We start from the raw sequence: 72,089 nt of genomic DNA, 5'->3' as shown, positions 1-72,089 counted from the left end.
CCTGAAGAGTCATTACCAGTGGAAGAGGCCTGATGTTGTGTGGCAGAAGCGTTTGGACCCCAGGGAAACCATACAGCTATTAAAATAATATTAATATATATATATATATATATATATATATATATATATATATATATAGAGAGAGAGAGAGAGAAAAATAAATAAAAATAAATCCCTTTTGTCAATGCAATGTGGTTTCCTGGGGGCTGCGACCCACATATAAAACTGATCTCTTTACACACACATATATATGTGTGTGTGTATATATATGTATATATATATATATATATTCGCCACCAGTTCTCTTAAAGTTGCAGCTTGCGTCTTCAAAGCAATGCACATACTTCAACTGTAGCTTTTAGACAGCAATAAAAAAGTCAAGTAACTTGTGATTATGTTTCTGCTACAAAGGATGAAGGGCACTTTTGCTGGGTGATAGTGAGGGAATCCAAGGAGGAGGTCAAGAGAGTGAGAGCACCAATAATGATTGTTGGTCTCGGCGCCAGGGGCTAATGACTGTGCCGATTAGTATGTAACGAGGTGAATTAATAGTGTCTTTTTTGTTTTTTTGAGTGTCTTGAGAGAACATGCTGATTGAGGGAAGACGCAAAGTTAAGGTGACTGACCTTTACTATTGCAGGCATCACACACACACACCCACCAGCAATTTTGTGACTGTCTATGTATGCTAATGTTTTAGAGCGAGAGTTTAACCAGTAACAGAGATCGTGTCTCCGTTGGATGACTGCTGCTCAAGCCCTAACTCGGGTTGTAGAGAGCAGATCTGATGTAGGATCAGAGAATGAGACAGCGTATACTGAGACAGAATCTGAGGGATAGGATAATGGCGCAGACTCTGGGAGTGATTTTTCTGACAACTCTTCAAGGGATTCTGAGGTAGGTGATGAGGACAGTCCTGCTGTCCGTTTGCAAGCAGTCTGTGCAGCGGACAGTAGCGGGTTAGCCCAACCCAGAGAGCAAGAGCATGTGGTGGCAAGTACAGAGAGAGTGCTCTCTTGGGAGCTCCCTAATTTAGTTCAGCCCCAAATTCCACCGCCCATATCGTATTGTAGAGACATCAAAATTATATATCACAAAACAATGTGGTTTTGTAAGGCAGGCACCTGCGTTTTTGGTCCCGGGCTCGACTGCCATATAGGGAAACCTACCAAACCCAGACATTTCTGGAAACTAGACACCCGGGGGGTTCACTGAAGTGTGACTTGTGTGGACTTGTGTTTTCTTACCCAGAATACCTTACAAAGGTGAAATGTTGAATAAAAACTCTATTGCTTCTTGCATTTCTATCACACAAAGTAAAGGAATAGGCTGGGAGCCACAAGATTCCTACCACCCAGTGTTTCCCTACCTATCCTGATAAAAACGCTATCCAACTTGAGTGGCTGTACTTAGTGCCGGAATCGTATTGTGGAGACATCAAAATTATCTATCACAAAACAACGTGGTTTTGTAAGGCAGACACCTGTATTATTGGTCCCGGGCTCAACTGCCATATAGGGAAACCTACCAAACCCAGACATTTCTGGAAACTAGACACACGGGGGGTTCACTGAAGTGTGACTTGTGTTTTCTTACCCAGAATACCCTACAAAGGTGAAATGTTGAATAAAAACGTTATTGTATCTTGCATTTCTGTCACACAAAGTACAAGAATATGCTGGGAGCCACAAAAGTCCTAACACCCAGTGTTTCCCTACCTATCCTGATAAAAATGCTATCCAACTTGAGTGCCTGTACTTAGTGCCTGAACCAGGATATAGATAGATAGATAGATAGATAGATAGATAGATAGATAGATAGATAGATAGATAGATAGATAGATAGATAGATAGATATATTATATCATGTAAGGACTAACATTGACCGTTGTGTGATCCATTCCTGACATGGGCACTAGGCCCACCCACACAAGTGAGGTATCATTTTTATTTGGAGACTTGCAGGAATGCTAGGTGGAAAAATAAATTGTGGCTCCTCTCAGATTCCAAACTTTCTATCACCAAAATGTGTGGAAAAAATGTTTTTTTTGCCAAATGTTGAGGTTTGCAAAGGATTCTGGGTAACAGAACCTGGTGAAATCGCGCACAAGTTACCCCATCCTGGGTTCCCCTAGGTGTCTAGTTTAAAAAAATGCACAGGTTTGGTAGATGTTCCTAGGTACCGGTGAGTTAGACACCTAAATCCACAGCTAGGCACTTTCCAAAAAACACGTCCGTTTTCAATGTAAAAATGTGATGTTTCCATGTTGCATTATGGAGCGTTTCCTGTCGCCGGCACTTGGGCTACCAACACAAGTAAGGTACAATTTTTATCGGGAGACTTAGGGGAATGCTGGGTAGAAGGATATTCTCTCAGATTCCAGAACTTTCCATCACTCAAATGTGACAAAACTTTGAGGTTTGTAAAGGATTCTGGGTAACAGAACCTGGTGAGAGCCCCACAAGTCACCCTATTCTGAATTCCCCTAGATGTCTAGTTTAAAAAAAATATATAGGCTTGCTAGGTTTCCCTAGGTGACAGCTGAGCTAGAGGCCAAAATCCACAGCTAGACACTTTGCAAAAAACAGGTAAGTTTTCCTTGGGAAAATGTGATGTGTCCACATTGTGTTTTTGGGCAATTCCTGTTGCGGGCACTAGGCCTACTCACACAAGTGAGGTACCATTTTTATCGGGAGACTTGGGGGAATGCTGGATGGAAGGAAGTTTGTGCCTCCTCTCAGATTCTAGAACTTTGCAGCACTGAAATCTTAGGGAAAAGTGTATTTGTTGTCAAATTTTGAGGTTTGCAAAGGATTCTGGGTAACAGAATTTGGCAAGACCCCCCACAGGTCACCCTATTCTGAATTTCCCTTGGTGTCTAGTTTTCAAAAATTTATGGGTTTCCTAGTATTCCCAAGGTGCCGAGTGAGCTAGAGGCCAAAATCCCCAGCTAGGCACTTTGCAAAAAAAAACAGGTCCGTTTTCTTTTGGAAAATGTGATGTGTCCATGTTGCGTTTCCTGTTGTGGGCAGTATGCCTACCCACACAAGTGAGGTATCATTTTTATTGGGAGACTTGGGGGAGCACAGAATAGAAGAACAAGTGTTACTGCCCTTTGTCATTCTCTACATTTTGTCCTTCCAAATGTAAGACAGTGTGTAAAAAATAAGTCTATTTGAGAAATGCCCTGTAATTCACATGCTAGTGTGGGGACCCCGGAATTTAGAGATGTGCAAATAAGTGCAGCAGCTAAGGCGTGAAGAAGAGCGTGCAAGGTAAGTGAGGTGCTTTCAGTAAAGGACTTGGTTTGAAAATAGTCATACAGTTGGAGGTGGGGATCAATGTATTTCTGGTTGTGATATTACTGACTTAGAAACAGACCTCTTTCTGGAAAGATACCTTCATTTTCCCATTTGATTCTTTATTCCATTGGGCAATAAAAGATGTCTAAAGCAAATCTAGGCTAACATGTGAATTGTCCTAGAGAAAGAGGAGTAAAGAAAGAGCTGCTGTTCTTGGGTTCTTGTTTCCCGAATGTGATTCATTATTGGACGAGTGTCAGCCAGAAAATCTGGTCAGAAACCTTGTCTTCGGGGAACTGTGGTGTGCGATTATAGTTGACAAGTTGTCAAGCCCACAAAGAGGAGCATCTGTTCGTACTAATTATTTCTTTGCATGACTGTTACCTCTTAAGAAAAGCGGTAGTCTACAGAGAAATAGAATTGTCGAATGGGGGAGGTACAGTGCATTGATGAATCTATTAAGTACGCAAAGTAGGGAAGGAGAATGCTTGAATATTATCTGTGCTCATCCTCTTTTGTATATTGATGCTGAATGTATGATTAACCTTGACGTTATTTTTTTATACAGATTGTCGTAAGTGTCTACCTCAGTCCAAATAACCGGATGAGTTCATGTCCACCATCCTTTCACTGCTCAACACAATATACATTCACAGGTAGGAACTTTGACATTTTTTATAAAGAATATCGGTATAGATATATGCAAGTTCTAAAAGGATCACAACTCAAAAGAAGCTATAGTGATGTAATCATCTTGTTACAAGATTTCTTTCAGGGCATCCTCTACCCTAACCCGCTCTCCCTGTGCTTGTCATTGACCGCCACTGATTCTCTTGTGGCAGCTAGCTGAAGTTGTGTTTAAGGAGGTGTTACATTGTGCTCTTGCAAAAATATTGGGATTTGACATGCTTCTTCTATTTTTCTGGTGAAAGCAAGCCCTTGAATGTACCGTGGGTTAATCCCGGAGGTGGTTAAACAAACTGCTATGTGCAAAAAATAACCAATATCCATCTTCCTCTCTTCACAAAAACCCTACATCATTTACATGTCACCCTAGTTATTTCAGCTACTGACAGCCACTTAGGTAAATCAGGATAATACCTCACCACATACATATGTGTAATGCAAGAACTGGTGGAGCATGATATCACCTATTAAAGGACTACCTGCTCCGCTTTTCCCAATACACAGTTTCAGCAATTCTTACATCACCCTCCGCCCACTTTACAAAAAAGAACAAGCATAGGCATAGCCAATTGGTCTCGCTGATGTCTTTGTAATTTGTTTTTGTGTTGTATATTTGTTTTATTGCTATGTAGTATGTCTGAATGTTTTTGGTTTAATGGAGTGAAGGTTTATAAATTAGAGTAGAATGTAGTCGTATGGAGTGGTGTGTAGTATAGTGGTATAGAGTTGAAGTGAGTGGTATGTTGTGTTATGGAGTGGCATGGGGACTATGTTGTTGTATAGTGGAAGGGCATAGTGCTACATACTCGAGTGGAGTATATCTTTTAGTGCAGTAGAGTGTTAAGTGTGGTGTATGGTACGGAGTAGGTTTGTGTGGCGTAACGGGTGTTGTGTACATTGTTTTAGAGTTTTGTAGAGTAGAGTGTCTAAGAGTGGAGTCCATTTTGAGTTTGGAGTGGTATAGAGGAGAGTGTTGTAAGAGAGTACAATGATACAAAGTGGTTTAATGTTTTGTGAAGTTTAGTGGCTTTTATCATAGTGGTGTGGCATAAAATGGGGGTGTAGTGTGGTTTATTGTGTTGTAGAGTGGACTAAAGTGGTATGGAGTGGTATAGAGGGAGGTGTGTAGAATGTATAGAGAGCTGTAGAGGTTTTTTTAGTATATTGATCAAGATTGCAATAGAGTGTTTTGTTGGAATATAGTTCAATGCCCTTTTTGGTTTTTATTATTGTGGTATGCTGTAGATTAGTTGTTTGTTGCCTGGAGGTAGGATGTAGTGTTGTAGAGTGGAGTGTTGTAGCGTGGTTTGGGATGAACAAATTCCTGCATCCCCTGACTATGGGCAGTTTATGGATACAGACATTTATTGCTCACCTTATCGCTAAGAGCTATGGGTGTCTGCCAATAAATGACACAGCAAAATTGCACAGTTTCACTCTGGGTTCCAACACATTCCTTCTAAGATTGTAATCCAGTAATCACTGAATAAAGTGAAAGCGTGGTCGCACAACTTGCTAAAAATTGGTACTGTTTTATTTTTTTGCAATTTAACCTAAGACAGGCAGAGATGGCCGTGTAGCTAGCTGCTCACTGTTGTAAGACAGCCAAGAAAGAGTGGCAACATGCATATGAAACAATGCTGCTGATCCTCCTCCTGCCTTCGGCCAGTGAAGTCAGCGCTGCATCTGGACCATAAGCAGATGCCTTCAAACATGCCTTATATTTGGAGCAATGCCATCCCTGTGGTTCACACCCGATGCAGCCTTCACACTGCAATGCCAGGCCCTCACCCTGCTTACTACCTACCCAGCACACAGATGTAAAAATGGGTGACTTTAACAGAAGACAGTGATGCCGAGGGATTTTCAAACAAAACTGCAAAAACTCCCCAATCCACTAAGAAAGACTCTCAAAGGGTCAATGGCCAGGTCTGGTGAGATGCTGCAGTAATTACAGCAGATACAGGGGAAAGGCAGCAGAGGCTATCTTTAGTAGTCAGATGACAGCAAGCCTTGTTTTATTTATTTACCTGTTGTAAATGTTCACATGAATGTAAGCACCAGATTTCTATGAATATTTGAAGTAAACAGGCACCCTTGGAATTTGTGCACACTGCTGAATCCGGCTGGATTATGCTTGCAAACAATCAACAGCAAGAAGCGGATGTCAGATGCTGTGGAATGTCGGCTTGGTGGCAAAAGTATCTTTACAGTACACAAATGCACCCAGATTGGCTCTAGTATATTAATTTTATTTTTCATGGATAATTATTATAATATTATTTAGACTTTGTTCCTAAAATCCAGATAGATTGTTTAAGAAATAGATCCGATATTGCCTCCATAGTGAAAAAAATAGATTACGGTTTCAAATTTGAGTTAATATTTCCTACAAAGTCAAAAAAAGATACTAAAGCATAAATAGGAGATGCCACAAGATTTCTACAGGTAAATTATCTGAGTTACAAGACAAAGTACTAAAAAATAAAAATAGGAAGCATTCACAAACTACTGTTAGAAGCTGGCTGCCTTTTCTGTGCAAAGAGATTTTTTCTTATAGTCCAACAGCTCCCGAAGTCTCAGCAGTGATTAGGACCTAAACAGTGGGATTTGCCCAAGATCACCATATGTTACAGTGGCTCCAAGACTTAGCTGCGCTTTTGTCCTTTAAAATTTACTTGAGGCCATCCTCTATTTGCTTCAAATGTGGCTGGCTATTTCCTGTGAAAAAGTCTTATCCTGCAACAGAGAAGTTGCTAATGTCTGGACCATCAATGAACCATAAATAGTGTAAAGTGCTAAAAACCACCCACCACACGTTAGCCTGTTGACAACACTAAAACCAAGCTTCTACACTCTCTGAAAAAAATACCCAGCAAATGAAGTTTTACATATCAGTACTCTCCTAAATATGCAGACTCTGTTCTCAGGCCAGCGGAAAGGACGGGCTGCATTCATAGTGCTATGCTTTAAATCCAAAGCTCTATGGCACTTGTGTGTCATAGTAAAATTGTACAGAAGTAAAACAATTTGTACAACAAATCATCCCTTCACACTGCCATGGAGCTTGCTCATATATAAAGCACTACAGAATCGTCAGACATTTTACCACTACTTCGTTTTTTTGGGGGGGAGGTTAGAACAATGGATCACCCAAAGCCAAGATTGCATTTTTCAACCTCCAAAGAGTAAAAATCTAAATAGGCGCTACCCTAATTTTATCTCATAAATTGCATATGATTCCAAATTCAATTTCCAGCCTATTGCTACATCATCATTTTGCTTGTTTATGTAATAAATAAAATAAACACCAAAAGTTACAGCATTTTGTTTGTACCAGGGAAAATACAATATAAATAATACAGGTAGTGATATTACAACCAGCAGAAGGGGCAGGCTGCAATCACATTACCATGTTAACAATCCAAACAGTTGTCTAGTGTAGTAATATTATACAGAAATAAAACAGTCTATACAAAAAATCATTCCTTCACACCGCCATGGAGCATGCTCATATAAAGGACTACGATACTTTTGGTCAAGTTATAGCTACACAATTGCATGTTTTTAAAAATAACACATATATAAAATAGTCCAAAAATACTAAGACACACACAAACTAGACAAGCTTCTAAGCACTCGCACAACAATGCCCGGCAGCTAGAATGTTAGATGCCAGTGCTGTTAAATTAAGGATTATCATCTGTGGAAAAAAATGGTTTTATTTATTCTGCATAGTTAGAAAATTATACATTCTCAACTCCTTCACCAGTTTACCAAAAATCTCAAAAGGCAGTAACATTACGCTCAGCAGAAGGGACGGGCTTCAATCACATTGCTGTGTTTTCAATCCAAGCAGTTGTCTGGCACATACAGAATTCAAACAATATTTAAAACAAACCATACCTTCACACGACCACAGAGCAGTGGTGCTTTATATGAACATGCTCATATAAAGCACTACAGCACCTTAGGACATGTTACTGCTATATAAATGAATGGTTTAAAAAATAACAGATATATATTTAAAAGAGCAAATATAACAAATAAATGAAATTAGTAAAACACAAAATGGACAAGCTTCTTAGTGATACAACCACAATGCGGGACGGCTGGAGTTTTACATGCCAATGCTCTTGAAGTATGCAGTCTCCCTTCTCCGGCCACCAAAAGAAACACGCTGAGAACACTAAATGTAAGAACTATCATCCATGGCTGAAATGGACCAGGCAAAATGAAGACAATTAAAGGGACAGTTACCAGCAGGCATGTCCCTCTTGCAAGGGGATGCCACGCTGATAAAGGGAAACACAAATGTGTGTGAAGAGCTCGGAAGAGCTGTTCAGACTTTTTTTTTTAAAGTCAGGCAGCAGAAAGTAAAATAGAAAAAAGTGTTGAAACAAGAGAAAGAGAGCAAGGGTGAGCTGGCCCTGGAAAAGCCCACCTCTGCTGTTTTACGTTTACAGAGGGAGTTGGTGGGGAGGAGGGACTGAACACACCCACAGTGTAAGACCCCTACAGAAGAGATAAACAGGACATAGCATAATTATACAGTAATTGGTGCTGCTCCCAAAGAGAAAAAGACAGGACAAAGAGGCAGAACTGACCACTAGCAAGGAAGGATTTTTAAAGGACACTGCAACCAACAAATGAAATAGCTTTGAACTCACAGTATAAGTATACTTAAAAGTATACAACACATTGAGCACTCACACGCGATCTAAAAAAAAAGACTCAACCTTTCACTGATGCTTGGTAGCATAGTTAATCATAGGAGTGCCTCTTTATCAGCAACTAGTGTTCAAAGGCAGGCTCTTTCCAAGGCTCTTACTTGAGCTTTGTTTTTTTCGGAAGATTTGGTCTAAATTGTATAAAGTAAGGAAATAGAATTACTTTATTTGGTATACTTCCCTGCTTATATAAGGTTAAACATGCTTAGAATGAGGAGTAGATAAGACACAGCCGAAGTCTATCCTATGGTCAGCATGTTTCAACCGTTTCCTCTTGCCATGCCCCAGACAAACATATCATAAATATTTCTTCCTACACATTGGCTAATGGGTTTTGCATAGTCTTAAGGCCTAAACACGTGCCCATTTCACAAATGCAGCACTTAAACTGCACTATAAATTAACTTTTCAAAGAATACCTCGGTGGTGTGTGCACCATATGAATGATAAAAAATGTGCTGGATGATCATCTTTGATTCTGCTTAGTGAAAGACAGCCTATTCTGACATTGGGCAAGAAATGGGAAGCAAACAACCGAGATAGGTATGGCGTTAGGTATAGCATATTCCTATTTTTAATTTAAACTTGTAAAATATCTCAGCATGAATTACTTGTTAATATGTTACTGGCCATGGCAATGCTCACATTCTGAACCAAACCACAAATTAATGATCGTATTTTTAAATCCAAGACACTTTGTAAATGTGTATAGATTGATCAATAACGTGAAGCTGAATATGAAGAATCTATTTTGAAATAATTTTGTAGAGACTTGATCAATGTTATTTTAGATTAGGAACTCATATGACAGTAATGAAAAGTATGGTTATGAGAAATCCAGGCTAACCCCGAAGAGAATATGACCGTCCTACCTAAACACAGTGAAGATATATGCAGAAATGCACAAATCGAAAAACAAAAGACAATTGCTTACCTACAAAGTTCATACAGGCTATTTCGTACATAACCCTTCACATGTTATTGATTCCTGGTTTTTGATTTCCTTACAAGTGAGACCCTAAGGGTAGATATAGGTTATCAGACCAGTGCAGAAAATAAGAAATTTCCCAAGGTGGTTGTCATTCCATAAATCACTTGTTATTTGTGGTTAATATTTTTTTCCACTGCTGATATCGGCAGAATTTGAAATGTTAAAAATGTAAATGGTATGATTTCTTTGCCAATACTGACATATTTACGCCAAATGTTGATTTGCTGGAAAAATGTCCTAGTCAATGAATACTTGCAAGTCTAATTGTTTGAAAAAGAAATGAAAAATTAATCTTCTGTTTTATCTTATTCCTCAGCTCTTTAACTCTTTCCTGTCTCTCTTGATTCATTTATGAGATTATGACCCAAATTTAACAAAAACAATTATGCAAAACTGCTCTTGCGCAGTTGTGCTTCAAAAAAATAAATGTTGCATAATTACATTTCCTTGCACCATCCTTGCTTTGTGTTTAGAAAACGATGCACCATGCTAAGGAAAGGTTAGCATTAAAAAAAAGGTGCTAAACATTTGCTACATTTTGTAAAGAAAAAACACGCTAATGGCATTAGAATGATTAGCGACATGTTTTTTTACACTAATCAGGGTAGTGCCATTTTTGCCTTAAAAGCGTAAAAAAAGCCAGCAACAATGCCAAACAAGCTACAAGGACCCAATATAGACAATGCAGGTCAGGAGAGACCCTAGAGAGACTACAATCAACACAGTATGAGCCAGGATGGATAAACAAAATCACAGGAGAAGGAGAAAAGGAAGAGGAAGTATTGCTTCAGTGAGGAGGAAAATAAAATCTTGGTCATAGAGGTGACGGAACACCCACACCAGCTCTTTGTCACCTCCAAATTGCCAAAAGGTAGGAAGGAGGGTATATGGTTTTCAATTCTCAAAAAAGTCAACAATGTGGCAGAGGTGAAGAGAACTTTCACCGATTTTAAGAAATGATGGCACGATTGCAAACGTAGAACTAAAGAGAAATTGTCCAGGAACCAAAAGGCAGCACTGCAAACTGGAGGTGGAAGTGCTGCACCCCAGGAGGACCTGGATGACCTGGAGGGGATGGTGGCACCGGTCATCCCGGAGGAGCTGGTTATAAGAATCTCATTGGGCAACATGCAAAACACTTATTGCACAGTGTGAGCCAAAAAGAACTGTGAGATGCCTCAATGTACCATTGGAAATGGGCACAAAAGTGATCAGACACAACATATGGGGCATGTCTGTGATCATTATCTGTGCTGCTGCTCAAGTAGCTTCCATGTCACCATGTAGCAATTTGCCAGTGCAGTGGGAATGGTTGGTGTTGTGCACAAAGGGACACCTTCATGCATAACATCAGCTACAAGAGGTCTCACAGTCTCACTAGAGGCCCAAGTTTACAAGCCTTTACTGCAATTTTAGCATCATATAGATTGATGCCAATGTGGACTCAAGCTGCCCATTCACCTTGTGGTACATTAAAAAGTCACACAATATATGCATATATACACAAGGAAATATTTATTATGCAGGGAGGGAAGAACAAATGGGGTGAACATTCCATAAAGATTGCCCTATGCTATCTGTTAACCTTATTTGTGAGGCCTGCCAAAGGCAGATGTGAAAGTTACACAAACATTGTAAGCAATGGACCTCCCTGTGCTTTGTTGCAGTAATGCCATCATTTATGTTGCCAATGCAGTAAAGTTCTACTATAGTGACAAAACTCATGAGGCTACTGGAGAAATGTCCACTGTGATGACCAGTAATGTAAATAAGGTGCTTTCATGATGTCATTGGCTAGGACAAGGGGGCTGCAAGGTAAATGGTAGTTTGGGATCAGTGCACCAAATACAAAGAAAGTGTTCCCTATGTTTGATGCACAATGCAACACACAATGAACAACTACAATCTTTGGAAATACAAACTTGGCACTCCCACACCACACTTGAGTTCCTGTACTACACTGAACCAAAAATAGATTTGCAATATTTGTAAAGGCATCAGAACTGGGTGAGTCACAATATGTTGCATGGGAAGATCCCAACTATATACATAGAATGCCTATAACATGTAGTGTCAGGTGTGAGAGGGGGACATGAGATTTAGGACAGTATAAGGTATGCAAGGTGCCTTACTGTGGCCTTACTGTGGCATGGTATTTATGAGCTAATACTATCCACCACTGAAGTATAAGGTAAAACAATGCATTGGTAGAGCACTATGATGTCTGTATCTGGATATTGTGGCACAAATGTACCCAGCTATGAAGAAAGACGCAGTGCAACAGCTCAGCTTGCTGTGTTGTGCAGCATAATTTCAAATGTGCAGGGATGTGTAGTTGTCACAAATAGTCAATACATCCCTTTATTAACCTTGGTTATGGCAAAACATATGATGAACAATACCAACTTTGCCACTCAAACTATATGGTGTAGGGACGTTCCTCTTGCAGGTCCTAATGTACATGTGCAGGAAGGTACACATCCTGCAAATTCAACAAACAGGAATGCTGTCTGCCACTTACAATGATTGATGATGACTGCAACACATTGAAAGTAGTCCACAATAGGATTACATCAATGTCAGTCCTCATTACTATGGCTACAATGCCACCTCTGATGTGGTGTCCCAACATGAAACTTTCACACATCAACAAGCCTCAGGATGTGTATGGTCCTCATGCCACCCTATGTGTGTTGTAAGAGTGATGGAAGTGGGTGAGCTTTCCACATACATCCCCCTAGCCACTTTAAGTCATGTGTTAAGCATCCTGCACCACACAACATAAAGATTAACCACCTCATGTGTATGTGTGCAAAGAGGAAGATCTACCTTCCAGCAAACCATCCTTGCAGCTCTGCAACAAGGAAACCTGCAATGCGCGGATGAGTGTTCTGCAGGAAGGAAGACATTCCTGTTTGCACACATACACACAAGGTGGTTGAATATCACAAAGGGTGGCGCTGGATGTTGGACACATGACTCAAAGTGGCTAGGAGGATGCATGTGGACAGCTCACACCCTTTCATCACTCTAACAACAAAAGTTGGGTGGCAGAGGAGTCAGTTACTTGCTCAAATATTTGTAAAACCAAATGCAATTAATTCTGTACATATCCATTTGTGGTGTGTGCAGTAATCCCTAACAATGCCCATGGCATGCATATGTAACACAGTCAAATCAATGAAAGGGGTACACATGTAGAGGACCATGATAAATAAATCACGATGGGCTAGCACACTGGGAAATGTGCACTGGCAGATTGTGCCAATGGTGACTCCATAGAGCTGATGCTCCGGTGACACTGTGTGCCACTAGGGGACCATAAATGTGTGCCTTGATTTGTGGTTCAGTACCATGTCACTAAGCCATCAGTAGCAAGTAAATGATGACTCATGTCGACAGTCACTACAGTCCAATATTGACCTTTTACTATCCCACTGCAGAGTATGAAGCCTTTCCTCTTGTGGAGCTGCCTGTACAGGATATATCTGATGATTTGGATGACCAGCTGCTGACCATCAATGCTGACCCTCTCCAGGATGTCCTGGGTTCCTTCCAAACACGATCTTGAATCACAAGGAGGACACACAGCATTACAGGGTCTTTACATGAACCACCCAACAACCAACATACTGCACTGACCTGTCCAGTCTCAGCCCTGGACTCTGAAGACCCAGATATTATCTTTCAGGAGCAGCGGTAGGAGTGCACTGAAACCTGGCACAGCATGTGTGGGTGGCGATGGAGACCATGGGGGGCAGCCTAGAGGGAGTGCAGAGGTGCCTCAATCCAGGACAACTCTGATGCCATCTGAGGCACTCACTCTGTGGAACATAGACTCCAGCAGTCCCTGGCTGACATAGCTGCTGTTCTGATTGCCCTCCCAAAGTAGCAGCAGCATGGTTGACAACAGGCTGGGGGCTATCCAAAATGTTCTGGAGACAATGCAGCGGAATCTGGCCTCCCTCCTTGAAAACATTGATGCCTACCACACGATGCAGCTGCTGTGATGGGAAACCAGCAGTTTCTCCTTGGTGCAGTGATACCTTTTACTTAACTACAAATGGCGGTTGCTGGAACCTTTGATTCCACATCTCTATCTCCTGATGTGTGCGTGCGCCCCCCTCAACTTAAACAACAACACGACCCATAGCACAGGGAGCCCCAAACATATCAGAGGATGAAGATGTGGAAGGAAAAACATTCACTAGAAAAAACACCCAGTAGCTGCAGACTGTGCCACATGGACAGTATCTCTTTAGTTCTGTTCTTAAGATCATGCCAGTGTAGTGACATCTGCCAACATGCCATCTTCACTCTACCACAGTTGACTCATGATGTCAGGCCTTCCATAGTCTCAATTCCTACTTATTGTCAATTTGGACACTGTAGGAAAGTACCATGTTGCCTGGCATGTTACCCCCATTTTTACATGTATGTAAGTTGGTTTTTGCCTGTCTCACTGGGGTCTGCTAGCCAGGACCCCAATCTTCATAGTTGGTGGCCTGAATGCGTGTACGTGTGTAGTGACTGTGTCACTGAGGCTCTGCTAACCAGAACCTCAGTGCTTATGCTCTCTCTGCCTTTACAATTTTCACTGTAGGCTAGTGACCATTTTTTACCAATTCTAATTGGCACACTGGAACACCCTTATAATTCCCTAGTATATGGTACCTGGGTACCAAGGTTATTGGGGTTCCAGGAGATCCCTATGGGCTGCAGCATTTCTTTTGCCACCGATAGGGATCTCAGACAAACCTTTACACAGGACTGCCACTGCAGCTTGAGTGAAATAATGCACACATTGTTTCACAGCCATTTTCACTGCACTTAAGTAACTTATAAGTCACCTATATGTCTAGCCTTCACTTGCTGAAGGTTAGGTGCAAAGATACTAAGTGTGAGGGCCCCTGGCACTAGCAAAGGTGCCCCCACAGAGTTCAGGGCCATTTCCCCAGACTTTGTGAGTGTGGGGACACCACTACCCGTGTGCACTACATATAGGTCAATACCTATATGTAGCTTCACAATGGTAACTACGAATATGGCCATGTAAAATGTCTAAGATCATGGAATTGTCACCCCATGCCAAATCTGGTATTGAGGTGCCCATCCCATGCATCCCCGGGGCTCCACTATGGACCGCTGGTACTGCCAAACCAGCTCTCTGGGGTTTTCTCTGCAGCTACCGCTACTGCCAACCCACAGACAGGGTTCTACCCTTCTGGGGTCTGGGCAGCCCAGTCCCAGGAGGAAATAACAATTTCCTCTGAGAGAGGGTGTTACACCCTCTCCCTTTGGAAATAGGTGTTAAGGGCTGGGGAGGAGTATCCTCCCCCAGGCTCTGGAAATGCTTTGAAGGGCACAGATGGTGCCCTCCTTGCATACGCCAGTCCACACCAGTTCAGGGAACCCCCAGTCCCTGCTCAGGCACGAAACTGGACAAAGGAAAGGGGAGTGACCACTCCCCTTGTCCATCACCACCCCAGGGGTGGTGCCCGGAGCTCCTCCAGTGTGTCCCAGACCTCTGCCATTTTGAATCCAGAGGTGTGAGGGCACTCTGGAGACCTCTGAGTGGCCAGTGCCAGCAGGTGACATCAGAGACCCCTCCTGATAGGTGCTTACCTGACTAAGAGGCCAATCCTCCTTTGAGGGCTATTTTGGGTCTCTCCAGTGGGCTTTTCCTCAGATAATGACGTGCAAGAATTCATCAGAGTTCCTCTGCACCTCTCTCTTCGGCTTCTGCCAAGGATCGACCGCTGACGGCTCCAGGACACCTGCATAACTGCAACAAAGTAGCAAGAAGACTACCAGCGACATTGAAGCACCTAATCCAGCAAGCTTTCTCAACTGTTTCCTGGTGGTGCATGCTTTGGGAGCTGCCTGCCTTCATCCTGCACTGGAACCCATGAAGAAATCTCCCATCGGTCGACAAAATCTTCCCCCTGCTCCAGCAGGCACCAAACGTCAGCGTCACTTGTACTCTGGGTCCCATCTAATCCTGACGAGCATGGCCCCTGGAACACAGGTGGTGGACCCAAGTGACCCAGAATGTCCAGTGCTCCAACTGTCCCAATTTGGAGAAGGTAAGTCCTTGCCATTCCTCTCCAGAGAGTAATCCTGTGCACCACGTGAACTGCAGCTGCTAGGGCTCCTGTGCACATTTTCAAGGAATCCTTCTTGCACAGCCAAGCCCAGGTCCCCAGCACTCCATCCTGCATTGCTCAACTCCCTGAGTTGACCTCCGGCTTTGTGGGACCCTCTTTTGTACTGTTGAGATGACTGCCGTGCTCAGTCTTCTTGAACCCATGTTCAAGGGCTTCTGAAGGTGCTGTCTTCTTGTGTGTGGGCTGTCTACTTTTCTGAGGGCCCCCTCTGTCTCCTCTCCCAAGTGGCAACATCCTTATCCTTCGAGGGCCCGGGCAGTACCCTTTTTCTTTAACCGTGACCTTTGCGGCAAGCAAGGCTTGTTCACAGCCTCTTGCCAAAGAAACAACTCTGCCTCCTCCAGCACTCCGTGGGACATCTTCTGCACGAAGGAGAAGTTCCTAGCACCTTTCGTTGTTGCAGAATCTCCAGCTTCTTCCATCAGGAGGCAGCCATTTTGCACCTTCATCCGAGGTTTTGTGGGCTCCTGCCCTTCCCGTACACTTTCATTACTCTTGGACTTGGTCCCCTTCCTTTGCAGGTCCTCAGGACCAGGAATCCATCTTCCGTGCTTTGCAGTCTGTTGTGGTCTTTGCAAAATCCTCTACCAGGAGTTTAGTGTGTTTCTGGGGAAATAGTAGTACTTTTCTCCAACTTTCCAGGGTCTTGGGGTGGGGTATTTTGGACACCCTTAGTGTTTTCATACACTCCTATCGACCCTCTACACACTACACTAGCCTAGGGGTCCATTCGTGGTTCGCATTCCACTTTCAGAGTATATGGTTTGTGTTGCTCCTAGGCCTATTGCATCCTATTGTATTCTACAGTGTTTGCACTATTTTTCGAACTGTTTACATACCTGATTTTGGTTTGTGTCTATATTTTGTGTATTTTACTTACCTCCTAAGGGAATATATCCTCTTAGATATTTTTAGCACATTTTCAGTAAAATAAAGTACCTTTATTCTTAGTAACTCTGAGTATTGTGTTTCTTATGATATAGTACCTATATGATATAAGTGGTATAGTGGGAGCTTTGCATGTCTCCTAGTTCAGCCTAAGCTGCTCTGCTATAGCTAGCTCTATCAGCCTAAGCTGCTTGAACACTACAAATCTACTAATAAGGGATAACTGGACCTAGCACAAGGTGTACGTACCATCAGGTACCCACAATAAGCCAGGCCAGCCTCCTAAAGACACCTCCTCACTTGATGCTCTCATGACATGTCCCTCACCCTTGGACTCTGACTGGACATTTAGGCTCTCATTATGACATTGGCAGTAAATCCCACTTATCACCATGCTGATGGCTGCCAACTTACTGCCGCCGTGGCGGATATCCGTTCACAATGTTATGACTCACACACCAATCCATCAGTATCCAGCCACATACAAAAATCTGCCACACCAAAGGTCAGTGATAAAGTGGCGGTATCAAAACCCACACCGTTACGCCAACAGAACAACGCCCACCACATTATGACCCACGAGTCACCACAGCGGTAAACCATTGGCGGAACAAACCCCTGCGCACACAATGGACACCCACATACAAAACACCACCACATTGGACAATTTAAACAACACACACCTGATACCCATACACACTCCACACGCACACCACTATAAAACAAACACGCACATTACCACAACCCTTTACAAACAAGAATTTCTGACAGAAGATTGACATCAAGACCACTTGCACACAACTCGAGCCACACACTATTCACCCTTATAGATCACTCACGCACTACACATCACACACCCCAACACGTCACCCAACACACCCTCACCAACACACCTCACAGAACATCCATGGCACCACAAATACACCCCTGTTGCACAAAGGAGGAACTAAGGGTCATGGTGGAGGAAATTGTCAGTGTCAAGCTATTACAGCTATTTGGAGCACAGGTGCAGCAGATATCTATAACTAGGAAGATGAGCTATGGCAGAGAATCATGGACAGGGTGAATGCCGTGGGACAGCACGCAAGAACGTGGGATGACATCAGGAAGAGGTGGAATGACCTATGGGCAAAGGTACATTTCAGAGCAGCAAGACACCAGCTCGCTATTCAGGGGTCTGGCGGTCGACCTCCACCTAAATCACAACATTGGAGGAGCAAGTCTTGGCAATACTGCATTCTGAGGGCCTGGACAGAGTCGGAGGAGGACTGGACTATGGTAAGTCAGCTCTCTACTACTATCACCCCCTACCTGCATGCCAACACATATCCTAAACCTCACTCCCATCACTCCACTACTTCCCACACACCCCACCATCACATCTCACTCATCCAAATGCCAAGTCCTGCATGCTGTACCAATGCATGGACACTCCTCACAGCCCTGCATGGACACTCATCACAAAAGCATGCACACCATAGAGAACTAAAAATCCCACCATACACTAACATATACACGTGAAAGGTGCCATAACTCATTTATATCCACGCAGGTACCCCAGCCAATGTCACTGGAGAGGAGGTACCAACACTATCCAGTCCCCCAACTGAAGAGGCTCTAAACCCGTTCAGCTTCCAATGATTAAGATAATAGTTGTATGACTGAACGCAGTAGTATGAGTCACAGACTATTAAAGTCAAGCATCCTGGCTCAGTATGTTCGAGCGCTAGTATAGGAGCTTTAAGTTCAGCCAACTTGGCTGTGCAGTCCCCTAAAGTCTGCGTGCAGGTATTGTGAGGGTGTAAGACTCCATCTTCCATCACTCGGCTCATGGCTGCGCAGGCTGCTGAGTATTGATGTTTAGTACCTACAGCCGGTTGTTCTGAACCGTCAGTATATATGACAGTATGGTATCTGTCTAATGGCAGGATATTTAGAGGAGTGGGGTAATCTTGTTCGTACTGGAGAAACTCTTGTGTCTGAAGTTTTGGATCAAAAATGTAATCAACATCAGTGGTGGTCAGAGACTTTGCCCATTGAATCCAACGTGTATGTAATGCTTTTGCGGTGGGAACGCTTGCTTTGGTGACAGCCTCTAAGGCCGGCACCGGGGAGACAACAATGATACATTTCCCCTGGGCAAGAGGCCTCTCCTTTATGACGGACATCTGAACTGCCGTCAGAATCTTTTCTGTAGGTGCAAAACGCTGTTCTGCATTAGAGTATAAATGTGATTTATATACTATGGGTACTGTCACCCTCGTTGAAGGTGACATAAGTAAATCCAATGGCACCAGCAATTATTCTGATGACGAAATTTGTTTTATTGTCACACGTGTGTAAGTGTTTAGCTTCTAGCATGTCCTGTTGCATTTCCCTAAGGATGCGTGTGTTCAACCATCCAGTGTCTGCTAGAAAATTTGGGCTGGACCAAGTCATAAAGTGGCTTGATACGTTGTGCATAATCTGGAAAGTATGTTCTGCCAAAATTAAAGAAACCTAGTAATGACTGCAGTTTCTTAAGGGTGTTAGGGGGATGCAGTTGAGCAAATTTCTCTAGAAAGTGCGAGCCCTAGGCTCTTTCCCTTGTTTGATAGCTCATATCCCAGGAACAGTACACTGAGAAAGGCGATCTTGCTTTTCTTAAAGTTGAATTTGTAACCAAGGTCTGCAAATCCCAAAATGATCCGATCGACCCTTGCAAGATGAATGTCGAGGACGTCATCTGTGAGATATATGTCATCCACATAGGATAACGCCTCGGAATCAATATCATATAATATTGATGTTGCACGGGCTAAAAACAGCCCCGGGCTGTTTTTATAGCCTTGAGGTAAACGACAAAAGCGTTACTGAGAGCCAAATGAGAATGCACTCAGGTCCCAACTTTCGTGTGCTAAGTTCTGGCAGAAAAAGCCAGTAGATATGTCAAATGTTGTTTTATATTTTTTACGCACTATATTGTTAGTGCTGTACTATGTGAATTTTGTATAGCATATATGCGTGTATGACTATTTAAATATCTATAATCAATGACAATTCTGTATGCATGGTCCGGCTTTGCAACTGGGAATAACGGGTTATTCATTGCAGATGTACAGGGCTCAATTACTCCCTGGTACTCAAGCTGGGTGAGGATCTCCCTCACCGGAGCTTTCGCTTCATGTTTAATAGGATATTGTGTCTGCGGTTGGGGTGTAGACCTAATGGGTATAACATGACAAGGGGACTCCTTGTCCCACCCTACATGATTGCGATATAACACAGGTGTCTGCGCTAAAGCTCATTCAGCAGCATAGGCTTCTTTTTCTGCTTCCGGAACAAGATCGGAGAAAGACGGCAAAATTACATCTTCCCCATGCAGGAGATTACGGATGTGTTCAGGTGGCCAGTCTCTTTCGTCCAATAGGATATCACTAGTAAGTTAATTCCAAAATATCACACTAATGGTGCGCTCCACATCTCCCTCTATCTGAATTTTTAAGTCAAAAACCCTGTCGGGCGGGAGAACGCGGCCGTCCGCACTTTCAACTGCGATACAATCGTTAGTTGCTGTCGCATCCAAATGATCTTTCAGACTTTGGTGACATATCGTGACCTCTGCTGCGCTGTCTAACAGAGTCACTGCCCACGTCTTGTTTCTCAACAGTGTTCTCAAGTACACTGGCATTTTTGGCTTTCAGTGCTGCCACCTTTTTCTTTTTAAACTGTGGCTTTTGCTGAGGAGTCTTTTCTTCTTTTTTAATGGTAGACTGCGGCAAGTCTTTCTTTTGTTTCACGTATTCAGGACGTCGGTCTGGACAGCCCCCTCTCTCACTACGTCTATCTGGTGCATCCTGAAAGGAACAAGAGGGACATGAATCAGTATATCTGTCTAGAATTTTAATGTTCTCCCTATTTCTGAGATTGTATCTCCTTTCAGAGTTCTCCGGGTGTGGAGAATCAGCTCTTATTTCTTCTATCTTTGAAATCTTTTTGTTTTTCCTAGCACTTCTTAGAGCCCTCTTGTGCCTACTTTATACCCTCCTTATGCGCGGTACCTTGTAACTCCAATTTCTTTGGCTTGGCTCCCAAACTATCCTGGCCTACACTAGTATAGGTGTCAGAAATAACTTTCGGCAGATTTCTCTCTTGTTCCAGGTGTGGAGTTTCCTGGAGACGCTGGCGTATTGCCAGTGCTACTGCTTCCACTTTAATATTACTGAGTATTATTGAGGAAATCGTGTCAAAGTTACGCATTAATTTCATCTTCAAATCCAAGGCTGGTTCAGCCCCGTGTTCATTCTGTATTTGTTTTAACACTTCCGGTAAATTGGCAAGTTTCGGGGTACCATGTGTGGTAGTATATATGGCAGCGAAGACTGTACCCCATGTGGCGCAGTAATCTAACGAGGGAACCATCCCAAAGGGCAAGCACATAGTGAGCAGTCTATGTTTTTCCTGTGGTCCCGTATGGGGAAACACAGCTTCCAGCTGATTAGTTTTCTTGGCAATCCAGAACGGTATTTTTTCACGTTCTGCGGGTACCTTACCCATGATAGTATGCACTGTTTGTGGATTAATCCCAGTAGCCAATTGATAACCACCAGGTACTGGCGGTGCTGGACGCGCTGTTGTGGTGTTCAAAGTCCGCATTACGAACTGAACTAATCTTCTATATAATGTCACTAATTCATTATATAGATCTCGCGGATCTGCTATCAACATATGTATGCCTGGGTGAGGTGTGTATGTGGCAAACATAGGCCACGTTGGTCCGTCATAACTTAAGGGACCTAGCCTCACTCTTAGTAGTACATGTGGTAGGGCGCCTTCAAACCAGTTCTGGTGCTCTTGGTATGTGAGCAATATTTCATGATACTGGTATGCTCGGTACCGTTAAGGTACGTTCGCAATTTCATATGTGTGAAATGTATGTGTTCTTTGGTCCACCTCAGGAAAGGTGACCCAACAGTAAAATGTTTGTTTGGTGTGCTTCATTAGCCTCTATTATAAGAGTAACATCCCTGCCCTCATCTATAAGGCCGTACGTTAATAAATGTTGCGTTAGAGCTTGTCTAGCATTTGTCAGGAATATCTATGGCACCAGCCATTTTTGTTTAGAAAAACAGAACACCAAAAATGGGGAGTATAAGTCCTTATATGAGTTCGAGCTCAAATAACCTACAGCTTAATCAGGTAACACCTTTTCAGCTGAGGAGGAATTTCCCAAAGACCACGGACGTCTCTGTATAATGGTTCTTAGGGTACCTGTTGTCTGTGTGAGTGATAGTCGGGGTATCCGTAAATTATTGCCTAAACACCATCGTTTGTGGCGCCATGTCGTAGTTTGGACTCTTGCTCTAGGCAAGACAGCTGGTTAAAGGATGACAATAGCTTTGTTTGTAGGCGACTATGCCTATCCTACAACAAGTCGCAACAGTTCTCCCAACCTTTCCGGCTCACTAGCAGCAACTCACCAGAAACACAATAGTAAAGAGGTAGCCTTTACGCATGGACTCGAGAATAAGACATCTCAGGGAGTGTCATGGTTAAGCGGCGATTACCCCTATCTCACATAGATATCATGTCTCATACAAACACAGGCAATGACAAAGATGCAGTAAATATCAATTGTTTTTATTTAACACAACTGCAATTTGAGATAAGTTGCATAGGCTGCAATGATTAGGATAATGAATAATGCAAGGAACAGAATTGTGAAGACGAGAGGCATTATTACAAAGACCCCCACCATCTTGCAATGCACGTAAAAGACATACAAAAAGTAATATGTCCTAATACCCTAATGTGATGGGCCTAATCTCCTACCTAAAGGAGAGCTGGGTTTGTTAATCCTAATGTGCCAGTGACATGTCCATGAGAGGAGCCCCCAACCCTCATTACCTTGGAATGAGGCCTCTATCTCAGACTACGCAGGGACACGAAGACTGGGTCAGTGTGAAGACGACGTGCAGCATCGGTATCAGCGATGGTGGCGATGCCCTCTGGTCGGAATCCCTCTGATTATCTGTCTAAAGTGCGATGTATTTATACAGATCTACCAGGACCCCTGGCGTAGGTGTGTACCCAAACAATAGATAACAGACATGCTTGGGACGGCAATTATTATAAACAATCCCTCAAAAGTATAGAGGGAAAATCCCTAAGTGTGAACACCTACTGTTTGTTTGTCTTTACTGCTTGATCTTGATGCCTTAGCGCAGTGGCACTGATAATGCAATACATAACAAGTGGCCTAACTATAAACAAGGCAGCCATCTTAGATAAATTAAATAATTAAATGGCTAAGACAGAGCAAGCTAAGTAGGTTAAAAGTCACTAGATGACGGGGGCATGAGTCTGCAAGCCAGAGGCTAAGCTAACTCCTGTTATCCCATTAAAACAAACTAGGATTCACTACACCATCACGTGTAATGGAATGTTGGATACCACTTCATAGTCACTTTTGTGTATGCTACCCATGAGTTAGGCATTTGAGCATGCTAGGTAGGTTCAGTGTTTGTGACACAGAGTCCCAACTCCATTCCAAAAAAGTTTTGGTACACCACAGTTTGAGTCATGTAAATGACCTATGTTTCTCCTGTGTCTGTGAAGGACCAGCAGACCATGCTGCATGTGTTCACATATTTCCAGTGGTTCATTACACAAAGGTGTCCAGTTCAAGTGTGTGGCCATGTGCACCCTGTGTCAGTCTTGGCCTCCATGTTGTCATAGTTACGTGCAGTTGTAGTCATGAGTCTGTAGAGCCATTCCCTCAATTAACAGAGTATCCTTCAAAGCAAATTTGCCCTAAAACCAAAGATAAACTAACGACACACATGGTGATAGCCCAGCTGTGGCACAGCAGAACTTTTAGATGGCTGACGACAGAGCAACCTTGGTGTCCTCAAATACGTTATCAATGAGTAATATGAAACAGGCAGGTTTCTTCACAACATTTGGACAGAGGGTGGGCTCTAAAATTCCCACTGCAACAGGGAACATCAGTGCCTCTTTGCTGATTAATCTGACAGCTAGTCACCACGCAAGCCCCATCAGAAAGTGGTGGCAGAAGTGAATCTGTGTCTGGACCATCAGGGCACACACATGTTTTGTCCTTACATACACATTAGCAACCCTTGTTTGTTGTGCTGTAGACACCGTACCAAAACCATGCATACAGCCATTACACACTGTCACTGTTTGGCACTAATGAATACATGAAAAACCAGACAAGGGATGGGGGCTGGAGTAGGCCATTTGAATACATGTCCCAGAACAGAATACAATAAGTAAAATGATTAAAATATACTGTACATTTAAGGATTCATTATAGACCTACCAGACACAATACCCCAGGAGGAAACATAGGGCATGGAAAGCAACTATGAGACAAATGTAGTCACAGGGAACCTCTTTGGTTAACGCAAAGACTGGAACCAGTGTGGGTAACAGGATGCAGGCTCTATCAGGAACAAACATGAACAAGGCAAATCTACAGTGAGCAGACTGACTGGGACGAGCAGGAACAACACTGGGGGGGAAAAAACAGTTTCTACTGTGGTCTGCACTATTTCACAATCCTCCAAGGGCTCTGGTACACAAGTGATTTTTACGCCAATGCACAACAAGGAGAATAAGAAAATTGCAGCTTTTAAGCAGTTCCAGACAGCATCAAGGGCAGGGCAGAGTCAAATGCCTGGTCTGTATGGTAGTGCTCAAACGTGTGTGCAGCTTTAGTCTCATGTTGTGGTGTTGAGAATCAAGTTCAAAGGGCCAAGTAGGCCTTTCACATGGGAAGCAATGGACAGCTGATTACCGACTACCATGCCATGCATTATTTGACCTGAAGTCCATGCTGACTGATGAACAATGACTATGGCATGCCATCCTGAAGTGGGAAGCACATAGGAGTCAGAACGGGAGTCTGGGTGTGTGTAGCTGAGGAATCCTAGGCTACAGATAGTCCATTTACAGGGCCCCCTAGAAAAGTGTGGGGAGAGACTTAAAACATGGCAGTGGCAGGACTTATTACCTGGGATAGACTGTGCAGGGCATGTTTTGTGAGCAATGCTTCTCATACTTGGGGCACTCATGCTATCCATTTTCAGCTTAGATGGACTTCTTGTCACACATTCTCCTTGCAGAGATAGCGGATGTCACACTTACTGCTGTCAAGGGTCTGGTCATACATTCCTGTTACCAATGCAATAGCACATACACTGCCTTATGTATGAGACACTTTTTTTTCCTTATGATTGATGGTGTCTCAGTTGTGTGTCGTGCTGCAATGGACCATGTTGGCAACATAGATGTGTCTCATAGCTGTGGTCCTCTGATATTGCCCTTCACATGTGAAATAGACAGGATCTATGTCATTTACACTGTGCGTGATGTTGGCTGTACATTCATACCCAACAAATGTGATGTGGGTTTTTCAGTATTATAATCTGTATTTCTGCCATGCTCTATGAGGCTAAACTCTGATTATGATTCCTAGGGATAATGTGATGCATAAAAATGACCCAGAGCATGATTGAGTGATGATGGTAGGTGTTAAATGACATATGATAACAAAGTGGGGATGGTGACTATGGTTAGAAGAAGTTTTGTACAATGTGTTGTCTCGGATGCAATCCTGCTGCAGTGTTTGGATGGTCCTCCCCATTTTCAAAGACAGCATCCTCCTCTTCCTCCTCTTCAGGCATTTGTGGGTCTTGTTCAGATAGGGGAATGTTCCTCCTTACACAATTTTTGTGCAGGATGGCACAGGTCAAAATGATCTTGCAGACCATTTCAGGTGAATATACAAGGCTGCCTCCGGTGATGTCCAGGCACCTGAATCTGGACTTCAGGATGCCAAAAGTCCTCTCAACTATGGTGCGTGTCCTACAATGTGCCTCATTATAGGCATGCTCTGCTGCTGTGCTTGGGTTGGCAAATGGGGTCATGATCCATGGCTGGATCCCGTAAACTTGATCAGCTGAAAGAGAAAATGAGTGTAAATATTTGGATGTTGGTTGCACCTTGATTATCACTTTGCATGGCAGTTGTTATCTTGTGTCGTCTGTGACTCATCTGTTTTTGTGTTATTGTGTGGGATCCTAGGCTTCTAGGATGTTCTTTCTGCATTGGTTGTTTAATTATCAAAACAGGTGTTTGGCTGATTGACCTGATATCAGCGGTATTTTTGTAAACTTGCAGTTCATTGTGTATCTCCCATGCATTATGTCATATGAAAGGTGTGTCCATGTGCCTTCACTGGAGGTGACATGATACTTCCACACACAGAATGGATTCTACTGTGTTGGTAACACGGTTACACTATATGGCCTGAACAACCCATCCAATTCAACATATGTGATAGCATGTAAAATACAACAGTGAGGCCGTATGATTGGCTAGGTGACAACGTACAACACATCTCCATAAGTTGGCAACACTGAAGTGTTCACAATCGACAATGCACAAATATCCCATGTGTGACAAGTTCTAGGCAAACCTATTTTTGTGCCCTCAATGAGTTGTTGCATGTGCAAAAATGTACCTACACTACTGAACCTGGTCCAGGTAAGCTGGCTAACTTGGTTGTGGGGGAGAAGGTTTAAGTGTCAGAAGGTCCATGAGCCTGTACATCTGTTATGTATATGTGGAATTGTCTCAATCCGTATGTGTAGCAATGTGCACTTTGCATTAGTCACATCAATATGTGTTCATAGCACAGTACACTTCCTTATTGCTAGCGGGCAATGGCACCCCAGGAGTGATGAGAGACGTTGGTACTGCCTCAATGATTCCATGTCACCTTCATTAGAGTCCGCATCATCATGCTATGTGTGTCATGGTGTTTGAGCCGCAGCAAAACACATTACATACCCCTTACACAGTACATATTGCTTGGAAGGGTGTGTGATTGAGTGTTATCGATGTGATATTGGAAGATTCTTCTTCCAAGTTATACTGCCAGTTAAGGCCATGTCATTGTCACTGTGTGTTTTTAAATTGGTCCCTTGTGGCTCTGGAGTGGCATCTGTTATTTGTATCTGTCATTTGTCCATATTTGTCCATAAGTGTGTATCCCATTGGGTCAGGATATCAAACATGACTAGCAGTGTCACAACCTCAGTGTCTTCTTAGGCATGTGTCAATATAGTAGAGTATGTGTTGTGTGTCCTACAGGGTTGCTGTGTGTATATAACTAGGTTTCTGTACTTACCAACAAGTAGGCCATTGCCACATCGTCCATCCTGGAAGTATTGATTGATTGTGCTGTGCCGGAAGATGAATGAATCATGTACACTCCCAGGATACTTTGAGACGATGTTGGTGATCAATCCCCGGTAATCCACAATGGCCTGCACATTGATGGAGTGTGTGTGCTTCCTGTTGCGGTATAGATGCTTCATTGCAGCAGGTGGCACAATCTGTACGTGTGCGCAGTTAATGGCACCAAGCACATGTGGGAAGCCATTGATTTGATAGAAGCCCTGTTTGGTCTCCTGCTGATTCTGCTGTGTTTTGGGGAAGCTGATGTGGCTGAGTGTGAGGGAGATGATGGCATCCAGTACCTGGGGAAGGAAGGCAGAGAATGAGGGCTATGAGATCCCGTCAACCAGGGCACCAATGGTTTGAAAAGAGCCACTTGCCAACATGTGCAGGACAGCTAGCAGCTTGGTCTCTGGTGGAATGATGTGGGGTGTCTGCAAGCTGGGTGCCAACTGTGGCTCAGTGTGGCACAGCAGCTTCTGTATGGCTTGCCAGTTTAGTCTGTACCTCTGGATGATGTCATTTTCCCTGAGGCCCTGAAGGGTTGCCCTGGTCCAGAATATCCTCTCCTGTCTTCGGTGTTGCCTTTGGGGTCCCTGTTGGTATGGTGGAAGCTGCTGCTGTTGCTCCTGTGCTCTGCGTCTTTGTGCATGCTGCATGAATAGCACCTCCATGTCTTCCTTTTGGAGCTCTGATGTTGCTTCTGTGGGTTTTCCTTAAGTACTGGTGTGTTTGCCCCATTTTAACGACTGCCCTGACCCAGGTGTTAATTTTTGGCGCAAATCGGGATTTGTGTCATTTTCCAGGTCCGCCTCCCAGCCGTGCATCATTTTTGCACGGTTGGATAAATATGGCGCACGGGTGTGTAAGTAATTTTTTGACTGGAAAGCCTTCCTTGTATCTCATTAACGCAAGGCGGTTTCACGCATCCAGAAAATGATGCACACTGAGATGTTTTGACATTAGACGGTTCTAGCATTAAAGTATAAATATATAGCTTTGCGCCTAATCTGCGTAAAACAAATGACGCAAATCCGGCTCAAGCAGAGTATAAATTTGCCCCTGAGTGTTTTCTTTCATGTGTGAGAGTACTGTGTGACTTCAGTGGCATTGCATGAGCTTTGCATTTCTCTTAGATAAGCCTTGGCCGCTCATCTACCGCTACCTCTAGAGATCCTGGCTTCTAGACACTGACTACACTACACTAATAAGGTATAACTGGACCTGGTATAAGGTGTAAGTACCATAGGTGCCCACCACACACCAGGCCAGCCTCCTACAGAAATTTACCCCATTTAGCTTCATGCTGTCCACAGTAATTTCTACTAAAATAAGAGTCACCTTCTCATCTAAGACTTCCCATAGAATACAAGCTACCCTCCGATTCAGGGTCTCTGAAACACCAAAAAACATTTCTGTTGAAAATCCCCCTGAAAGGGACCTGATGTCTACCCTCTTCTGCCCTTCTCCGTATGCCTTACTTTTTTTGCATCCCAACAAGATATTATTGGTTTATCATCCCACTTCTGACATCAATTGTATTGAATTGGCTATTGATAACCAATTAAGGTGTGGGGGATCAATGAAAAATCAATAAAGACACTCAGCAAAGATCCACATGCACACACATAACCTTTGTTATGCAATACAAGAATCAAATAGCATAATAGAGCAATGCAAGAATCAAGTAGCATAGGGCATTCATAATAATATCATTCACAATACAGGAATTGAGAGAAATAATAGTCAGCCCCTTCAACACCCCTTCAACACCCCTTGGGATTTAACTGTCCACAAAGCCGGGAAGCACAATCAGTCTCTCTCTCTTTCTGTCTGTCTTTGTCTGTCTGCTCTTCTTCAGCTGCTCTTGACTGCGGCACAACTGAAGGTGATGGCTTGCAGGCCGACAGCAGTTCTAGATGACTCCAACTGTTAGCTTCCCAGATCTTTCACAACTGCGCCTTTTATACACTAGAAGATGAGTTATGCAACTTTCACCAATATTCTGTTAATTACTCTCAGGTTATGGTATTATGATCACTGTTTACCACTCTGTTCTTCCTGGTACTCATTAATCCTATTCCCAAGTTGCCTTGGTGTCAGCACAGCCTCAATGGTATGCAGAAAATAAGATAACAGTGCTCTAAGAATGTAAAAAACAAACGTCATACACTTGGTGTGGCCTACTACAATAAGCAGACCATCTTCAACACCTGTGTAATATAACAATCTTAGCAATGTTGAAACCAGGCACCATGTACTCATCTTAGCTTGGTATGATAAACAGAACATTTAAACTAATGGTTACATTGTGAGATGTTGAAAACACAGTGGAATGTCAAAAATAAGCTTTGCAAGCTCAACCCAGTGCACATGTTTTTTCCACATGCATTCTCACTCATCAACAGTGTATACACTGGTTAACCCTTTTGCGTCACAATGTCTTCTGTGTGTTAGGCCTATACCGCACAGATAGAAAGATAGATAGATAGATAGATAGATAGAAAGATAGACATAAACATCAACCTATACATATTGTTGGATGGTGGGTCATTAGTTGTGTGGCCTGCACAAGTGATGGGTCCGCACTTGACCACCTCTGGGAACCAAACACCCCATTGTAGTGCTTGACTCTCATAGGGTAGCATTACAGAGCACTCCAAGGCTTACTCAAGGGAGGTGGTGTAGGCTAGTAATTACCATCCATTAGCACACAAGAACAACAGTCAATAAATGATTGTCCAGTCTGTGCTTTCGCTTTTGATAAAGTAAAAGTATGTTAATTACAAACACACCACTCAATACAATGCAATAATTTGCAACAATTTACAATGGAATTACTTTGGATGACATGGTGTAAGGGGAAATATAATCCAACAACCCACATGGCGAACATTCACTTGTTTCCCAGTGCAACATTTGACGGTAGTTGGAGTGAGAGCACTTAGGGGCATATTTATACTTTTTGATGCAAAACTGCACTAACACAGTTTTGCATCAAAAAGTTTAGCAATGGCTTGCACCATTCCTGAGTACCAGCCAGGCACCATATTTATGGAATGGTGCAAGTCAGTATAAAGGATGGGCTAGCGTAAAAAAAAAAAAAAAAGTTAGCCGGGTGGGGGTGGCAGTATGGGAGAGGAAGGTTTTGCACTAAAAGATGACATTAGGCTGGTTAGAAGAAAAAAAAAAAAAAAGCAGCCTAGTATTATTTTCCGAAGACAGGAGTCATGCCCACCACCCAAGTGGCCAGCACAGGGGACCAGTGTCCCCTGGGCATGACCACTGCACCCTGTGTCATGCAGAGGGCCCCACATTGGGCCCTCAATGGCACTTTAATAAAAAATAAAAAAAATACTTACCTATACTTACCCTAACTACCTGGGATGGGGTCCCCATCCTATGGTGTCCCTCTGGTGTGGGTGTTCCTGGGATATAGGAAGGTACCTGTGGACCCATTCCATGGTGTTTAAACATGGAAATGGGTCCACAAGTCAATTAACACCTGGTCTGACCCAGGTGTTAAATAATGGTGCAAAGCAAACTTTGCAGAATTATTTAGCCCCTCTTCGCACCCGTGTGTCATTTTACGACGGGGGATAAATATGGGGCCAAGGGGTACCACCATTTTTTAGATGGGAACGCCTACTTTGAATCTCATTGATGCAAGGTAGTTTCACGCATCAAAAAATGGTGCAAAGTCCAATATTGTGACGTTAGATGTGCCTAACGTCAAAATATAAATATGAAGTTAGTTTTGTGCTGAATCTACTTTAAAAAGAGATGGTTGTCAGTCTCATTACTCAAATAAGCATGAACAAGAACCTGTACAGGCATGTTAGAATGCTCTGTGCTGTTAGGATTAATCTTGATGAAATTGTGCAACACCACCCTGCACCCCTATATGATGCCTTGTTGAAAGACCCTTCACAAGCCATACTGTGGGTCTCCCTACTGGGACCACACATTTCCAGAATACATTTAGCATAGCATGCTGTCATTTAAACTAGTGTTGTAAAGTTACTTGCAATTACAGCCTTTTGCCCCTAGAGTACACAGTTCCACAGGCGAAGAACAAATGTTCCAACAAGCTTGTGCTTCACAAAGCTTTGGAACCCTTGGGGGATTATTATTCTCTTGTCCCACCCAACCTAGATTGGGGACACAAACTTTGTGTTGGGGGAGGCTGCGCAGCACCTGCAGCTCCCCTGTCATAGGGCATTCTGTTGGTGGTGGTCCCATCTTCTTGGGGCCACCACAAGCTGGCGAGAAGCCAAACAAATCACAGCGCCCGTAAGGCATTGTAGGGCGGGGTTCATATGGGATGAGCTGTGCTGGGGGGACCTGCAATGCCGTTGGAGTTGCTCTTCACCGCCTGTGGGTGCCTGGTCCCACCGGGAAACCACCCAACATGAGATAAGTAGTTCCACATAGGGAAGCAGCACAGGGAGCCCAGCCACTGGAGCCGGCCTGCCATATGGTGTCTGCTGGCTCCTGTCGGCAGACGAATGCAGATGCTGCAGCCAGGCGGCCGCATAGGGAATTACAGCAGCACTCCCCTTCCTTTTCTGCATCATCAGGGCCACAGGATGGGGTCTGTGGCCTCTCCTCACTCTGGGAGAATGGATTACAGGTAAGGGCAGGTAAGTACCTACACCTAGCAATAGGCCACTAACCCCACTTAGGTCCAGTAAGGTCTCAATAAATTAAACCCAGCTCAAGCCTTGGTAACTTGGAAATGAGCGACAAGGTTTAAACTGGGAGACAAGTGTGTAAAGCATTTAAAAATCACAAAACAATGAATAAGTAAAACACAATAAATATCCAACACCAATTCATACAAATAGATTATATTTTTTTATCCTTAAAATGACACCAAAATGATTTGAATTGGATAAGGTGATCCGAAGAAATGAATTTTTAAAGAATTAATGTTTTCTTGCTCATAGAAGCAACTACCCCTCAAAGGGTTAGAAAGGTCACACTGGACAGGGACAAAGTCTGGAGTTCAGGCCACCCACGAGGTAACACTGTTACACTTACTTTCAGAAGTGATTCTTGATTCAAGAAAGTGGTCCACAGCACCAGCCGAAGCTTCAGAGGTTCTGGTTTGTCTCTTGGGGTCTAGGACTACAATTCCCACAATGCACCTCTTTAACTTATGAAGTTGCTCCAAACATCTCCAAACTTCTGGGTCTTCTTTCAGAGGTCCTTAAAGTGTCCACAACTTGATCAAAGGTTCCAGAAGCTCTGAGTTGCTCCTTGGGAGTTGGGACTATAATTCCCAGAATGCACCTTGTCAGAATCCTTAAATGGCCACTGGATGGTGGTCAACTCGGCTCTTCTTGCAGGACTTGATGCAGGGTACTCTGGGCATCTTGGTACCTGTAGCAAACAGAGTGCCTTCTTGAAGTAGTAGAAGACCAGCAAAATCCTTTTAGTGGTGAAGCCCAAGTGTACAGCTGGTACAGTACTTCAGAGTGCAATATCCAGGTACAGGTCAGGGGGCCTGCAGGGCTGTCCTTCTTCTTCTTTGTCTTGTTCCTTGTAGGAATCTGAGGTGTGGGTGCAGCTCTGACATAGTTGTCCATAGTTGTCCCTGACTGTTCAGTCACAGGAAGGCTCCTTCCCCCTTTGGTGACAACTTCCTGGGAAGTATGGCAAAAATCATTTACAGGGAGTAAAATTCTTCAAAAAGCCAAAGTGGTTGAAACTGTTTTTTTAAGGTTAGATCTGGTGGAGTACACACCCCTCTCCTGTCCTCTCCTAATCCAATCAAGAGGGGACCTAATTGTCTAGGGTTAGAGGAAATGGGGGAAGTCCTGAGCTCCCCCAAATGTCCTCCCCTGTATTTGAAGACAGGTTTGGCTGCTCTCCCCCATCCTGTATCAACATCTGCTGAGGAAGATCTCCCCCCCCCCCCCCCGGCACAGCCTTTGTGTTCAGCACAGGCCACTTCACACCTCATCAAGGCAGCCTGGCCAGGCTGCCAGAGGCTGGACAATCAGAGAAGGGCACCACACAGCTGAAGTTGGCAAGTTTCAGGTACAGTTTTAAAACTCCTTACCCGAACTAGTTATATTAAATTCAACAATGGCAAGTTTATCTTAACAATCAATGTGATACCAAACTCAAGGTACCTGTCTCTTATGGGAACTTTATAAATTAAAATAAATTCTCCCCATTTTAGCCTATTGAGGCCATTCACTACAGTGAGGGGAAAACACATTTGGCCCCTACTTATAGTTACATGGCAACCAAGCCTAGGGGCATATAGGGCACACATTAGGTGTGACTTAAATGTAAAAATAAGGTAGTTTAAGACTTTGGAAGTGCTATTAATTCCAAAGTCAAATTTTCATATGACTTTAGTCTAAAAGCAGCCAGCAAGGCAGGGCTGCCTTTACAATGACACAGGGTACCTCAGCAGTGCACATATTGGGGCACTACCTATGCTGGGTTCCCTAAATCTATATATGCTACCATATACTAGGGACTTATAGGTAGGTTGACATAGCCAATTAAAATTAGCCTAATTTGCAGACTGATTTTACACAGAGCACAGGTCCTGGGACTGGTTAGCAGTACCCAGGGCACCATCAGAAGCCGGAAAACACCAGCAAAAAGTGAAAAATGGGGGCAAAAAGGGGCCTTGGCAATCAGCCCTGTTTTCTCACACTCACCTTCATGGGTAGCAGGACAGTGCTCCCTGACTTCCTTCTCTTCACGGGGCCCGGGATGGGGTCCGAGACCCCTCTGGGCATGTTCACAGGGAGAACAACAGCACCCCCTGACTTCCTCTTTGGTGTGGAGCCTCAGGATGGGGTACTTGGCCCTTCGGGCATTTTCATGGGGAGAACGGCGGTGCTTGGTGATACCTTTGGCCCCCAGGAGCCGATTTCACTGGCCTTGGTGTCATTTTGCTCCTAGTGGCGGGCCTTTGTCACTAGGCGCACTTTCATTAGGCCTTCTGGCTAGAAGGTTCCCAAATTATAGGGAGCCAGGCCCACTGACCCCCTGTGCCATCCTTTCATCCGGGTGCCTTCCTTTTCTTCTGGGTAGCATGCTATCCTTGCGCCAGCCCAGTCTTGTCTTTTGACCAAATAGTCCTAGTGGGGAGGGGTAGCTTACCTGGCTCTGGCATGCACTTCACTCATTCTGAAGTCGTTCTGTGAACGAGTCCCTGCCCCAGTGGGCAGTCAGGGGGTTCTTCTTTAAATTTGTCTATGACACCATTCTTCAGTTCCAGGGTCCTGCAGTAAAGCACAGACAAGAGAGAGAGCCCTCCCCTGTTGAAGACCTTTTAAGTGGTGGCAGAAGTGTCCAGCAGGCCTGCACCTCTAGCCAATCTAGATGTGCCACATCACTTCCTTGCCCCTGTCCCCTCCTTCCTGCACAGTCTTCTGGGATAACTCAAAATGGTGTATTCCAGGAGTTAGTGTCACATGTGCTCTGAAATTCTCAGCTCCTCCTTCTTGACATTATTTCCAGGGCCTCTCTGCACATTTCATGGCATGGGATGACAACTGGCTGATTGATGCAAGGACATATTCAGGCAGCTGGACAGAGCAGTAATTGACCCTAATACTGAGCTGAGTCAGAGAAAGATGACATTCCTGGATGACCCATAATTTGTGCATCTATGCCTTTGTAACCTACTACATTTTTTATTTTTTTTATACAGCTTACAGTGTACATTGGTCTAGCTCTGGACTCTGTGGACCCTAGAGGACTGGAGTTGCGCCCTACACCATCTTTTCCCATTGTCATATAATGGCATGTCCTTACAGTGAAAAGACAGTAAGCACACTGACATTGACATTTAATGGCATGTCCGTACAGTGAAAAGACAGTAAGCACACTCACTATCCCTCACATGTGTACACCCATCTCATGAGGCCTACTCCAGGTCACCCCCCACTCTGCATAGTTCCTTCTGCCCCAGGCTACCTAAGCGCTGCTTTTTGGGCTGCCAACTATAGGAATCCTCCCTATGCAGCCCTCACGCAGGTGCATATCTGTGTGCACGTGTTATCACATGTAACCAGCCCTGGTCCTCCTACTCTATGCTGAGTCATGGCAGCCGTTCCTTAGCAAGGCATTACTGACGTTAAACTTCCGCAGCCCATTTTACCATGAGTTTACTGTGGGTGAGTCAACAACCATGAGGCTCCCACACAGCAAAAGGTCAAAAAGCAGGTGATCAAAAAGGGAAATTATTGGGGTGGACTATATATTTTTCACTAACCAAAACAGTTGAATTTCTATGGTATTGTGTGTGTAAAATCTGAACCCAACAATTATAGATATACTTATCTCTAGATACTATAACTAGGGATCTAAGGTAGCTATAACTTGTGCCCTCACCATGCACTCGTCACTCTCCCACATATTAAATCAGTTTTCCTGCTCCCACCTGTTGGAAGCAGACTTACAGTTTGAACTGCTTGACGGGAGCTGTCAATGCTCCAGCCCAGCAAAAGCAAACTACCATCTCCCGAGGGTGGGCACCTCAGGAGATAGAGTATCAGTGATGAAGTTCATAGAGCCAAAAACCGTGTTTAATGATAATTTATTTAGCCAGATAAATTTAAATTAAGAGAGTCACTGTTCCGCAGTGCTCAACTTTACTCCTGAGTTGGGGTACATTAGGTTGCATGCAGTGTAAGAGCCACATTCATGGACAAAGGCACTGCTGCACAAGAAGCAGTAGTATGAGTTGATCATAGTAAACAAATATATATGTATAAAACAAACTTGACATCAACACCATGGCCATATCATCCAACAGAGATTGATAAAGATTCATTTACAGGGTCTGATTGCCTTGAACAGTTCTTAATGGGACTTCTGACTGAAGATCCAGAAAACACAAAGTTGTCTAAAGGGGTCACCTTATGGGGGCATTTTGAGTTTGGCAGATGGAAAACTCCTGACAGGGTGGCCGCTGCCAAGGCAGTGACCCCGCCAGAGTTATTAAGGGTTTCCTGCTAGGTCAGCAAGAAACAGGCTATAGCATTGTCTCCGGCTCGTAATGGAGCTGGTGGAAATGCTGCAGTGAGCAGGGTGCACCATTACCCTCACAATGTTCACTGTCTGCAAAACAGACAGTGAATATTGTGATGTGCTGGGCAGGGGGGGCCCTGCAATGCCCACACCAATTGCATGGGCAGTGCAGGGGCCCCACTGTGCCGCCCTGCACCTGTTCTCCACCAGCCTTTTCATGAAAAGGCTGGCAGAGAACAAGGTCATAATCCCCAGGGCAACGCTGCATGCCTCTCTGGCGGAACTGTTCGTCCGACCACCTGTGTTGTTATGTAGCAGTCTGACCATCGCATCCACAGTGGTCGAAACCACTACCTTAAGTGTGGCAGTTATAAGACCACCACACTTATAATCAGGCCCTATATATGCAGTCACAAATGGGCAGCAGAAATCCCACAAGCAATTGTTGCTCCCATACGCCGTAAAAACGCTGACAGGCAATGTTGAAATCATTTGCACTTTAAACAGACTTGGTCATGGGATTTCATGCTCACAACTAGAAGAAAATGATACTGCCTTGTTTTTTCAGAAACTTGTTGCTACCTTAAATGGGCAAATTGTTCTACCAGCCAACATTTGGCCTCATGTCTTAACAAACTTAGTATGGAATAACATTGATAGGGTGGAAGAGACTCTTACTACGTAGGGGACAGTTCATCGAGTCAACGGTAGAGCTGTGCAACCCAAGTTGTTTAAACCACAACCTTTTAAAGCTTCTCTCACAAGCATTAAGAAACAAAAACAAAGAGTGTGTAAAGGATTTAATATCAGTACTAGAGACCTAGTTAGTGTATGACAGGATTCCATTGGCTACTTCCCCATCATTATTGGCTCTGCTACTAAGTTGACAAGTGTCTCCGAAATTTTGAAACAGTCAGAGGTGATAAGGGAATCACTGCATTTGGTGAAAATTGCAGTGGTTATAGATCAAGCTCTCTATGCAAAAGCAACAGAGATCTTGTGGAAGCATAAAGAAACGTACGACAGAATCATTCTTTGAATGGTCACATTTAACACCTTTTGCACTGTCATGTCCATTCGTGAAAAGCACTTTCAAGATGCTGGCCTTCATGAGCTTTGCATAGACATGATAGCAGAAGGATCAATATCATTAGTACTAGAAGGTCGTATCTACAATTGTGCAGTTCCAGTACACAAGTGTTTATGAAGCTATGTTGAGACTGGCTTGGTTGAAATGTATCCCCTGGGTGGAGAAGAATAACGAGAAGAACATTAAGATAGTCTATTTCTTCCTTGAGGATGTTAATGACTTTGCAAAAGACCTATGCCAACAGAGATTAGCTGAACTCTTGCAGAATGCTGTCTTTGTTGAAATAAAACAATGTTGGGATGTATTTCTGGAACATCTTCGTCATGACAATGGAGGTCTCTCTGTATTTTGGATGTTGTATGTGGATATTGTTGAAAATGTATTGCTGGCTCTGCTGCGTGCTGCTCAAGAAGGAAATTGGCATTTATATCTTACCTCCATACGTTCTATGATCCTAAGCTGTTTTTTGTATGACAGGATGAACTATGCAAGATATCTTCTTGTATGCTATCCCAGAATTACATTACTTTTGGTGAAACATCCAAAGATACACCACAACTTCATCAACAGATGGTTTTCAGACCAACTGTCAAATGTTAATCTGTTCGGACAAATTCCAGTCAATCAAGCGATAGAAGTAACAGTCAACAAAGACACACAGACTCTGAGTTGTACAACAAGGTTCAATCTCAAGGCGGGTGCTGTAAAAAGATATCATATGACAGCTGAACACAAGTGCCTTTTTGGGTCAGATAGGGGAAATGATTTGTAATGATAGACCAGCTCTTACTCACACAGACCTACATAAGTCACAAATCGTAAAAGAGGAAGATACTGTTACAAGAGCTGTTAGTCTTGTTCCAATCTGGATAAACCCATATGTTCGGCAACAGGATCTCATTAGTGTTTCCATGGCAAAAAAGGCATCTCAAGGCGTAGTGTCAGACATAATGAGGGTTCATGAAATAGGTAAACAGTGCTATACAGACTTCAAATTTGAGCATCTTGAGAATAATCCACATAGTAAGAAGTTTCATGACTCAATTTATAGGAACAACTAAAAATCTTCACTAACATGTCCAAGAAGAAGGCAGTGAACAGCAATGGCAGGACAATCATCATGAAAGCAGACAAAGCACTACATGGTTGAATCATTGTGACATCACAGAATCGGAACCTTCAAATGGTGGATGTACCCTCTCACCCTTAGGAGTTTTACCATGGGCTTTAACAACTCCAGAAGGTCAGTTGCGAAAGACAAACAAAGCTTTTTTAGGATAATACTTGCAGAAAAACATTGACCCTGTTGAGGAAATATCTGGAATTTCAGCCACACTGATTGATGGTATGGTTCTTGTTCAGAGAGTGAAAGAAGGGGAATCAAATGTTGGTGATGTGGCTATGTCTGTCCTGTCCATGGCTTTGCAGGAAGGAAATAGGAGTCAAAGAATGGATGTTGTGTTTGATACATATAATGAGACATCCATTAAGAACAGTGAAAGGACAATCAGCGGGGAAGAAGTCAGGCATCAGTTACAGAGCATCTCACCTTCCCAGATTGTCAGACATGGTAGGAAATCCCAAGCCAGGTAAGGAATAAAACAACTCCCTTTGCATTTCTTGTTAACGGATAGAGGAAACAATAGTATTTTGTAAACCTTGAGAATAAATCACTGTTCACGAACTGAGAAGATAAATGCTACAAAATCACATCTGAAGGGAGCCTCAAAGTGCGCAATCTCACAGTACACAGGAATAAGCAGATGGTCAGTTGTTGCTGCATGTTGCACACTCTGCTAATGAGGGTTATGAGGAAGTAATCAAAAGCTCACATGACACCAATGTGTTTGGTATGTGTTTGGGATTCCATGACAGAATCAAGGCTAAATTGTTTCTAAAATGTGGTACTAAAGTAGGCAGTCAAATCCCTGACATTGGGAAAATAGCTTCAATTCTTGGTGAACATGTTTGTCGAGCTATGATAGGTCTCCTTGTTTGCTGTATGTGATACAGTAAGCATGTTTGCGGGAAAGGGAAAAGTAAGTGCATTCAAAATCCTATCTGCCAACAGAGATGCATAGAAAACATTTTTCAGCTCTGAGATGGGATCTCTCTGAAGAAGTAATGGAACAATTGGAACAATTCTTGTGCTTGCTGTATGCACCAAAATCTTTGGTTCATCACATGAATGACCTGAGATGTCACCTATTCTGCGCAAACAAGGTTGAGAGAGACAGTCATCAACTTTCACCTTGCAGGGACTTTCTGAAGAAACATGTCAAATGTGCAAATTATCAAGCCTCTACAAGCAAGAGATGTCTTCTGAATGATTCACGAACACCTAGTCCAATTGGGAGAGGGTGGATGCTGGAAAAGCATGAGGGAGCAGAGCTACTGGTAGTGGACTGGATGGAGGTGCAGCCAACAACTCAGGCTTTGTTAGACTTACTAGCTTGCAACTGTATTAGGAACCCCAAACAGCCAACATGTCTGCTGCTTAATTACCTCAAGTGCACTGACATGTGCAGACATCCCACCTGTGGAAATCAAACATACACAGATGATGATGACACCTATTCCGAAAAAGATGACGACAAATGTTAATGATAGAATTGTGTTTATGTTCAGTCATGACATACATTGCCTATGTAAGATGTGACAACTATTATTATTTGAATTTGTAAGTGAAAATAATTCATATAATCTATATCAATGCATATGGAACATAATAATGTGTTATTGTTATTATTTTAAGGACTATACGGTTATTATCACAATTAATAAACCATTTTTTTCACCTACGGTTGCTAATCCAATACTATCAAACAAAAGGCACAGAGTGATGACTTGCTATCACATATTGTCCATCTCTAGGTATCCATACCTTGCAAAAAATCACGTTAGAACCCAACCATCCCTCCAACTCCCCCTCCCCCCCTCAGTTTGTACAAATGGTCTAAATTTGGGGTACCGGTTTATGGCCTATTTATGTTCTTTGCTTTTGTTGAATGAACACAGTTCTTTGCTTTTGTAAATTGATTAACTTTACAGTTTGACCGATAGATGGCAGGCTAAGGCAACTGATCAATATCTGTGTCGAAATTCAGTTTGTACAGTTTCTGGACCGTTTTTTTCCCCGGGCTTTTCATGTGAACTTGGCTACATTTAAATTTAGTAAGTGTTGATGTAAATTAAGGTGTTTCGATATTGTGTTCCAGGACATACATACTTTGATGAAAGCACGTTTGCCATTTGGAAGCAAAGCAATTTGGTATCTGACCGAGTCAACATATGTGTACAGACGTTAAAGGTTAAAGGCATGTTAAAGCAGGAAGACTGCTCTTTGGGTTTTTCTCCTATTTCTCGGGATGTGGCTATTTCGTACTCTCAGAATAACTATGTTCACACGTGGGCTGTGCTAATTGATAAATTGCAGCTTGTATCACGCAGCTATATCGTGTAATCAGTTTAAACGGCGTAGGTAGCACTTTTGCAAGAACGTACTTTTCAGAACTGCTCCTTAGCCGAATGAATGACTTAAGCATGTGTACTCCTCCGACATATTGAAGGGCTTTTGCTCTCATTTCAGTATACTCTTTGTATTTCTGAATTAATTATTTGCAAATTTGAATTGGCGGAGTACAAAATCACTTGGGAATTAACAGCTTATACATTAATAGGCGGTGGCAAAAATGTACACAGTGAGGATATTAAAACGTTGTCTTCATCCTTTGCATGGATAATAAATTAACCAATTTTACTTTCTCATCTTCTTGCGCTTCCTCCGATTCCTTAATAAAAAGGGGCCAAATTTACTATAATTTCATACAAAACAATACATTACACCAATGGAACATAGGGACATATTTATGTAGCGCAACCTTGCGCCATACTAATGTCATTAATTTTGACATTAATGTGGCACAACTGGGCCGAAATCCCTGCGCCAATATTTTGACGCTACTCCTCCAGAAAACGCCAAAAGCGCTATAATGGTGCTCTGTATTTTAAATACGGGCACACATGGTGGCGTTAAGGTGGTGCTAAGACGCTGCACTCTGTACAGGACCATTTTCCATAAATCTGCCCCTAGCTGAGCTGCATTTGGTGAAACAGACAGAACAGAAATGCTCCATATCTTCTACAGTATAGTGCACTTCTGTCTATGCCAAAACAGGCATCGTTGCTCTATTGTGCAAAGGTGCTTGAGTTACAGATGCGGGCTCATTTATGGAAACTGATGCATTGCTGCGACAAGGCAGCGATGCCTCAAAAAAGGTTTGTAGGAAAGTCCTCCATTTTGCCCTGATCACCCCCAAACGTTTTGGACAGATACTGGTGGTTATTGACTCTTAGCTGTGCTCTGGGTACTGCTTCCCAGACCTAGGGCCAGTGCTCTGTGTAAAGTGGATATGTAAATTAGGCTAATTATAATGGCAGTACCAACCTCCCTATAAGGTCCTAGTACATGGCAGGGTGTGTAGGTTTAGGGATCCCAGCATAGGTGGTGTACCCATAGGTGCACTGCTGAGGTGCCTAGGGTCATTTTAAAGGCAGGCCTGCCTTGCTGGCTGCTTTTAAATTAAAGTTACATGCAAATTCGACTTCGTAATTAAAAGTACTTCCAATGTGCCCCTAGGGCTGGGTGCCATGTAACTATGAGCAGGGACCTTATAAAAAGTGTTTTATAAGTCCTGGTGAGGTAAAATAGCCAAATTTGTTTTCCTTCACTGTAGTGAATTGCCTCCATAGGCTAACATGTGGAGACTTTATTTAAATTAACAACGTTCCCATAAGAGACAGATATCTTGAGTTTGGTATCAAATTAATTGTTATATTAAATCCCACAACTTGCCATTGTTGGATTTGATATAACTAGTTCAGGTAAAGAGTTTTAAAACTCTATCTGAAAGTTGCCAACTTCAGCTCTGTAGTGCCCTTCTCTGATTGGCCAACCTCTGGTAGCCTGGCCAGGCTGCCTTGATGATGTGTGAAGTGGCCTTGGCTGAACACAAAGGATGTGCCTGGGGGAGGAGATCTGTCCCAACAGATGGTGAAACAGGATGGGGAGAGCAGCCAAACTGGTCTTCAAAGGCATGGAAGGACATTTGGAGCAATTCAGGACCTCCCCCAGTTCTTGCAATCCCAGATAATTAGGTGCCCCCTCGATTAGATTAGGTGAGGGATGTGTTTAGGATTTTTAGCCACACCAGTGGGTGGGCTCAGCCAGATCTAACCTCAATAAATCACTTCCAGCCATGTTGGATTTTTGAAGACTGCTGCTCCCTTGACTGATTTTTGCCACACTTCCTGCGAAGTAGTCATCAAATGGGGAAGGAGTCTGCCTGTGATAGGACAACCAGCCCCCCCCCCCCTGTTTTCCACCCCAGGAGCAAGGATAAATATGCCAGAACTGCACCCACACTTCAGATCCCTACAAGGAAGAACATCAGAAAAAGGACTTCCCTACTGGACCCCTGACCCGCACCTGAACGCTTCACTCTGAAGTACTGCACCAGCTGCACACTTGGGCTTCACTACAAGAAGGACTTTGCCTGTCTTCAACTGGTTCAAGAACGGACTCCCTGCTTGCTACAGGTGAAAAATAGCTAACCAAAGCCCGTTGCATCAAACCCTGAAGAAACTGACCAGCTGACCACTGTCCGGTGGTCATTTTGGAGTTTGAGAAACATCCGATCTGGGAGCTAACCCTCAAGGAGTAACTCAGAGCTTCTGGACCTTTGGGATGAGCTGTGGACTTCTAAAGTACTTTCAAAGACCTTCTGGAATAAGATCCAGAAGTTTGGAGAAGATTGAAGAACTTTTGGTAAAAAGCTCCATAAAGGGATTGGCCTGCTGTTGAGAACCAATTCGGCTTACGTCGACCGTGACCCGGCATGACTTGCTGGTTTGTCCCGCTGAAAAAATCCAGAGGCCCAGACTTGCAGGATTTCACCAGAGGTTCCTGGAAAGGCAATCCGACAAGGTTGACTTGAAATCAGCTTGCTGTGGATGGTCACCCGACGTCGGAGAGGAAAAGCTCCAAAAAAGCTACTAAGTTCAAAGGTAAAATGTTGTAAGGGACTTCCAGTGCAGCGTATCCGAGGAGGGCTCCAGGGATGTCGGATCAAAATTCAGCTTTGGCCCAGACGAAGATTTTCATCCTGAAAAATCATGTTAGTCCGAACGTAGAAATTTTCGCTGAGGTCTCCCGTGGCTCGTATCCGAACAGGGCTCCAGGGAGGTCAGATCGGATGTGTGACTTTGCCCCACTGAAGAAAATCTTCAAGAAAACGACTAAGTCCAAAGGTAAACTTTTGACTGAGGCCTCCCGCTTGCTGTAGCCGAGCAGGGCTCCATCGCGGTCAGACTGAAACTTTGACTTTGCCTCAGTTGAGGTGCGACCAAATGATAAGATTGGCGCTTTTTGTTTCTATGCGCTAGAAAACTTTAAAACCTTCATTATGACCCTTGTGGTCTTCTGACCGCCAGGGCCACAGTGGCAGTTTCACCCGTGACCAGCTGGTGGTGAAGACCGCCACATTATGAGTGTGGCAGGTTGGCCTCTGCCAACTGTACCGCCAGAGCGGTTGGTTCCACTGGGCCGGATATTAGCATCTCCGATATGGTGGTCCAATGAAGACCGCTGGTGGTATTAGAAGCTGGCTTTCCGCTAGGGTTTCTGCAGCTGCAGCACCGCCATGAAAACCCTGGCGGAAAGGCTACGGGTGACAGGAAATTTCTTTCCTGTTACCGGCAGACAACTCCCCCACACCACCTGCAAGCCCAATACCCCCAGCCTCCTCCATACAAGAACCACCCATCCCCACCCCCTCTAGTACAGCACCTCCACCCCCTCTAGTAGAGCGCTCCTGTGCCCCACACCCCACCCCCCTTAGTACTTACTTCAACATCCATACATGCACTCACTTCCACATTCATGCACCCATTCAACCACGCATACACACATACATTCACACAAACATACACATACCCATACACACATGCATACACACACATATGCACATACATGCACAACCACAGACAACACCTCCCACTCCTCTCCCCTGTTGGATGCCTGACTTACATTGTCTGGTGAGGAGGTCGTCCGTCAGGGAACAGGCGCGTGCACCGCCGGCAGCACCGTGCCATCAGGACACCGCCAGGCGGTATTATTGATCGTAATTCGGCTAATGGAGTCATTTTAGTGGGGCGGGCCGGTCATGGAACCGCCCACGTGCCTCGAAAATCCTTCACTACTCGGGATACGGTGGGCGGAAGACAGCCAGCACCCGCAGTCTTCTGGTGCCCGTGGCTTTGGCGGTCTTTGAAAAAGACCACCAAAGTCAAAATGAAGGCCTAAAAATCCATATCTCTGGTTCCCCTTATCAGATTCCATTCATTTTGGTGTCAACGATATTTCCTGTTTTTATAAATTGGTTTTGGGTTTTTAATCTGTTTCCTGTGTTTTATTTAATTACTGTTTTGTGATACCTGAATGCTTACACACTTTGGGGCATATTTGTACTCCATTTGCGGTGAATTTGCATAATTTTTTGGACGCAAATTTGGTGCAAAGCGAACTCTATATTTATATTTTTAAGTTACACACATCTAATGTCAAACTTTCGGAGTTTACACCATTTTTGGGATGGGTGAACATACCTTATGTCAATGAGATGCAAGGTAGGTGTTCCCATCTAAAAAAGTTGTGCTATCCCCATAGCCCCATATTCATACCCTGTGCTAAAATGACGCACAGGTGGGAGGAGAGGCTAAATAATTTTACACCATTATTCAACACCTGGGTCAGACCAGGCATTAGGGGACCTGTGGACCCATTTCCATGGTTAAACACCATGGAATTGGTTCACAGGTGCCCTCCTAAAGCCCCAGGAACACACCCACCCACGCCAGAGGGACACCAGAAGATGGGGGATCTCATCCCAGGTAAGTAGGATAAGTATAGGGAAGTTTATTTTTATTTTTAATAAAAGTACCATCGGAGGCCCAAATTTGGGCCCCCTGCATGGCACAGGGTACAATGGCCATGCCCAAGGGACACTGGTCCCGTGCACTGTCCATTGAGTGGTGGGCATGACTCCTGTCTTTTGTAAGACAGGAGTCATGTGTTATGGATGGTTTTCCATCAGAAAATGACACTAGGCTGGTTAGAGGCATGTTTTGCCTCTAACCAGCTTAATGTCATTTTGTGGATGCAAAACCCCTTTCTCCCATACCACCACCCCATTCAGTTAACGTCATTTGTTTTTTTACGCTAGCCCACCCTTTGCACCGGCTTGCACCATTCCATAAATATGGCAACCGGCTTGCGCTCAGGAATGGCACAAGCCTGTGCTAAACTTTTTGATGCAAAACTGCACTAGTGCCGTTTTGCATCAAAAAGTATAAATATACCCCTTTGTGTCCTAAGTTAAGCCTTGTTGCTCATTGCCAAGATCCAAGGGTTGAGATCGGATTAATTAATTGAGACCTGGCTGAACCTAGTGGGGGTGGCGGCCTATTGCTAAGTGTAGGTACTTTCCTGCCCTTACCAATAATCCACTTTCAAACAAAGCTGGACTGTGGTACAACAGTTCTAAACACCAAGGATGCGCTGCATTTATGGTACAGCACACCATGTCATATGGTCTCAAGATAGGTTAAAGGTATTGACACATTCGTGGGACGGGTGGCGCTGAGAAAAATTATGCATTTGCAGCCAAAGTGAAGCTAAGCTGCTTTGTGGGTCGAAAAGCAATGCTTCAGTGCAGCAAATAACATTGGAGTGCATCATGCAACAAAGATAACTCAAAAGTTGACACTTTGGAAAATAACAATGTCCTTACCCTTCAAAGGAGCAGGCGGCATCAGTCACCCCAAAAGATTTGGTGGCAGGAGTGGAAGGATAGGACAGTGCTGGCTTTGAGGGCCATCAAAACCTACAGGGTAAATGGGAACACAGGACAATATGGTTAAAAATGTCATGCTGTGCAGAACAGCAAGCTACGTTCCTGCACTGCACTATGCTGTGTGCAAGGGAAAGGGCAGGACTCCCTCACATGTTAAGTCATACATTGCAAAACTGTTAGTCATATTGCCCAGTTCCATGTTGTACATCCCAGTTCAGCTCCATCAAGTTTGTCCAGTCCATGTGTGATGTGCAGCACTAGTCCATGTTCATCTTTGTATATTGCGACATTTAGTGGAATGTAGAACATGAGTGACCGGGACTACAAGTCCCACAATACAAAGCAAAAGACCTGGACTGGAGCAGAACCTTCTGCATGGACACTTGAACGCTGCCCGTCCTGATTGTGGCAATTCAGGCCCCCTTGCACCATGAAACTTGTGTGTTTAACACTGGTCCATGTAGCCAAATCTGGACTGTAAACCAATGGAATAAAATGGGGCTGCAAGAGGATTAACTCCTGATCTGAGAAGGGGCACCAATGTGGAGTATATGAAGCATCACCAAGTAGGATCATGCAAGAAGCCACGTGCATAGTCATTAGTTTGAAACTACTTTGCACACAGCTGTCCATCCTAACTGTGACAATGCAGGCCCCCTTGCACAATGAACTAGTGTGTGTAACACTGGCCCACGCAGCCAAATCAGGACTGTAAACCAATGGTAGGGAATGGGGCTGCTAGAGGATTAACTCCCCATCTGAGAGGGGGCCCATGTGTGGAGTATATGAAGTATCACAAAGTAGGATCATGCAAGAAGCCACTTGTATGGTCACTAGTATGAAACTACTTTGCACACAGCTGTTCCGATGTGTGGGGTGAGAGCACAAAGGTGTTGCACGCCATGTTAGAGCCCAGCCTACCTCCTGTCATGTACAAATGTATAGTGGGTTGAGGATGAATTCAAGTGATGCACACCAGAGGACCATACGTGTTTGTTAGGAGAAAAGATGGTGTGTGAGCCTGTTGGGCCCCTGGTTATATAGTGCAATGTAGATGTGGCTGAGCACATTGAACTGGCTCTGTGTCTTAATGGGAGCCATTTAATAACAAGGAGGTGGACAGTGACATGAATAATGCAAGGTAGCCTCAGTGATAGTGACATACTGCTGTGTCTGCTAGTGTCACACTTATGTTGAGGCTGTGAAGGGATGCCATAGAAGAAGGCATTGGTGCACTACATCCTACATATAATGTGGGCCAGGGTGAAGATGTAGCAGAAGAGGATGAGGTATATAGGCTAGTTGTGTGGCAAACAAGGGTAGATACATGTCACAGAATATCATTGCTACCAACATTTTGGGTACAGTTTGAGCCACAGCTCTCACAAACAGATAAGCATATCAATCGATTGAAAATGGTAACTTATATTGGTGGTGTTGATGTCACATGAGAGTCAAAGTATGATTTGGGTGCCATCAGTGTTTAACAATAAGTAGAGTTGCTGGGTCTAAATGTGGATTGTGAGATGGGCTGAGTTAAGAGATTTATGATAGTCTGCAGACAACCAACTCTGGCAATGATGAAATGGAGTGAGCATCAGTGGTTGGAATTTTCCAGGTTTGCCTGGGCCTATCCCCCCCAGACACGGTCCAGAGTGCCTTTTGTTCTGAACTATGGAGACAACTGTGTGTGTAGTGAAATTACATGATTACACACAGTTAATTAAACCATGGTAGGTACACGCCCTTGCACATTCCTGCAGCTCAGCAAGGTTGTCAGCTGTGTAGAGTTGTGTTATTGCCTGTAAAACTCGAGTCCTTGACCACATAAATGCACAAAGTACATGCAAGACAGCAACACAAGACAAAGTGGCATGGTGTACTATGTGAAAGGCAGAGAGGGCAGGATCAAATATATGACCAAACCTACACCACTTTCCCAGGAGCAGTGGGCTGAGTAGTTGCTACAGGGATTGCAGGCACCCTAGTGACTTGGTGCAATGTACACAGTTGTGCTGTCAATAAATGAATCGCTAATCAGTATAATCATCATGAAAAAGAAATAATCAACAAGGCAGATCTGGCTCTTACCCCAACTTACCCTCAAAGGCAGGGCAGGCCAGCAAGCTGTGTAACTGGGTTGCAATGTGTGGTATTTCAAAAAAAGAACCCTTGTCACATAGTGGTCGTGTGAACAATCTAGAGATATTGCCATCGAAAAGGAAACTACAGTGCAACTTGTCCTCATTTCCTTAAAGTAACATATGTTCTACACATCATTCAACTGAAAGTGAATGAGAATAAAGTCTGTATGTCAGCCAAATAACTCATGTCAACATCTATCATAGATCGCCATTGACATATTCCAATTGTATTGCGGAGGGAGAAACAACACCTCCTGACCAGCAGCCTGTACTAGATGACCAACCTGCTGTAGGTTGTATTGTCTGTTTGAGCACTCTTATTTATATTTTCTTTTCTTTCACTTTTAAAAAATGGTCACACGGGTGCTGGCACTAGTGGTTCACCATATCTCAAGAGCATATATTTATTGAATCAACGTATTTATCTATTTTTACTACTTTTTTTTATCAGGTCATTGATGTTGGGGAAGGATTATAAAATTGATGAAGCCTGCGGTTTCTTGTAGTATAAAATCCTGAAGGAACTACCCTGATGAAGGCGGCCCCCTAGATGAGAGGTTAACCACCGAAACGCACGTAGGCTTAGTTCCTACTGTTGTTGGTGTCTAGAGATTATACTTTGACAATTATTAGACAAGACTGAGTGACAATTGTGATTGAAATAACAGATTTATGTTATTTTGAGTTGTGTTATGGTTATCGACGATTAAGAAAATGTTTATATTCAATTGTAGTTAGATATATACTGTTGAGGATTTATAGCTTTTTATGTTAATTGTTTGTGATATCACTGTTGTGTTGTCTTGTCTTGAGTGACCTTGTGTTTTTGTGAGTCATCTGTGTATTAGTATTCATTGTATAGAACAGTTTTTTAATATTTATACATGATTCAGGCTTACATTTGTTAACTTCCTTGTGTTATATATGTATATCTGTATAAGTTAAGATTCTTCTGTGTTTTATATACACAGTTAATAAACATAATTTTTGAATTTATTATAAATCATTTTGTTGTGCCTCGAATTTGTTGATTTTTTTAAATATTGGTTGTAGCTCATTTTCTTCTTGCTTGTACTAAAGCATATCTCCCTGGATGGGTTACTGATCATACCAGGGACCCTCGATAGTTCATTCCAACCTGATGGTGATGTCATCTTCCCCCTCCCCATGGATGATGATATCTTACAGAAACTCCTGGACCCCTTTGGAGTACCTTCTCCAGTCACAGCAAGTGGTGACGGCATCGGTGGGTCTCCAAAGAAACTGCCTACCACAGGACATGGCCCATTGCAAACCCAAGTGTAGCTGTAGGTCCCGAGGACCCCCAAGTAACCTTCCAACATCAAGCATTACGAGTGCAGTGGCAGCTGGTAGGTGAGGTGAAGGCAGGGCTGAAGACCATCACAGGAACCCAAGAAAGAGTCCATAGGTGCCTCAGTCCAAATAAAGACCCCTTTGAGGCAATCAAAAGCACAGCACTTTCACATCTTAGAATGGAACAGTCACTGGCTGACACTGCTGGAGTCCTGAGCCCTGCCCATGTGATACCAGTGAGGTTGCCACCCAGCTGTGGGCCATCCACACCATTCTGCAATCTATGGAGTGCAAGAAGTTCTCCTATATAGCAACTATAGGTGCCTTCCACAGTGGTGTCGTTGCCTTGTTGGCAAGCAATCCTGGAGATACATCATTTGCCCTGACATGCATGTGCCTCAGATGCCTTCTACACAAACAACACCACCCTCAGGGGAGGCACAACATACATCAGAGGAGGAAGATATGGACTTCACCAATTTCCAGCGGCAACGTGACCAGTAACATTTGTATGTGCCTCTTGACCAGTATGTCAGTGGACCTGTGTTTATCATCATGCCACCTCCTGGAATTCTCCCCAACTCTACATGTCACATGACATGTGACCCGTATGGACTCTGTCTGGACATCCTTTGGTTTACATCAATATTTGTGTTGTTGCCCCAAAACAGCAAATCTGTACATTCCTATGCATATACCTGTAAATAAATGCACTCCTGTAAACCAGTGTGTTGTATGTTTGTTGCAGATAGGACTAACTAGACCATGGTGGATGTGTACATACAAAAGCTACTTCTTAACATCTCGAGGAAATAGCACTAAAGTCACTAACACCTACTGTGGTCGGACATGCCCAAACATCATGTAGATCAACTGCCATAGCATTCTGTGGAGAGTCACATTTAACAATTGAACAGCATGGTGTGACAATAAGCATCAGTTATTTGACAGCACATAGTGAAAATGCCTTACTATTCACACACATGCCTACCTGCACAAAATTGGTCCTGTGAGCTATGTGAATTTCAGACATCCATATATCTTGCTCAGTTATCATGACAACATGATCAAGCACATAGGATAGCCTCAATGCTTGCACTGGAGAGATCACAAAGCACTATAATTAAACATGCACTGACAATATGCAGATACCCATGCCCAGACTCTTTCTGAGTTAGCATCATACCTACACCACTCAAGGATTTAGAAGCTCAGTGCAACACCTTGGATTTCAGTATGCATGAAATGAAAGGAATAAGTATTTGGGGTCAAATGGTTTTTAAATTAGGCTTTGGTGGAGTTAGCTTTGCATGGCTTCACCAGGTGGTTAAAAAACTCCACCACTCTACGTGGAGTTCCATGAGAGCAGAGTCTCCTGTTGCACACATTCATGATGCTTTTTACGTCAAATTCAACAAAGAGTACTTCCGTGCATTCAAAATCGCGCATGAACAGTACCACGAGGATTGCACGGATGCAGCCATCTTATTTTCTTACTCTGTTCATGGTTCCGTGCCTGTTTTTTATAATCCTTCTCAATCTTTTCAATCATCTGCCCTCGTAATTAATATTCCCCTCACTTTAAGGTCGATTATAAACATATGGGGGGTGATTCTGACCTCGGCGGTAAAATGCCCTTACCGCCGGTCAGAAGACCGCCATAACACCGCCGCGGCTGCGGTCAACCGCCACGGTCATTCTGACCCACAACGGCCAAACCTCCAAAAATCCGTCCTCCACTGCAGCCCGCCACATCGGCGGGCAGCGATAAACTGGAGATGACCAAACCTCCACCGTCACGCCAACAGAAATACGCCCATGCCATTACGACCCACGAATCCACACGGCGGTCATTCAAACGCGGTATTCCATTGGCGCTACACACCGCCGCGGTCAGAATACACACACATCACCAAACCACAGCCACATTGGACAATTTGAAAAACACACAGCTGATACACATACACACACCACTCCCACACAACCAACCAACTATAAAACACACACCCACATCACCCACAAACCCCTGCGACCCCAATTACTGAGAGAAGGAGAGAGAGACACAGCAGACAATCCAAAGCAAGACACACTGAGGCACACTACACCATCACACACACCACATAGTAGCACAAAGCACCACTCACCAACACACTCCTCATCACATACACCACCCCACACCTCACCCACACCACCCCATGGCACCCCAAAGGCATCCACGATTTTCGGACCAAGAACTCCGGGTCATGGTGGAGGAAATCCTAAGAGTGGAACCCCAGCTCTTCGGCTCACAGGTGCAGCACACCAGTATAGCCAGGAAGGCGGAGCTATGGCAGCGGATCGTGGACAGGGTCAACGCGGTGGGACAGCATCCCAGGAATAGGGAGGACATCCGCAAAAGATGGAACGACCTACGGGGGAAGGTCCGATCGATGGTCTCCAGGCACAACATCGCGGTCCAGAAGACTGGCGGCGGACCCCCACCCACCCCTCCCGAATTTACATCGTGGGAGCAAGAGGTCTTGACCATCCTGCATCCTCAGGGCCTCGCAGGAGTAGCCGGAGGAATGGACTCTGGTAAGTCCCATCTCAACTACTATATCCCCCACACCCCACCAGCATGCCAACCCACACCCCCACCCTCACCCCCAACCCCCCAGCACACATCCTTCCTGACAATGTCTCACCAGCACAACCCACCCATCCCAACACCAACTCCTGCATGCCAACACAAACCATGGGCACCCATCACCTAAGCATGACCACTGCAAAAACCCCTCCCCCCCACTAAATACCCTCACAACACCTCCCTCCAGGGAATGCCTGCACTGGGGGACAAGGGCACCCACAACACGCATGCTATTGCACACACAGAAACAATAACCAAACTCTCTTACCCCATGCAGGACCCGAACGACAACACACCAGCCAGGAGGGTCCAGAAGTGTCCATCCCACCACCGGAACAGGCCCACACTGAGGATAGCAGCTCTGTCGACAGTGAACCTGATGACCAGCCCGGACCATCGGGGACCTCTGGGCAGTCGGTTCCCCTCACCCAGACACAGGCCACACCAGACCCGACCCCCTCTGCCGACACCAGCACAGCTCCCACCCAGCGGGCCCATGCCTCTGTCTCTAGGACAGCTCAATCAGCGGTGTGTCTGCCACTACAGGGCACCCAGGCTAACCCGACACCCCAACAACAACAGGGACCTGGGGGCAGTGGGGGCAGTGGGAGCGGGCACACCGGCCAGGGGACAGAGGCCGGGCAGCTCGGAGGGCTGCTGTGCGACAGGGGGGGGAGGAGAGGCCCAGGGAACCCACTCTCCAAGAGGCCCTCACCACCATCATGGGGGCATACCACCACTCCCAAGAAACGATGGCGACGGTACTGGCCAGGTTCACTGAGATCCAGGCACAGCAGGAAGAACGCTACATGGGGTTCAGGGAGGAGCTGAGAATCATCGGGACCGCAATGGGGACCATCGTCCTGGCCCTCCACAGGATAGAGGACGCCTACCACCTCCGCCGGCGCTAGTGGACAGGAGGTCCCAACACCTCGACAGCCCCCCAGAACCCCACCTCCTGCTGAAGAACAACCACCCCGTAAGAGGAGCCTGAGACCAAAGAAAAAGACAGAGTAGGATGTCAAGACCCCCGCCAGCAGGACATACCCCCTCAAGTCTTCCCACTGTCCCACATTGCCACCCTGTCCAACCATGAACTGCCTATGCTCCATCCTTCCACAGGCAAAAGAACAATGCACCTGTGAGACTGAGAACTGGACTCTGCCATGGATATTCCTCCACCCCCACCCATCACCCTTAGAATCACATGTACCGGTATCTAGCACTGTAAATAAATCACATTTTGCACACAAACCTGTTTTGAGTCATGCTGTATTATTAACAAAGGGATAACATATTACTGTTCAATTTCTGTTCTGTCAATTAGTCATGACAACATACCAATGTCAATACGCTGTATTTCATGGGCGAACCAAGCAGAAGTCAGGTACTGAGTCAGACAGCACTGAGAAGGGAAGGGAAAGGCATAAATTAATAAAAAACATCTGTGGGGAACTACAGAAAGTATAGATGCAGGAGGCAAGAAACAATTGTGAAATGGCGTGGGTGATTCTTACCTGGGTGTTACTGGAAATACTGTTGTATCACTCTGTCCCTATTGTCTGTGTCGTCCTCAGAGTCTTCCTCCTCTTCACTCTCCACAGGCTCCACGGCTTCTACAACACCACCATCTGGACCATCCTCCTGCAGGAAAGGCACCTGGCGTCGCAAAGCCAGGTTGTGAAGCATACAGCACGCCACGATGATATGGCACACCTTCTTTGGTGAGTACATTAGGGATCCACCAGTCATATGCAGGCACCTAAACCTGGCCTTCAGGAGGCCAAAGGTTCGCTCAATCACCCTCCTTGTACGCCCATGGGCCTCATTGTAGCGTTCCTCTGCCCTTGTCCGGGGATTCCTTACTGGGGTCAGTAGCCACGGCAGGTTGGGGTAACCAGAGTCACCTATTAGCCACACACGTTGTCTCTGTAGCTGCTCCATCACATAGGGGATGCTGCTATTTCGCATCACATACGCGTCATGCACTGACCCTGGGAACTTGGCATTTACATGGGAGATGTACTGGTCAGCCAAACAGACCACCTGGACATTCATCGAATGATAATTCTTTCTGTTTCGGTACACCTGCTCATCGTCTTTTGGGGGTACCAAAGCCACATGGGTCCCATCAATGGCACCAATGATGTTGGGGATATGTCCAAGGGCATAGAAATCACCCTTCACTGTGGGCAAGTCACCCTCCTCGGGGAAAATGATGTAGCTCCGCATGAGTTTCATCAGGGCAGACAACACTCTGCTCAAAATCTTAGAAAACATAGGCTGAGACATTCCAGATGACATGGCCACTGTGGTCTGGAATGACCCACTGGCCAAAAAATGGAGGACTGACAAAACCTGCACCAGAGGGGGAATCCCTGTGGGTTGGCGGATGGGGGACATCAGGGCTGGCTCCAGCTGGGCACACAGTTCATGGATAGTGGCACGGTCAAGTCGGTATCCAAGGATTATATGGCGTTCTTCCATTGTCGACAGGTCCACCAGCGGTCGGTACACGCGAGGATTCCTCCTTCTCATCCCAAGTCCCAGCGGACGGTGCCTAGGAAGGACAACATGGAGCACAGAGTCAGCCAAACCACAGGTATGTACAGACAGCTTGCACAGTTAAAGAATGGCAATGGGTTGAAAGGCGTGTATGTGTGGCAATGCAAGGCCTAGGCCTGTGTGTCGCAGTCAAAATTAAGCCATGTGGGCCCTTGAAATGGCGGCTGCCTGACCTGTGAAGTGGGACAATGGGATGTGAGGTCACTGCACTGGCGGGGCACACCGTGGCGGTAGGCGGTCGAAGACAGCGGCGCAAAGCCGCATTGGTTAACATTGAAGCCTATGGGTTTCAGGAGCCAATAACGAAGTGCGCCGGCGGTCGCGGTACGCACCGCTGCGGTACGCACCGCCGCGGACGTGACCGCCATTTTCTATCTGCTTAATCACTCGAGACCTGATCATTCACAGGAGAGGACCTATACTGCAAGTGCTGCTGTGACCTCGGTCTGGAAGATACAATGGCTGCTGCGACTGGGGAAAGGGCCCCTGCCTTCACGTCTGAAGAATTGGACAAGCTCGTGGATGGGGTCCTCCCCCAGTATGCGCTACTCTACGGTCCTCCAGACCAACAAGTGAGTACCCCGGGTGCTAATGGAATGGGCTATGCCTGTGTGGATTGGGGTGGATGTAAGTTGGTGGGGTGGGGGGATATGAGGAGTGCAACGCCCGACAGATGAGAGCATGTGCCATATGGCAAAGTGGGTGGGGGGGGGGGCAATTACATCTAACATGCAGGCCATTGATGATTTCCTCCTTTCCACCCTGTACATGTCTAATAGGTCAGCGCCCATCAGAAGATCGATATTTGGCGTGCCATCGCCAAGGAAGTCCGGACCTTGGGGGTCCACAACAGACGGGGCACCCACTGCCGCAAGAGGTGGGAGGACATCCGCCGCGGAACAAGGAAGACCGCAGAAACACTGCTGGGGATGGCCTCCCAACCTAGGAGGGGTGCCAGTCGCACCATGACCCCCCTGATGTCCCGGATCCTGGCGGTGGCCTACCCTGAATTGGATGGGCGCTTTAAGACATCACAGCAGACACAAGGGGGTGAGTATCAGCACATTCTCCTATCTTTCTGCGCAGTGGAGGCGTCTGGGTGGGGGAGGAGGGCTGTGGGTGACATTAGGCCAGGGCGCTTTCTGTAGTGTAGTCCTCTCCCTTAGGCATGGCCCTGTGCCCCCGGCCCCCACCTCTGTAGGGTGACAAGTACAGCCATTGAAGGTCCAGCATCTCCCATGTCCGCGTTTGACGTCTCTTGGCCTGTTGTCTTAGTCAGTAGTACTGAGTAGTGTACCCCGAATGCGCGGCTTAGTGCATTAGGCACCTGTGTCTGTCCTCTCCGCCAACGGTGTTGACATTGCAAGCACTCAACCTGGTCTTCTTTTTTCTCCCCCCACCCTTTCTCTTCATCTTCTTGTGCATGTGTGCATTAGCATCATCAGGCGGAGGAGATATGGCATCGGAGCACGAGGGAGCTGCAGGACACAAGGCCCAGGAACAGACACCGAGGGCACCAGTGATCCGGAGGGCGAGGGGAGCACCACGACGGGGACCGCTGGTGAGAGCAGCGAAAGCGACACGTCCTCGGATGGGAGCTCCCTAGGGGTGGCGGCAACATCCGTGCCCCCCGCCTCTACAGGTACAGCCGCCACCCAGCGCACCAGCCCCGCCCTCCCAGCAGCCCCTCAGTCTTCGCTCCGTGCCGCTTCGCCCAGGAAGGCGCGCGTCTCCTTCGCCCCAGGCACCTCAGCCCCTGCCCCTGTTGCCCCTGCTGCCCTCAGTGCGGAGCTCATTGACCTGGTAAGGACGCTCATTGTTGGGCAGACGACCCTTCTGAATGCCATCCAGGGTGTGCAAAGGGAGGTGCAACAGAGCAATGCGTACCTGGAGGGCATTCATTCGGGTCAGGCTGCCCATCAACGAGCGTTCACTGCTCTGGCCTCAGCACTGACGGCAGCCATTGTCCCTGTTTCCAGCCTCCCTCTTCTGACTGCCTCCAGCCTGTCTCCTGTTCCTCAGCCTATCCCATCCACACCATCAGACCAGCCTGCACACACCTCAACACCCAAGAGCAGCTCATCCAAACACAAGCACCACAGATCCCGCAAACACTCACCCGAGCAACACCCAGATGCAGACATGCCAACAGCCACTGCCACCCCTGTGTCCCCCTCCTCCTCGTCTCCCTCCTCCCTCCCTGTGACGTCTACCCTCACACCTGCATGCACCCCAACATCAGCCAGTGCTTCCATCACCACCTCACCCTCCAGTACAGTCCACACTCGTGCAGTCACCACCCCCACTGCCATGTACACGTCCCCTGTGTCCTCTCCCACTGTGTCTGTCACCCCCTCTTCCAATACACACAAACGCAGGCAGCCACCCACCCAACAGCCATCCACCTCACGACAGCCTACAGCACCAGCACCTTCACCCAATGACAGCACACCTGACTCTCCTACAACCACCTCCTCTACCTCCACTTCCATCTCCACTTCTCCTACCCTTTACCTTGGCCCTAAAAAACTTTTCCTGGCTAACCCTAACCTCTTTCCCCCCGATGACCTCCCCCATCCATCTTCAAAGAGTCCCAAGAGCACCGCAGCCACCACCAGCCCAGCTTCGGGTGTCACTGTTGTGCCTGGGTTCTGGAGCCCACCCTTTGCCAGCAGTGACACATCGATCAGCAGCAAGGACACGTCCAGCCCCCCCCCGGCAAGAGGACCCGCAAAACCAAGGACCGCCGTGCGAGGACCGACAGGGCTGCCCCCAAGGAGCAATGTGCGGCCACTTCACCACCCACACCATCTGGGGGAGGCAAGGGCCCGAGAGCCCCATCAAAGGAGCGGAAGGGCAGCAGGAGCGCGGAGAAGGTGGACCCCACATGCCACATCCCAGCTGGGAAGGAGGACACAAAGGAGGCCAGGAGTCCGTCCCCGAAGGGTCCAGAAACGTCACGGTCCGAGGGCGACTGAACAGGGAGTCCAGGCCAGGTCTGGCTCCCTTGACCTGCTGGATGAGCACCGCAGAACAGGGCCCGCGGTGCAGAAGAGTACCGCTGAACAGGGCCCCGCCGTGGAGATAGGCACCGCTGAACAGGGCCCGCGGTGCAGAAGAGCACCGCTGAACAGGGCCCCGCCGTGGAGATAGGCACCGCTGAACAGGGCCCGCGGTGCAGAAGAGCACCGCTGAACAGGGCCCCGCCGTGGAGATAGGCACCGCTGAACAGGGCCCGCGGTGCAGAAGAGCACCGCTGAACAGGGCCCCGCCGTGGAGATAGGCACCGCTGAACAGGGCCCGCGGTGCAGAAGAGCACCGCTGAACAGGGCCCCGCCGTGGAGATAGGCACCGCTGAACAGGGCCCGCGGTGCAGAAGAGCACCGCTGAACAGTGCCCCGCCGTGGAGATAGGCACCGCTGAACAGGGCCCGCGGTGCAGAAGAGCACCGGAGATAGGCACCGCTGAACAGGGCCCGCAATGCAGAAGAGTACCGCTGAACAGGGCCCCGCCGTGGAGATAGGCACCGCTGAACAGGGCCCGCGGTGCAGAAGAGCACCGCTGAACAGGGCCCCGCCGTGGAGATAGGCACCGCTGAACAGGGCCCCGCCGTCTCAAGCACCGCTCCCCTGGGCCCTTCCTGTCAAGCACCGCTCCGCTGGGCCCTTCCTCTCAAGCACCGCTCCGCTGGGCCCCGCCATCTCAAGCACCGCTCCGCTGGGCCCTTCCTGTCAAGCACCGCTCCGCTGGGCCCTTCCTGTCAAGCACCGCTCCGCTGGGCCCCACCGTCTCAAGCACCGCTCCGCTGGGCCCTTCCTGTCAAGCACCGCTCCGCTGGGCCCATCCTGTCAAGCACCGCTCCGCTGGGCCCATCCTCTCAAGCACCGCTCCGCTGGGCCCTTCCTCTCAAGCACCGCTCCGCTGGGCCCTTCCTCTCACGCACCGCTCCGCTGGGCCCTTCATTTCAAGCACCGCTCAGCTGGGCCCTTCCTGTCAAGAACCGCTCCGCTGGGCCCTTCTTCTCAAGCACCGCTCCGCTGGGCCCTTCCTCTCAAGCACCGCTCCGCTGGGCCCCGCCGTCTCAAGCACCGCTCCGCTGGGCCCTTCCTGTCAAGCACCGCTCCGCTGGGCCCTTCTTCTCAAGCACCGCTCCGCTGGGCCCTTCCTCTCAAGCACCGCTCCGCTGGGCCCCGCCGTCTCAAGCACCGCTCCGCTGGGCCCTTCCTGTCAAGCACCGCTCCGCTGGGCCCTTCTTCTCAAGCACCGCTCCGCTGGGCCCTTCCTCTCAAGCACCGCTCCGCTGGGCCCCGCCGTCTCAAGCACCGCTCCGCTGGGCCCTTCCTCTCAAGCACCGCTCCGCTGGGCCCCGCCGTCTCAAGCACCGCTCCGCTGGGCCCTTCCTCTCACGCACCGCTCCGCTGGGCCCTTCATTTCAAGCACTGCTCCGCTGGGCCCCGCCGTCTCAAGCACCGCTCCGCTGGGCCCTTCCTGTCAAGCACCGCTCCGCTGGGCCCTTCTTCTCAAGTACCGCTCCGCTGGGCCCTTCCTCTCAAGCACCGCTCCGCTGGGCCCCGCCGTCTCAAGCACCGCTCCGCTGGGCCCTTCCTCTCAAGCACCGCTCCGCTGGGCCCCGCCGTCTCAAGCACCGCTCCGCTGGGCCCCGCCATCTCAAGCACTGCTGAACAGGGCACCGCCGTCTCAAGCACCGTTGATGGTTCACTGTGCCCACCATGCCTCCTCCTTGACCAGTGGAGACTGTCATCCACCTGATGGACTGTGGCTTTGCACTCCCCAGGATGGTCCAGTGGGCAGCCCACCCACTGTAGAGACATTGAGAGACTGTGGCTTTGCACTCCCCAGGATGGTCCAGTGGGCAATCCACCCACTGCAGAAACTTGAGAGACTGTGGCTTTGCACTCCCCAGGATGGCCCAGTGGGCAGCCCGCCCACTGTAGAGACATTGAGAGACTGTGGCTTTGCACTCCCCAGGATGGTCCAGTGGGCAATCCACCCACTGCAGAGACTTGAGAGACTGTGGCTTTGCACTCCCCAGGATGGCCCAGTGGGCAGCCCACCCACTGTAGAGACATTAAGAGACTGTGGCTTTGCACTCCCCAGGATGGTCCAGTGGGCAGCCCACCCACTGTAGGGACATTGAGAGACTGTGGCTTTGCACTCCCCAGGATGGTCCCGTGGGCATGGTGGCTCCTCGTGGATCTGGCGTCGTGGACTCATGTGGCTGTGGTGCCCCCCCTTCCCTTCCCCCTGAGGTGCCTGTAGTTTTTACATCTGATGCCCCTGCAGTGTTCTCTCCAAAGGACTCAGGTCTCCTGTGTGGGCTTTGCCCTTGTTTCTCAAGACTTTGGCCCACGGACATGCTGAATTCGTAGGATGTGCAGGACTTGGTACTTCAGTTATACACTGATGTGTATGTCATTTGTTTTGTTGTGGATATCTTTCATGGTTGTACGCTAATTTTCTGGAGCTTTTTGGTACATAAATATTTATTCCAAATATGATTATGTCCTAGCATTTTTCAGGGGTGTTTGGGTGGTGTCACTGTGACTTGGTGCTCTGCATTGGTGAGTACATGATTGTGGGGGGGGGGGTCGCATATGTGTGTGCCCGTAACCTTTCGTCCTCCCCCTCCCGTGTGTCGTAGGTGCAGTACTCACCGTTGTCGTCTGCGCCGGACTTCGTACTCGTGGTAGATGAGAAGGTAGACGAGAGCAGGTAGGATGTTTAATTCGGGTTCCATGCTGTCCTCCGTACTCGTGGAGTGTGTTTTGGTGAGCGTTTTCCCGTTCGTAGTCTGTTTCCGCCGTGTTTTTATCGGCGGTGCTCCCGTCCCGGAAAAGGTGGCGGATTGGTGAGTTATGATAGTGTGGGCGGTACTTTGTCTGCCGCCTGCCTGTTGGCGGTGACCGCCGCGCTGTTTGTCTGTACCGCCGCGGCGGTCGGAGTGTTAAGTTGGCGGGCTGTGTTGGCGGTTCCCGCCAGGGTCAGAATTCCATTTTTTGGACCGCCAGCCTGTTGGCGGGTTGGCCGACGCTTTAACACCGACCGCCAGGGTTAGAATCACCCCCATGGTCTTTTGTATATTTTTAAGTATACTTGTGCAGTGGACTTAAAGCCATTTCATTTGTTAATTTCTTTGTCATTTAAAAATAAAAACTAGCAGGCTAGTGGTCAGTCATAACTATTGTGCAGGTACCAACTACTGTATAATTACAATTTGTTCTGTTCATCTGTTCTTTGGGTGGTATGTTTTTTGTTTGTTTCCTGCTCCTGTTCGGTGGAATGTTCACTTGCTGAACATTCTTGCTCTCAGCTTAACTGTAAACAAGGATGTTATCTTGGTCACATTTATCCTTCCATGCTCTGCATCCTCTTTCACTGCTCTATCTCAGCTGCCTGGCTCCCACGCTTCCTTGGTTTGAATTCTGTTTACTGAGTATGCATGTCCAGTGTGTTTCTTTAGTTACTTGTTTGCTCAGTAGCCCAAAATCCACCCAAAGGATTTGGAGGATTCACATACGTACCACCTACATTACACCAGAACATATTAATTTTTTGTAGACATGGAAAGATTAAGGCAGTCATTCTGACCGCGGCGGTCGGCGGTCGCCGCCCGCCAAGCGGTTCCCGCCGAAAGACCGCTCTGCGGTCAAAAGACCGCGGCGGCCATTCTGGCTTTCCCGCTGGGCCGCCGGGCGACCGCCAGAAGACCGCCGGCCGGCCCAGCGGGAAAGCCCCTTCAACAATGAAGCCGGCTCAGAATGGAGCCGGCGGAGTTGCAGGGGTGCGACGGGTGCAGTGGCACCCGTCGCGATTTTCACTGTCTGAACAGCAGACAGTGAAAATCTTTGTGGGGCCCTGTTAGGGGGCCCCTGCACTGCCCATGCCAGTGGCATGGGCAGTGCAGGGGCCCGAGGTGCCCCACGGCACCCGTTCCCGCCATCCTGGTTCTGGCGGTGGACACCGCCAGAAACAGGCTGGCGGGAAGGCGGTCGGAATCCCCATGGCAGTGCTGCAAGCAGCGCCGCCATGGCGGATTCCCTGGGCCAGCGGGAAACCGGCGGGAAACCGCCGGCTCCCCTTTTCTGACCGCGGCTTTACCGCCGCAGTCAGAATCACCCAGGAAGCACCGCCAGCCTGTTGGCGGTGCTTCCGCCGCCCTCCGCCATGGCGGTCATGGACCGCCAGGGTCAGAATGACCCCCTAAGTGATTTTGAGCCGACACTGTGACTTGAACCCAGGCTCTCAGTTCCAAAGTCGTCAGCTCTAGTCGTTGGGCCACACATTCTTCCTATTCTACCATCTTTCTGTGGAGCGCATGAGGCACTCCAGTTCCTTTAATTGTGACATGTGCCACACAGCGCTTTATGTTTACCTCCTCAATTTTTTATTTAATTACTTGTTCAAACCTGTTTTTGTTTTATGGTAAGGAACCAGGACTTCGCACGTGTGAGCATCCAATGTCATGTGACAACCACAGATGCTTGCACAAAACTGCACACATACTCGCAGGTCGCACTTTTAAAGTGGACACATCAAGCAAAAGACACACAATTTGATGTATTAATAGATATAGCGACTGATAAAAATCCATGTGATTCTGAACATATGATCTTAATGACACTACAGTTTGTGGAAAATATTTCCGTTTGAAATTAAACCATGTTGTAAATAAAATGTGTCTTTCTTGGTCAAATGAGGAGATGGCATGCAAGTTTGTGTCCTGGCTAAAATAGGAATCTCCTAAATTCAGTTTTTATCTCTTTGCAAACCCCTGTTGTCAGAGAAAGTCTTCAGCACCTGCATTTCTGCTCTGAAACAGAGTGTTCAGTAAACTTAGAGCCATATTTATACTTTTTGATGCAAAAATACGCCAACGCAGTTTTGCGTTAAAAAGTTTAACGCAGGCCAACGCCATTTCTTTGCGCCACCTGGGAGTCAAATTTATACTTTGATGCTCCTTGGTGCAAACCACGGGTCAGAGTCATGTTTTTTTTACTCAAACCATTGCGCCATGTCATAAAATAAAACAACGTTAATGCGGCAAAAATTATTTTAATCTGGATTACGATGTCGCAAACCGGATATGCGCCTTTTTTCACCACAATAGTGTCAAAAAGCAGCACAAACACAGCAAAATATGCAAAGGAGCCCCAAAATGGATCCCAGAAGCCATGAGAGACCCCAGGAAGACTAAAACCGACCAGGAACCAGCCAGGAGGACCCAAAGGGAGAAGAAGAAAAGGAAGTGCTGGTACAGTGCAGAGGAGCATGAAATAGAGGTGAAAGAGGTGATGCAACACCAGCATCAACTTTTTGTCACCCCAAAAATACCAATTGGGAGGAGAGAGGCAATTTGGCAACAAATTGTCGACAAGATAAACAGTGTGGCAGAAGTACAGAGAACAGTCACTGAGTGCAAGAAACGTTGGCATGACTGCAAGCGCAGAACCAAGGAAAAGATGGCAGGGAACAGGAAGGCTGCACTGCAGACTGGAGGTGGGTGTCCAGCACCGCAGGAAGCCCTGGACCATATTGAGGAGATGGTGGCAGCTGTCATCCCTGAGGAGATCGTCACAGGGATTCAAGGACAGGACAGTACAGAATATTAGAAAACCACACAGATGAGTCAGTGGCAGCTATTCCTGTATCTACTGAGTAACCTTTGGAGATCAATGTGAGTAAAGTGGATGAGAATATGAGAACCTACATGGGGATGGTCCCACCCTGTCACTGAAGACGTGTAATGAGACTGTCAACAGGGCAACCTTAGTGTGATGAGTGAGATGATGTCTCAGGAGTCATGTTCCGGCAGGTGTCATTACAACATTTGTACACAGGTTGGCCTGTGAAGTTCCCACTGCATCTGGGGACATCATAGCCTTTGTGATGATTAATGTAGCAGCTATTCAGCTATTCAGCATGCACAGCCCATCAATATGTTGTGAGCAATGTGATTCAGTGTGTGTACTGTCATGGTCCTAATAAGTGTGGACTTTTCATGCACATTATCAGAGGTAGCTGGTTCTGCTGGAGGCACCATACCCAGGCCCGTATTTATACTTTTTGACGCTAAACTGCGCTAACGCAGTTTAGCGTCAAAAAGTTTTGCGCCGGCTAACGCCATTCTGAAGTGCCATGCGGGCGCCGTATTTATTGAATGCCGTTAGCCGGCGCAAGCAGACCGGCGCTGCCTGGTGTGCGTGGAAAAAAACCACGTACACCAGTGTGAGAAGGTAGCCTCTTTCTAGCCTTGTTACCCCCACTTTTGGCCTGTTTGTGAGTGTATGTCAGGGTGTTTGTCACTGTTTTCACTGTCTCACTGGGATCCTGATAGCCAGGCCTCAGATCTCAGAGTGAAAACACTATGGGCCTCATTCTGAGGCTGGCAGGCGACCGCCAGAAGGCCGCCCGCCAGCCCAGCGGGAAACCCCTTCCCATGAGGAAGCCGGCTCCGAATGGAGCCGGCGGAGTGGGAAGGTGCGACGGGTGCAGTTGCACCCGTCGCGAATTTCAGTGTCTGCACAGCAGACACTGAAATTCTTTGTGGGGCCCTGTTACGGGGGCCCCTGCAGTGCCCATGCCATTGGCCCACGACACCCCATACCGCCATCCTGTTCCTGGCGGGCAAACCGCCAGGAACAGGATGGCGGTATGGGGTGTCGGAATCCCCATGGCGGCGCAGTAAGCTGCGCCGCCATGGAGGATTCCGTCGGGCAGCGCAAAACCGGCGGGAGACCGCCGGTTTTCCTCCTCTGACCGAGGCCAAACCGCCGCGGTCAGAATGCCCTGCGGGGCACCGCCAGCCTGTTGGCGGTGCTCCCGCCGACCCCGGCCGGGGTCGGAATGAGCCCCTATGTTTTCAGTATGTTGTTATGTGTCACTGGGATCCTGCTGGTCAGGACCCCAGTGCTCATAGGTTTGTGGCCTATATGTATGTGTCACTGGGACCCTGTCACACAGGGCCCCAGTGCTCATAGGTGTGCATGTATATGTTCCCTGTATGGTGCCTAACTGTCTCACTGAGGCTCTGCTAACCAGAACCTCAGTGGTTATGCTCTCTCATTACTTTCAAATTGTCACTGACAGGCTAGTGATCATTTTTACCAATTTACATTGGCTTACTGGAACACCCTTATAATTCCCTAGTATATGGTACTGAGGTACCCAGGGTATTGGGGTTCCAGGAGATCCCTATGGGCTGCAGCATTTCTTTTGCCACCCATAGGGAGCTCTGACAATCCTTACACAGGCCTGCCACTGCAGCCTGAGTGAAATAACGTCCACGTTATTTCACAGCCATTTTACACTGCACTTAAGTAACTTATAAGTCACCTATATGTCTAACCTTTACCTGGTAAAGGTTAGGTGCAAAGTTACTTAGTGTGAGGGCACCCTGGCACTAGCCAAGGTGCCCCCACATTGTTCAGAGCCAATTCCCTGAACTTTGTGAGTGCGGGGACACCATTACACGTGTGCACTACATATAGGTCACTACCTATATGTAGCTTCACAATGGTAACTCCGAATATGGCCATGTAACATGACTATGATCATGGAATTGCCCCCTCTATGCCATCCTGGCATAGTTGGCACAATCCCATGATCCCAGTGGTCTGTAGCACAGACCCTGGTACTGCCAAACTGCCCTTCCTGGGGTTTCACTGCAGCTGCTGCTGCTGCCAACCCCTCAGACAGGCATCTGCCCTCCTGGGGTCCAGCCAGGCCTGGCCCAGGATGGCAGAACAAAGAACTTCCTCTGAGAGAGGGTGTGACACCCTCTCCCTTTGGAAAATGGTGTGAAGGCAGGGGAGGAGTAGCCTCCCCCAGCCTCTGGAAATGCTTTCTTGGGCACAGATGTGCCCAATTCTGCATAAGCCAGTCTACACCGGTTCAGGGACCCCTTAGCCCCTGCTCTGGCGCGAAACTGGACAAAGGAAAGGGGAGTGACCACTCCCCTGACCTGCACCTCCCCTGGGAGGTGTCCAGAGCTCCTCCAGTGTGCTCCAGACCTCTGCCATCTTGGAAACAGAGGTGCTGCTGGCACACTGGACTGCTCTGAGTGGCCAGTGCCACCAGGTGACGTCAGAGACTCCTGCTGATAGGCTCCTTCAGGTGTTAGTAGCCTATCCTCTCTCCTAGGTAGCCAAACCCTCTTTTCTGGCTATTTAGGGTCTCTGTCTCTGGGGAAACTTTAGATAACGAATGCAAGAGCTCATCCGAGTTCCTCTGCATCTCTCTCTTCACCTTCTGATAAGGAAACGACCCCTGACCGCGCTGGAAGCCTGCAAACCTGCAACATAGTAGCAAAGACGACTACTGCAACTCTGTAACGCTGATCCTGCCGCCTTCTCGACTGTTTTCCTGCTTGTGCATGCTGTGGGGATAGCCTGCCTCCTCTCTGCACCAGAAACTCCGAAGAAATCTCCCGTGGGTCGACGGAATCTTCCCCCTGCAACCGCAGGCACCAAAAAGCTGCATTACCGGTCCCTTGGGTATCCTCTCAGCACGACGAGCGAGGTCCCTCGAATCCAGCAACTCTGTCCAAGTGACCCCCACAGTCCAGTGACTCTTCAGCCCAAGTTTGGTGGAGGTAAGTCCTTGCCTCACCTCGCTGGGCTGCATTGCTGGGAATCGCAACTTTGCAGCTACTCCGGCCCCTGTGCACTTCCGGCGGAAATCCTTTGTGCACAGCCAAGCCTGGGTCCACGGCACTCTAACCTGCATTGCACGACTTTCTAAGTTGGTCTCCGGCGACGTGGGACTCCTTTGTGCAACTTCGGCGAGCACCGTTTCACGCATCCTTGTAGTGCCTGTTTCGGGCACTTCTCCGGGTGCTACCTGCTTCAGTGAGGGCTCTTTGTCTTGCTCGACGTCCCTTCTCTCTTCAGGTCCAATTTGCGACCTTCTGGTCCCTCCTGGGCCCCAGCAGCATCCAAAAACGTCAAACACACGATTTGCAGCTAGCAAGGCTTGTTGGCGTTCTTTCGGCAGGAAAACACTTCTGCACAACTCTCCACGGCGAGTGGGATCCCTCCACCAAAGGGAAAGTCTCTAGCCTATTTCGTTCCTGCAGAAACCTCAGCTTCTTCTGTCCAGTAGAAGCTTCTTTGCACCCGCAGCTGGCATTTCCTGGGCATCTGCCCATCTCCGACTTGCTTGTGACTTTTGGACTTGGTCCCCTTGTTCCACAGGTACCCTAGATTGGAAATCCACAGTTGTTGCATTGCTGGTTTGTGTCTTTCCTGCATTATTCCTCTAACACGACTACTTTGTCCTTAGGGGAACTTTAGTGCACTTTGCACTCACTTTTCAGGGTCTTGGGGAGGGTTATTTTTCTAACTCTCACTATTTTCTAATAGTCCCAGCGACCCTCTACAAGGTCACATAGGTTTGGGGTCCATTCGTGGTTCGCATTCCACTTTTGGAGTATATGGTTTATGTTGCCCCTATCCCTATGTTTCCCCATTGCATCCTATTGTAACTATACATTGTTTGCACTGTTTTCTAAGACTATACTGCATATTTTTGCTATTGTGTATATATATCTTGTGTATATTTCCTATCCTCTCACTGAGGGTACACTCTAAGATACTTTGGCATATTGTCATAAAAATAAAGTACCTTTATTTTTAGTATAACTGTGTATTGTGTTTTATTATGATATTGTGCATATGACACTAAGTGGTACTGTAGTAGCTTCACACGTCTCCTAGTTCAGCCTAAGCTGCTCTGCTAAGCTACCATTATCTATCAGCCTAAGCTGCTAGACACCCTATACACTAATAAGGGATAACTGGGCCTGGTGCAAGGTGCAAGTACCCCTTGGTACTCACTACAAGCCAGTCCAGCCTCCTACATTGGTTGTGCAGTGGTGGGATCAGTGCTTGAGACTACTTACCACTCTTGTCATTGTACTTTTCATAAGAGAAAAATATACAAAACAAGGTCAGTGTATATACACATAGCCAAAAAGTTTTGCATTTCCTCTTTTCACTCTTTTCTAAGTGCTGAAAAGTACTCCTAAACTTTCAAAAAGTTCTTAAAAGTTTAAAAAGTTTTTTTTCTGTCTTTCCAAAAAAATCTGAAAACTTTTTTCTCTTTTTCTATCACTTTAACTCTCTCTAAAAAATGTCTGGCACAGGCCAAAGTGTTGATCTGTCCAAACTTGCATTTGACAACCTTAGCTGGAAAAGAGCAAGGAGTCTCTGTATAGAGAGAGGTTTGAGTGTAGGGAAGAATCCTTCCTTGGAACTGTTACTTAACATGCTTAGAGAACAGGATAAGGCCATAGGTGCCCCATCTGTTGAAAAAGTACCTAATAGTTCCCAATCTGATTCAGGGACTCCCCCAGGAAAAGATTCAGGAAAGAAACTTCCTAGCCTGCCCATTACTAGACAATCTAGCATAGATGGTAATGATGATGAGCCACACCAAATAAATAGTGTTGTCTCACATCATAGCAAAAGCATTTATTCTCACCATACTGGTAGTATTGTTTCTGTAAACCAAGCTGTTAGGGTGCCTTCTGTAAGGGACAGGTCTCCTTCTGTTCATTCCCATCATAGCTCTGTTTCTAGAAATGTCCCTCCCACCAACCCTGATGACAGAATGTTAGAGAGGGAACTCAATAAGTTGAGGGTGGAACAAACCAGACTGAAGCTTAAAAAGCAACAGCTGGATTTGGATAGACAGTCTTTTGAATTAGAGAAGGAAAGACAGAAGTTGGGTTTAGATACCCATGGTGGCAGCAGCATTATTCCCCATAGTCATCCTGCAAAAGAGCATGATTCCAGGAATCTGCACAAGATAGTTCCCCCTTATAAGGAGGGGGATGACATTAACAAGTGGTTTGCTGCACTTGAGAGGGCCTGTGTTGTACAGGATGCCCCTCAAAGGCAGTGGGCTGCTATCCTATGGCTATCATTTAGTGGAAAAGGTAGGGATAGGCTCCTTACTGTGAAAGAAAATGATGCTAATAATTTCCAAGTTCTTAAGAATGCACTCCTGGATGGTTATGGCTTAACCACTGAACAGTACAGGATAAAGTTCAGAGAGACCAAAAAGGAGTATTCACAAGACTGGGTTGATTTCATTGACCATTCAGTGAAGGCCTTGGAGGGGTGGTTACATGGCAGTAAAGTTACTGATTATGAAAGCCTGTATAACACAATCCTGAGAGAGCATATACTTAATAATTGTGTGTCTGATTTGTTGCACCAGTACCTGGTAGACTCTGATCTGACCTCTCCCCAAGAATTGGGAAAGAAGGCAGACAAATGGGTCAGAACAAGGGTGAACAGAAAAGTTCATACAGGGGGTGACAAAGATGGCAATAAGAAGAAAGATGGTGAAAAATCTCAAGATAAGCATGGGGATAAGGGTAAAACCAAAGATCCCACTTCAAATCTTAAACACTCTTCAGAGGGTGGGGATAAAACAAATTCTTCCTCTTCTTCCCAACCTGCACACATTAAAAAGCCTTGGTGCTTTGTGTGTAAAAATAGAGGCCATAGGCCAGGGGATAAGTCCTGTCCAGGTAAACCCCCTGAGCCTACCACCACTAATACATCAAGCTCTAGTGCCCCTAGCAGTAGTGGTACTAGTGCTGGGACTGCTGGCAACAGTCAAGCAAAGGGTGTAGTTGGGTTCACTTATGGGTCCATAGTGGAAACTGATGTAATCAGTCCCAAGACAGTTTCTGTCACACCTAGTGGCACTGGCCTTGCCACACTGGCTGCTTGTCCCCTTACAATGGATAAGTACAGGCAGACAGTTTCAATAAATGGTGTTGAGGCCTTGGCCTACAGGGACACAGGTGCCAGTTTCACTTTGGTGACTGAAAACCTAGTGCCTCCTGAACAACACATCATTGGACAACAGTATAAGATTATTGATGTCCATAACTCCACTAAGTTTCTTCCCTTAGCTATAATTCAGTTTAGTTGGGGTGGAGTTACTGGCCCTAAGCAGGTGGTGGTATCACCTAGCTTACCTGTAGACTGTCTCTTAGGTAATGACCTAGAGGCCTCAGGTTGGGCTGATGTAGAGTTTTATGCCCATGCAGCCATGCTGGGCATCCCTGAGGAATTGTTCCCTCTCATTTCAAGTGAAATGAAAAAGCAAAGGAGAGAAGGCCTGAAAACTCAGGATCCCTCTCCATCAACAGGTAAAAAGGGTATCACAGTATCCCCTAACCACCCTACCATTCAGGATACTATTCCTGTGGTGGGAGAAACCTCTCCTGGGGTGGCACCTGTTCCAAGGGAATCATCAGCTGGAAAAGCTGGACTCCCTGAGGTGGAAGTACCTCTCTGTGGGATAACTAACATTGGTGAGAAAAACAGCACCATTTTAGTTAACATGGAGCATCCCTCCAACCCTCCCAGAGAAACTTTAGTTCAGAAACCCTGCACTACCTCACAACACTTAGGACAGCATCCCTGCCCTAGTGTGGAGCTCATAGGACAGCATCCCTGCCCTGCTCCAACTCAAGAGAAACAGCATCCCTGTTCTCTCTTCCAGCCAGATGGACAAAGTTTTTGCCCAGCTATGGCTTTTCTGAGACAGCATCCCTGTCTGGCATTTCCATCACTACAAATAGGTTCAGTGGACAATTCCCACTGCTCTAAACTAAAACTTACTGATAGAAACTCTGAAAATACATCTTCACATTGTTGCTTAGCTAAAAAACTTCAAACAGGGTGGTTTACATCCCCACAGGGAAGTAACCATATAGTGGATGATAAAGGGAGTAACCAGTCTATTGCAGAGCTACTCTCTACTTATCACCACTTAGACAATAAAGTCTCAACTGGCCAAGGTTAGCCTTATTGTCCTTCGTTTGGGGGGGGGTTGTGTGAGAAGGTAGCCTCTTTCTAGCCTTGTTACCCCCACTTTTGGCCTGTTTGTGAGTGTATGTCAGGGTGTTTGTCACTGTTTTCACTGTCTCACTGGGATCCTGATAGCCAGGCCTCAGTGCTCAGAGTGAAAACACTATGTTTTCAGTATGTTATGTGTCACTGGGATCCTGCTGGTCAGGACCCCAGTGCTCATAGGTTTGTGGCCTATATGTATGTGTCACTGGGACCCTGTCACACAGGGCCCCAGTGCTCATAGGTGTGCATGTATATGTTCCCTGTGTGGTGCCTAACTGTCTCACTGAGGCTCTGCTAACCAGAACCTCAGTGGTTATGCTCTCTCATTACTTTCAAATTGTCACTGACAGGCTAGTGACCATTTTTACCAATTTACATTGGCTTACTGGAACACCCTTATAATTCCCTAGTATATGGTACTGAGGTACCCAGGGTATTGGGGTTCCAGGAGATCCCTATGGGCTGCAGCATTTCTTTTGCCACCCATAGGGAGCTCTGACAATCCTTACACAGGCCTGCCACTGCAGCCTGAGTGAAATAACGTCCACGTTATTTCACAGCCATTTTACACTGCACTTAAGTAACTTATAAGTCACCTATATGTCTAACCTTTACCTGGTAAAGGTTAGGTGCAAAGTTACTTAGTGTGAGGGCACCCTGGCACTAGCCAAGGTGCCCCCACATTGTTCAGAGCCAATTCCCTGAACTTTGTGAGTGCGGGGACACCATTACACGCGTGCACTACATATAGGTCACTACCTATATGTAGCTTCACAATGGTAACTCCGAATATGGCCATGTAACATGTCTATGATCATGGAATTGCCCCCTCTATGCCATCCTGGCATAGTTGGCACAATCCCATGATCCCAGTGGTCTGTAGCACAGACCCTGGTACTGCCAAACTGCCCTTCCTGGGGTTTCACTGCAGCTGCTGCTGCTGCCAACCCCTCAGACAGGCATCTGCCCTCCTGGGGTCCAGCCAGGCCTGGCCCAGGATGGCAGAACAAAGAACTTCCTCTGAGAGAGGGTGTGACACCCTCTCCCTTTGGAAAATGGTGTGAAGGCAGGGGAGGAGTAGCCTCCCCCAGCCTCTGGAAATGCTTTCTTGGGCACAGATGTGCCCAATTCTGCATAAGCCAGTCTACACCGGTTCAGGGACCCCTTAGCCCCTGCTCTGGCGCGAAACTGGACAAAGGAAAGGGGAGTGACCACTCCCCTGACCTGCACCTCCCCTGGGAGGTGCCCAGAGCTCCTCCAGTGTGCTCCAGACCTCTGCCATCTTGGAAACAGAGGTGCTGCTGGCACACTGGACTGCTCTGAGTGGCCAGTGCCACCAGGTGACGTCAGAGACTCCTGCTGATAGGCTCCTTCAGGTGTTAGTAGCCTATCCTCTCTCCTAGGTTGCCAAACCCTCTTTTCTGGCTATTTAGGGTCTCTGTCTCTGGGGAAACTTTAGATAACGAATGCAAGAGCTCATCCGAGTTCCTCTGCATCTCTCTCTTCACCTTCTGATAAGGAAA

This window comes from Pleurodeles waltl, chromosome 4_2 (genome assembly GCF_031143425.1).
Source record: "Pleurodeles waltl isolate 20211129_DDA chromosome 4_2, aPleWal1.hap1.20221129, whole genome shotgun sequence".
NCBI lineage: Eukaryota > Metazoa > Chordata > Amphibia > Caudata > Salamandridae > Pleurodeles > Pleurodeles waltl.
Note: the sequence above shows the minus strand (reverse complement) of the source record.